This window comes from Trichosurus vulpecula, chromosome 3, assembly GCF_011100635.1.
Source record: "Trichosurus vulpecula isolate mTriVul1 chromosome 3, mTriVul1.pri, whole genome shotgun sequence".
Classification (NCBI taxonomy): Eukaryota; Metazoa; Chordata; class Mammalia; order Diprotodontia; family Phalangeridae; genus Trichosurus; species Trichosurus vulpecula.
In genome coordinates, this window is record NC_050575.1 from 111848938 (window position 1) to 111921026 (window position 72089).

At 37.7% G+C, this 72089-nt stretch overlaps 1 protein-coding gene and 1 pseudogene across 3 annotated transcripts; both read right to left on the minus strand.

Annotated features, from left to right (window-relative positions):
• Positions 1-25097: 25097 nt before the first annotated feature.
• On the minus strand, positions 25098-25869 carry LOC118842165 (annotated as a pseudogene).
• An 8580-nt stretch (positions 25870-34449) lies between these two features.
• On the minus strand, positions 34450-48388 carry LOC118841136. 3 transcript variants are annotated; one of them, XM_036748536.1, is made up of 5 exons: positions 47954-48384; positions 45677-45809; positions 42368-42475; positions 40531-40680; positions 34450-35249 (listed from the first exon to the last, which is right to left on the minus strand). In XM_036748536.1, the coding sequence occupies exons 1-4, from the start codon at positions 48234-48236 to the stop codon at positions 40533-40535; spliced, it is 672 nt and encodes a 223-aa protein (XP_036604431.1). In that variant the 5' UTR covers positions 48237-48384; the 3' UTR covers positions 34450-35249; positions 40531-40532. The 3 variants fall into 3 exon arrangements, with proteins under 3 accessions (XP_036604431.1, XP_036604432.1, XP_036604433.1); XM_036748537.1 differs by lacking the exon at positions 42368-42475 and having other exon boundaries at positions 35108-35249; positions 47954-48388; XM_036748538.1 differs by lacking the exons at positions 34450-35249; positions 45677-45809 and having other exon boundaries at positions 40499-40680; positions 47944-48384.
• Positions 48389-72089: the final 23701 nt, after the last annotated feature.

Sequence of the window (72089 nt, forward strand, 5' to 3'; positions counted from 1 at the left end):
ATCAAAAGCAAACACTTTTGAAAAGGGACAGGGTCAAGGGAGAAAATTGGATAAATGGGCACAGGATAAGATGGAGGGAAATATAGTTAGTCTTTCACAACATGACTACTATGAAAGTGTTTTACATAATGATACATATGTGGTCTATGTTGAATTGCTTGCCTACTCAAGGAGGATAGGTGGTGAGGGAAGAAGGGAGAAAATTTGGAACTCAAGGTTCTACAAATAAATGAGCAAAAAATGTTGTTTTTACAAGCAACTGGGAAATAAGACATATAGGCAATGGGGTATAGAAACCTATCTAGGCCTACAAGAAACTAAGGGGAAAGGGAATGGGGGGGAGTGGGGCAACAGAAGGAAGGGCAGACTGGGGAAAGGGGCAATCAGAATATATGCCATCTTGGGGTGGGGGGGAGGGTAAAAATGGGGGAAAATTTGTAACAAAATCTTGTGGAAATCAATATTGAAAACTACAAATATTAAATAATAGAAGACTTAAAAATTATAAAAAAGAAATGAAGGTAATGTAAAAACAAAATACATTAATAAAATCAAAACATTTATAAAATTAAAAATGTGCTTTAAACTTAAAGGTATTTCATGTATACTACTTTTTCTTGAAGAGATAGTTGTTAAACATTTATGAGCATACTGTTGCATTTCTTACAGAACAGTAATAATGGTGGAGCTCAAGTATTCTCCCACAAATTTCTCAGAGGATTCTAGGTAGTTAGCAATGTTTTCTTCACTCTGGGACTCCATCAAAATATTTTGTCTCTCTTCCCCAATTATTTATTTTACTTAATTTTGCATTAAACGTCACTCATTATAAATGCATATGGGTTAAATGTTACTCCTACTTATATAAACTTGGGATCCTAGAATCATAATATTTAATCACTTTTCCTGTTAGTAGGAGACCCTGAATCTGAAACTAGCTCCTTCCTATATATTGATGGAAAGTAGTCAAGAGGGAATCGATCTGGGAGTGGGAGCTGAAAGGCAAGGAAAGTGAACAGGTAGTCAGGCTTCGTTTACTACCGGTGTGACCCAAGCAAGGCACTTAACCTCTGTAGGCCTGTTTTATCATCTGTAAAATGAAGGGCTTAGATTACATGATATACAAAGTCCTTTATCAATCTAAATCTTATGGATCCTGAATAGAACTGGGAGAATCAAAGTTCCTCTCCCTGAAAGACTACTGGGGAAAGAACGGGAGCAAGGAAGATGAAAGGAAAGGAAAAATGTTACCCAAAAAGTGCTTTTCCAACAATGCGTCTTTCGTGCTATGCTAAAAAATTATAAATAACTCCTTGAAAGAGTTAACCATGTAGTCCCCAGGGCCAAGGACAGGGCTGAACCCTCAATGTTGGATCAAACAGAGCACATAGAAGATGCAGCCTGGGCCCAGGCCAATAGTCTGATGTTGTTCAGAGGGACCTGGATTATGGATTCAGACCTCAGACCTCAGAATAGAATAGGGCAGCAGTGAAGAACAACTAGGGTGGGCAGGCACTCAGCCCTAGGGCCAGAACAAAGCTAGGCCTGTAATGAGGGTTTGCCCAGGCCAGACCTACAATACATCCCTGGGGCCAGAATAGTTCTAGGTCAGTGTCACTGTCATTCTTAATCTGTTGAGCCTTCCAGCTATCTGACAAAGATTTAAGCCAACTAATGTCTAGTAAAGTACTACCAATAGGTAAGATGACTGCTATACCCTAGAAAGTCCAAGGGGATAGCAATCAGGTTGTGCCCTTGATTAAATTTCTGAGAGGTGGTTGAAAATTTGCAACTCCATGGTTCAAGCCATGCTTGTGATACTTGCAGAACATAGCACGTGGCACCCAAACAATGTAGCAGCAGCACCCCAGATAGAATAGGCCAGGACTGTACAAAGCTACAACAGTCCTATCAGAAATGGACAGAGCCTGGGAAGTAAGGGTGAATAAATAAGTAAAGAAATAAAGATATAATTATTGTCATGCAAGGCATGCTTAAGACACAAGCTGTGAAATGTAGAACTCTAGAAAAATTATAAGCAAAATCTCAAATAAAAATATGACGTGTCTACAAGATCAATTAGAATTCTTAGAAGTAATGATACAAAAAGTTTCAGAATTTTAAAATAATATTATAAATGAAATGAAAGTGACAAGAGAAAGAATTTTAAAAGAAATGAGAGTTTTGGAGGAAAGATGAAAAAGAAAACTAACATCTTAAGCATCAAAGGTACAAAAATTTACCCAAGAAATAGACTCCTTGAAAATTAGAATAGAGCAGTTAAATGTTGATGACTCCTTGAGACAATAATAAATATTAAATGTTTAATTAAAAGCCTGAAGGGGCAGCTAGGTAGCACAGTGGATAGAGTGCCAGGCCTGGAGTCAGGAAAACCTGAGTTCAAATCCCACCTTAAACACTTACCAGATGTGTGACCCTAAACAAGTTACTTAATGCTGTTTACTACAATTTCCTCATCTGTAAAATGAGCTGGACAAGGAAATGGCAAACCACTCCAGTATCTTTGCCAAGATATGTCACAAGGAGTCAGACATACTAAAAATGTCTAAACAACAGAAAAGCCTGAAAAAAGGAGAAGAAAACATAAAGTACTTTATATTTTTTTTAAAAAGACTGACCTGGAAAACAGATAAAAGATAGACAAATTAAGAATCATTAAACTACCTGAAAGTCATGAACAGAAAAAGAAATCTGGCTATAATATTTCAATAAGTCATGAAAGAAAACTCTCCAGATACATCAGAACAAGAAGGCAAAGTGAAAATAGAAATGACATCTCAAAAAAAAAACCAAATGAAAACTCACAAAAGCATTATAGCTAAACTCCAAAGTTTCCATGTCAAAGAAACAATACTGCAAGGAGCCAGAAAGGAGTTCAGGTATCAAGGAGACACAGTCAGGATTACAGAAAATTTAGCAAATACCACAATAAAGAAGTGGACTGGTTAGAATACTACATTCTAAAAGGCAAGACTTAAAACCAAAACCAAGACTTAAAACCAATCATAATTTTCCTAGCAAAACTGAGTATAATTCTATAGAAGGAATATATATATGTATGTTTATGTATATATGTTTGCGTATGTATATGTGTATGTATATGTATGTAATGAAATAGATAATTTGAAAGCATTGCTGATGAAAAAACAGAGCTAAGTAGAATTTCTTTTAAAGTTTATTTTATTTTTAATTTATGGAATAAAATAAGCATTTTCAGAGCATAGTACAATTAAAAAAAGATGAAACTGCACATGAAACTACAAATCTACTATGTACAACTTGCTATTTCTTTCAAATATACATGAAAATTATCATGAATTTTTCCCTTTTTTTTCTTCCCTTCCCCTACCTTAGAGATGGCTGGCATTAGACACGAATAAAGTGTATGTATGTACATATGTGTATCTATATGTATGTATGTAAAATTATTCTATACATACTTCTATTTATCAGTTCTTTCTCTGAATGCAGATAGTGTCTTTCTTCATATGTCCTTTATAGTTAATTTGGGTATTTATAATAGTCAAAATAACTTATTCTCTCAAAGTCATTCTTAAAACAATATAATGTTCTCTTGCTTCTGCTCATTTTGCTCTTCATTATTTCATGCAAGTCTTTCCATGCTTTCTTTTTTTTAATTTTTTAATTTAGTTTTCAGCATTGATTTTCACAAGAGTTTGAATTACAAATTTTCTCCTCATTTCTACCGTCCCCCCACTCCAAGATGGCATATATTCTGGTTGCCCTGTTCCCCAGTCAGCCCTCCCTTCTGTCACCCCACTCCCCTCCCATCCACTTTTCCCTTCCTTTCTTGTAGGGCAAGATAAATTTCTACGCCCCATTGCCTGTGTATCTTATTTTCCAGTTGTGTGCAAAAACTTTTTTTTGTTTTTGAACATCTGTTTTTAAAACTTTGAGTTCCAAATTCTCTCCCCTCTTCCCTTCCCACCCACCCTCCCTAAGAAGTCAAGCAATTCAACATAGGCCACATGTGTATCATTATGTATAACCCTTCCACAATACTCATGTTGTGAAAGACTAACTATATTTTGCTCCTTCCCAACCCATCCCCCTTTATTGAATTTTCTCCCTTGACCCTGTCCCCTTTTGAAAGTGTTTGTTTTTGATTACCTCCACCCCCATCTGCCCTCCCCTCCATCATCCCTGCCTTTTTTTTATCTTCTTCCCTCTTCTTTCCTGTGGGGTAAGATACCCAAATGAGTATGTATGGTATTCCCTCCTCAGGTCAAATCGGATGAAAGCAAGATTCACTCATTCCTCCTCACCTGCCTTATCTTCCCCTCCTACAGAACTGCTTTTTCTTGCCACTTTTATGCGAGATAATTTACCCCATTCTATCTCTCCCTGTCTCCCTCTCTCAATACATTCCTCTCTCATCCCTTAATTTTATTTTATTTCTTTTAGATATCTTCCCTTCATCTTCAACTCACCGTATGCCTGCTCTCTCTCTCTCTCTCTCTCTCTCTCTCTCTCTCTCTCTCTCTCTCTATATATATATATATATATATATATATATATATATATATATGTGTGTGTGTGTGTGTGTGTGTGTGTGTGTATGTGTGTGTGTGTACATACATATACACATATATACACACTCACATATACATATATATATACATAAAGATATATATATATATGCATATTCCCTTCAGCTACCCTAATACTGAGGTCTCATGAATCATACACATCATCTTTCCATGTAGGAATGTAAACAAAACAGTTAAACTTTAGTAAGTCCCTTGCAATTTCTTTTTCTTGTTCTTTTTCTTGATTACCTTTTAATGTTTCTCTTGATTCTTGTGTTTGAAAGTCAAATTTTCTATTCAGCTCTGGTCTTTTCACTGAGAAAGCTTGAAAGTCCTCTATTTTATTAAAAATCCATATTTTGCCTTGGAGCATGATACTCGGTTTTGCTGGGTAGGTGATTCTTGGTTTTAATCCTAGCTTCATTGACCTCCAGAATATTGTATTCCAAGCCCTTCGATCTCTTAATGTAGAAGCTGCTAGATCTTGGCTTATTCTGATTGTGTGTCTACAATACTCAAATTGTTTCTTTCTGGCTGCTTGCATTATTTTCTCCTTGATCTGGGAGCTCTGGAATTTGGCAACAATATTCCTAGGAGATTTCTTTTTGGGATCTATTTGAGGAGGCGATCGATGGATTCTTTCAATTTCTATTTTGCCCTGTGGCTCTAGAATATCAGGGCAGTTCTCCTTGATAATTTCTTGAAAGATGATATCTAGGCTCTTTTTATGATCATGGCTTTCAGGTAGTCCAATAATTTTTAAATTATCTCTCCTGGATCTATTTTCCAGGTCAGTGGTTTTTCCAACGAGATATTTCACATTGCCTTCCACTTTTTCATTCCTTTGGTTCTGTTTTATAATATCTTGATTTCTCAAAAAGTCACTAGCTTCCACTTGCTCCAGTCTAATTTTTAAGGTAGTATTTTCTTCAGTGGTCTTTTGGACCTCCTTTTCTTTTTCCCTAATCATCTTTGGAAACATGTAATGGTATTGCTGGGTCAAATGATAGTTTAATAATTCTTTGGGCATAATTCCAGATTGCTCTCCAAAATGGTTAGATACGTTCACAATTCCACCAAAAATGAATTAGTATCTCATTTTTCCACATCCCCCCCAACATTTGTCACTCTCTCTTTCTATCATTTTATCCAATCTGGTAGGTATACAATGATATCTCAAGGTTGTTTTAATTTGAATTTCTTGAATCAATAAAGATTTAGAGCATTTTTATATGATTATGAATTGATTTTATTTCTTCATTGGAAAACACCTGTTTATATCCCTTGACCATTAATCAATTGGGGAATGACTTGTATTCTTATAGACTGACAAAGTTTTTTTTATATATTTGAGATATGAGACCTTTATCTGAGAAACTGTCTATAATTTTTTCCCCAATTTTCTGCTTTCCTTCTGATCTTGGCTACATTTCTTCTAGTTACACAAAAAAATACTCAATTTAATATAATTGAAATTATCCATTTTACACCTAACTTTGTTCTCTATCTCTTGTTTATTAAATTGTTTGCATATATATAAGCTTGATAAGTAATATGCTCCATGTTCTTCTAATTTTCTTGTAAAATCTCTCTTTATAGCTAGGTCATGTATCCATTTTAACTTGATCTTGATGAATGGTGTAAAATATTGGTCTATGCCAAGCTTCTGCCATACTGCTTTTCAGTTTTCCCAACAATTTTTTACTGAATAATGAATTCTTATCCCAAAATCTTAAGTCTTTATACTTGTCAAATACAAGGTTAACATTTTAATTCACTGTTGTAAATTACATGTCTTCTCTAATCCATAGATTTTCCTTTCAATTTCTTAGCTAGTACCAGTTAGTGTTGGTAATTATTGCCTTGTAATATAGCTTAAGATCTGGTACTGATAAAAACCTCTTACTTTACATTTTTTCCCATTATTTCCTTTGATATTGCTGACTTTTTATTTTTCCAAATGAATTTTTTTTAAATTCAGTAAAAAAAAAAAATTAGGCAAAGGGTAATTTAATTGGAATGGCATTAAATATATGTTAGTTTGGGTAAAAATGTCATTTTGTTGTATTGGCCCTGTCGACCATGAATAATTAATATTTCTCTAATTATCTGATTATATGTTTGTAAAAAGTTTTTTTTTAAATAATTCTTGTATAGTTCCTGGGTTTGTTTGGCAGATGTACTCCCAGGTATTTTATGTTGTCTGGAGTTATTTTAAATGGGGTAATTTTTTATTATCTCTTCTTGCAAAATTTTGTTTGTTACGTATAGGAATACTGACAATTTGTGTGGATTTACTTTATATCCTGCTACTTTCCTAATATTATTGTTTTAACTAACTTTTTAGTTGAATCTTTGGGATTTTACAACTATATCATTATGTCATCTACAAAAGAGATAGTTTTATTACCTCATTCCCTATTCCGATTCCTGTTGCTTTTTCTTCTCTTATTGCCTATTGCTAGAACTTCCAATACAGTATTGAATAATATCGGTGACAGTGGGCATTCTTGTTTTATACCTGATCTTACTGGGAAAGCTTCTAGTTTGTCCTCATTACAAATAATGCTTGCTGATGGTTTTAAATAAATGCTTTTTATCAATTTAAGGAGAAATCCATTTATACCAACATTTTCAAATGTTCTTAATAAAAATGAGTGTTGAACTTAATCAAAAGGTTTTTCTGCATATATATATATATATATATATATATATATATATATGTAACCATGTGATTTTTTTTACTTTTATTATTGATATAATCATTTATTTTAATGGTTTTCCTTACATTAAAACATCCCTGGATTCCTGATATAAATCCCAATTGATCATAATTTATAACTTTGTGATATATTGTTGTAATCTTTTAGCTGGTGTTTTACTTAGGACTTTTGTATCCATATTTATTAATGAAATTGGTCTATAATTTTCTTTTTTGTTGTTTTAACTCTTCTTGGTTTAAGTATCAGTATCATATTTATTTCATAAAAGGAATTTGGTAGGATCCCTTCTTTACGTATTATTCCAAATAATTCACTTAATATTGGAATTAGTTTATCTTTAAATTTTGATAGAATTCACTCGTAAATCCATCTGGTCCTGGTGGTTTTTCCTTTCTTTCTTTCTTTCTTTCTTTCTTTCTTTCTTTCTTTCTTTCTTTCTTTCTTTCTGTCTTTCTTTCTTCTTTCCTTCCTTCCTTTCTTCCTTTCATTCTTTCTTTACTTTTCTTTCTTTTTACATAGTAACAGCAATTTTTTATTTTATTTTTTATTTAGTATTTTATTTTTCCCCAGTTGCATGTAAAAACAATTTTTAACATTTGTTTTTAAAACTTAGAGTTCCAAATTCTCTCCCTTCCTCCTTCCTCACACCCCCTCATTGAGAAGGCAAGCAATTCAATATAGGTTATACATGTGTAGTCATAGAAAAACATGTCCATAATAGTCATGTTGTGAAAGAAAGCATAAACAAAAAAAAACTCAAGAAAAATAAAGTTTGAAAAAAAGTATGCTTCAGTCTGCCTTCAGATGTTATTCTTTCTCTGGGGTTGGATAGCAATTTTCATCATAAGTCCTTCAGAGTTATCTCAGATCATTGTATTGCTGAGAATACCTAAGTCATTCACAGCTGATCACCTTACAATATTACTGTTGCTTGGTACATAGTATGTTTCATTTTGCATCAGCCCATGAAAATCTTTCCAGATTTTTCTGAGAGCATCCTGCTGACCATTTCTTATTGTACCATAGTGTTCCATCATAATCACATATCACATATCACAATCACAGCCATTCCCCAATTAATGAGCATCCCTTCAATTTCTAATTCTTTGTCCCCAGAAAAGAACTACTTTTTGGTTTTTTTATCTTTTGGGGAACCTAGTAATGGTATTGCTAGGTCAAAGGGTATGCATGGTTTTATAGCCCTTTGGGCATAGTTCCAAATTGCTCTACAGGATGGCTGAATCAATTCACAACTCTACCAACAATATATTAATGTCTCATTTTCCCCAAATCTCCTCCAACATTTTTTATTTATCTTTTCTGTTCTATTAACCAATCTAATAGGTATGAGGTAGTACCTTAGAATTATTTTAATTTGCATTTCTCAAATCGATAATGAGAGTATTTTTTCATATGACTATAGATAGCTTTGATTACTTCATCTGAAAACTGATCATATCTTTGATCATTTATCAATTGGGGAATGGTTTTTATTTTTATAAATCTGACTCAGTTCTCTGAGAAATGAGGCCTTTATCAGAAAAATTTGCTTCAAAATTTTTTTCACAGTTACTGTTTTTCACAGCTCCATCCTATTCTCTCCCCATTTATTCTGTTCTCTCTCCTTTCGTTCTGTCCCTCCTTGAAAAGTGTTTTACTTCTGCCTATCCCTTCCCCCAATCTTCTCTCCCTTTTATCACCCTCCCTCCTACTTTCCTGTAGGGTAAGAAATATTTCTGTACCCAACTGAGTGTATGTTATTCTCTCTTTGAACCAATTCTGATGAGAGCAAGGTTCACTCAACTCCTCCCTCTTCCCCTCCACTGCCTTAATTAAAAGCTTTTTCTTGCCCCTTTTATGTGAAATAATTTACCCTATTTTCCCTCTCACTTTCTCTCTCATTCCTTTAATTTTATTCCTCTCACCCTTTAATTTTATTTTTTAAATATCATCCCTTCATATTCAACTCACACCTGTGCCCTCTGTCTACATACATTCCTCCTAACTACCTTAATAAGAATAAAGATCTTATGGGTTACAAATATCATCTTCCCATGTAAAATAGTTTAACTTTATTCAGTCCCTTACAATTTCCCTTTCTGTTTACTTTTTTATCCTTCTCTTGAGTCTTGTATTTGAAAGTCACATTTTTTATTCAGCTCTGGTCTTTCCATCAAGAATGCCTGAAAGTCCTCTGTCTCATTGAATATCCATCCTTCCTCCTGCAGGATTATACTCAGTTTTTCTGGGTAGATGATTCTTGGTTGTAATCCTAGCTCCTTTGCCCTCAGAAATATCATATTCCAAGTCCTCCAATCCTTTAAGGTAGAAGCTGCTAAATCTTGTGTTATCCTGACTGTGGATCCACCATACTTGAATGTTTTCATTCTGGCTGCTTGCAATATTTTATCTTTGACCCAATCATTCTAGAAATTGGCTATAAAATATTCCTGGGAATTTTCATTTTGGGATCTCTTTCAGAAGGTGATTGGTGGCTTCTTTCAATTTCTATTTTACCCCCTAGTTCTAGAATATCAGATCAGTTTTCCTTGATAGCCTCTTGAGAGATGATGTCTAGGCTCTTTTTTTAATCATAGCTTTCAGGTTGTCCAATAATTTTTAAATTATCTCTCCTGGATCTATTTTCTAGGTTAGTTGTTTTCCCACTGAGATAATTTACATTGTCTTCTATTTTTTTTCATTCTTTTGGTTCTGTTTTATTGTTTCTTGGTTTCTCATAAGGTCATTAGCTTCCATTTTCTTCACTCTAATTTTTAAGGAGTTATTTTCTTCAGTGAGCTTTTGAACCTCCCTTTCCATTTGGCCAATTCTGCTTTTTAAGGCATTCTTCCCTTCATTGGCTGATAGTACCACTCTTGCCATATGGCTTAGTCTGGTTTGTTTTTTTATTTTCTTCAGTATTTTTTTGTGTCTCCTTTACCAAGCTGTTGACTCTTCTTTCATGATTTTGTTGCATTACTCTCATTTCTCTTCCCAGTTTTTCCTCTGCCTCTCTTACTTGATTTTCAAAATTCTTTTTGAGTGCTTTCATGCACTGAGACCAATTCATATTTTCCTTGGAGGCTTTGGGTGTAGGAGCTTTAGTTTTATTATCTTCTTCTGAGTGTGTGATTTGACTTCCTTGTCACCATAGTAACTTTCTATAGTAAGAGGTTTTTTTTTTCCATTGTTTACTTATTTTCCCAGCCTATTACTTGACTTTTAACTTTTTGCTAAAGTAGGGCTCTGCTTCTAGGGTGGAAAGTGCATTTGTGCAGCTATTTTCAGAGATACTTCTTTGGACCTGTAAGTTTTCAGTTCATTTCAAGGTTTTATGATCATAGGAGAGGTGCTTACTACCCTCCTGGCCTGTGCTCTATTCTGTGAATGATCACAAGCATTCTTTTCTGCCCCAGAACTGTGAGCTACAAGCTACTGCAGCTACAAGCTCTGACTTGCTAGCATTCCTCCTCACCCTGGGACTGCCACCCAGGACTTCAACCCGAATCTGAGTACGGGCAAAGCAACAGAGTCCTGCCTCAGTGCTAGCAAAAAGACCCTTATAATCTCCTTCTGACCCATTGTTTAACCCCCTTAACATCTGTGAGCTGACAGCTTTGGAAGCAGCCACTGCCATTGCTGCTGCCACTGGTGATTCAGTCACTCCCAAGGCCTGCTCCTGGTTTGCTGGGGCCTGAGCTATTCTGGTGCAGTCTGTGGTAGACTGTGCTCCACTCTCAGTCAGGTGCAAAAAACCTTTCCTTCTGACTTTCTAAGTTGTCTTTGGTGTGTGTGGACTGAGAGATCTGGAAACCGCCATTGCTGCCAGTATTTCAGTCACCCTGAGACCTGCTCCAGGTTTCCTGAGGCTGGGTCTACACTGGCATCATCTGCACTGGACTGCACTCCTCTTTCACCCTGGTACAACAGATCTTTCCTGCTTACCTTCCAAGTTGTCTTGAGCCGGAAATTTGTTTCACTCTGTCTTTTTGTGGGTTCTGCTGCTCTAGAATTTTAAAGGTATTTGAAGGGGTTTGGGGGAGAGTTCAGGCAAGTCCCTACCTTTGCTCAGCCATCTTGCCTCTGCCTCCCCTGGTGCTTTTTTCTTAGGAAGCTCATTTATAGTATGTTCAATTTCTTTTTCTAAAATAGGTCTATTTATATATTCTATTTCATCTCTTCTGTTAATCTAGGCAATTTATATTTTTGTAAATATTCTTCCATTTTGTTCAAATTTTTGGTACTAGTGATTTGGTTTCCTTCTCTCTTTTTAAATCAAATTAACCAATTGTTTGACTATTTTATTTGTTTTTACATAATACCAACTCCCACTTTTATTTGTTAATTCAATGATTTTTTGCTCTCTATTTTTATTAATCTCACCTTTAATTTTTAGGATTTCCAATTTAGTGTTTAATTGAGGATTTCAAATTTGTTCTTTTTCTATTTTTTTTTAAATTACATACCTGCGATAGTAATTAAGGTGGGACTTTTTGCTGTTCACCTTTAATGATTCTGGCCTTTGTTTGAATGGGGCAGAAAAGGTGGGATGTTTTTGTATTTCTCAGCACTGAGACAATTGGGAGCCATTGATTTGTTTCTGATGTGATATTGGGGATGGGGAACTTCTCCACACCCAGCCTGGGTGAGGTCAAGGCCCTCTGGCCCTGAACAGGGTATATAAGAGCAAAGGTTAGTGTTCTTGCTCTGAGCTCTGAGCCACAGCAGGAGTGGTGTGTGACTCTGGGCCAGCTGTTCTAATGAGCTCCCTGGCTGTACACCCAGATGTTGAAAACTATGAATTGTATTTGGTCTGTAATTCAGGGTGCTGGCTTTTCCCGCCTGAGCTAGGTGGATCTTATTTGTATGCTGGATTAAAGTAAGATTGTTAACCCCTTAACATTGCTTTCCTTAAGTAAAGCAGATCAAAAGGACCTGTGTTGGCAGCTTTCTGTGCTAGTTGTTGGTGGATCTTACACCCCCACAGAAGCTACTAGCTGGATTGTTGATACAATACCCAATTCATTAGTCTGCTCTTTCTCTATTTTATTGATGTAAACATTTAGAGATATAAATTTTCTTCTAATTGCTGCTTTTATTATATCCCATAGGTTTTGATATGTTGTGTCACTATTATCATTCTCCTTAATGAACTTATTATTTCTATGATTTGTTCTTTAACCGACTCATTCAAGATTATCTTGTTTAATCTCCAATTAGTTTTTAATTTGTTTCCTTTGTCCCTTATTAAATATAATTGTATTGCATTATGATCTGAAAAGGATCCTTTTAATATTTCTGCTTTTTTTGCTTTTAATATAAAAATTCTATGTACTAATACATGGTCAGTCTTTGTAAAAGTACCACTGAGAAAGAGGTGTATTCTATTGCCATTAAATTCTCTCTAGAGAGCTATAACATCCAGTTTATCTAAAATTCTATTTACTCCTTTAACTTCTTTTTTATTTTTTTTGTTAGATTGATCTAATTCTGAGAAGGGAAGATTAAAGTCCCCTACTATTATAGTACTACTATCTACCTCTACCTGTAATTAGTTTAACTTTCCTTTTAAAAATTTAGATATTATAAGTTTTGGTGCATTTAGGTTCAATATTGATATTGCTTCATTGTCTATGGTACCTTTTTATCAAAATGTAGTTACTCTGTTTATCCCTCTTCATTAAATCTATCTTAGCCATGACTTTGTCCGAGATCATAATTGCTACCCCTGCCTTTTTTGCATGAGCTGAAGCATAATAAATTCTACTCCAACCCTCCATTTTAACTCCATGTGTAGCTTTCATTCTTAAATGTGTTTCTTGTAAACTACATATTGTTGGGTTCTGATTTTTAATACATTCTGCTACCCATTTCTGTTTTATGGGTGCATTCATCCCATTGACATTCAAAGTTATAACTGTGAACTTTCCTCCATCTTATGCTTACTCATTATTTTCCTTCATGGCCTCTCTTTTTCCCCTATCCTTGTTACCTTATTTTTTCCTTTTACCCTCTCATTCCTTATTTTACCCACTTCTCTAAAATTCCCTCCCTTATCTTCTCCCCACAGCCTCCTAAACTTAATCTATACCCTTCTAAAAGTCCCTTCCTTACCCTATCCCTCCATTTTCTCACCTCTCTAGAAGTTCAAAAGACTTGTAAACTTCTTCAGATGTTCACGTTATTTCCTCTTCAACCCAAATGAGAGTTAGGTTCCAACATTACCAGCTCTCCACCCTAACCTGTTTCCTGTGTATTAGTTCTTCCTTTTATGCTCCATTTTTATGAAATAATTGCTCCTTTTTACTTTTTCCTGCCCAATTTTGTTTTTTAGAATCATCCCACCATACACAACTGAGATGCAAACTTTCTTTCAAACTACCTTAATAATGATAACAATTTTAAGAATATTAATAACATTTTCATATATCATAAGGAAATCATTTTACCTTTATCAGTGCTTTAAATTATTCTTTAATGATTTCCTTACATTTCTTCTGGATCTTTTATATCAAATTTTCCATTAAGTTCTGGTCTTTTTGTTACAAATACCTAAAAGTCTTTCAGTTTATCAAATATTCATCTTTTTTTCATTCAGGATTGTATTCGACTTGGATGTAACCCCAGTTCCTTTGCTCTTTAATATATAATGTTCCCAATGTAGAAGCTGCTACATCTTTTAAAATCCTGACTGTTTTTCTTCAGAATTTAAATTTTTTTTTTCCCTTGTTGATTGCAAAATTTGCACTTTAACCCGGGAATTTTAAAACTTGGCTATGATATTCACAGGAACTTTTCAAAGGAGGTAGAGCACACACAAACACAAAGAGTTTTGATATAAAATGTATATGCAACTCAACAGAGAAATGGGAGAAAACATAGAGAAGGAGAATGGGAAATTAAGAAAGAGGGTAGATTTAGGGAGAGATTTGTCATAAACACAAAAAATAAACAAAATTTTTAAAATCCTGTAAGCTTAGGGGAAGAATCATGAATAGGGAATTTTAAAAAAGGTAGCAACCTGTAATTGAGATTTAGATGAAGGAATGAGAAGAGGGGCAGGGGAGCAAGAGCTGATTTGCGTCAATTACAGAGAATTGGTACTGAACAGTCTCCAGTTCAATCACCATCTTTTTCTTTGTAAAGAGGAAGGAGGAAACAAAGAAAGGAAAAGTTGATTGGTTGTTGTCCTTCATGCTCAAAGACGGCCAAAATGACATCACTATGTTGTGTCAAGGTATATTGTGGCTAACTGAGGCTGATCAAACCATATGAGCTCAAAGGGCTTTAACAAAGGTCAGGCACAAATAGTCCACATGAATATTTGGAAAGGAGATGTCTCTAAATTTGCATATCTCATGTTTTCTTTTGAGCTACTGCAATTTTACTTTGGTTGTGGAGCACAGCACCTTCTTCAACACAAATATGCCATGCTGGATGGTCTTGTGCTAGTGTCTCCTATGTCTCACAATTAATTCCAAAGTTCTTCGGAGAGACCTCGAGAGTGTCCTTGTATTGATTCTTCTCATCTCTCTGTGAGTGCTTGCCTTATGTGAGTTGTCTGTAAATAGTCTTTTAGGCAAATGTACATTTGTCATTCCAACAATGTGGCCAGCCCATCAGAGTTGTACTTTCAACAGTAGAGTTTAAATGCTTAGCAGTTCAGCTTGAGAAAGGACCTCAGTGTCCAGTACCTTATCCTGCCACGTGATCTTCAGAATTTTCCTAAGACAATTTAAATGAAATTAAATCTAATTTTCTGGCACGATGCTGGTATACTGTCCAGGTTTCACAAGCATACAACAATGAGGTCAACACAACAGCTCCATAGCAGACAGCCTAATACCTTTTCTCTTCCACACTTTATTTGGAACCTCCCAAACACTGAGCTAGCTTTGGCAATGAGTGTGTCAACCTCATCATCTATGTATACATCCCTGGAAAGTATATTGTCAAGGTAAGTGAACTTATCCACAGCATTCAAAATGCCTCCATTTGCTGTAATTGATGGTTCCATGTATAGACAGGGTGGTGGAAAACCTCTTTTTCTTTTCTTGGTGCTGACTATCAGGGCAAAATTAACACAAGCGGCACAATCAATCCTCTCTGTTGCATCTCAGCCTCAGAAGTTGCATAGAGTGCACAATCATCTGCAAACAAAAAGTCACACACCAGCTCTCCCTCCACTTTAGTCTTGGTTTGTAGCCTTTTCAAGTTAAATAATTTACCATCAGTGAGGTAGCTGACCTTGACCTATTTTTGTCCTCATTGAAGACGTCTGACAACATCACTGAAAACCTCATACTAAAAAATCATGGAAGCAAGCACACAGTCCTGCTTCACTCCATTGGTGACTAGGAAAGCATAAGAACATCATCCATTATTCAGAACCCAAGTAAGTATGCCATCGTGAAATGAAGTACAATACTAATGAACTTCTCTAGGGAATCAAATTTTGCCATGATCTTCCACAAGCCCTCACAACTGACAATATCAACAGCCTTGGTCATATCAACAAACATTGTGTACAGACCTCTGTTCTGCTTCTTGCATTTCTCCTAGAGTTGTCAAGCAGAAAACACCATATCAAGCATTCCTCAGCCCTTTTTGAAGCCACTCTGGCTCTTAGGTAGAAGAGTATCCTCCAGATGAAGGATCAGTCTATTAAGGGCTCTGTAAACAATATTGCCAGCAATTACTAAGACATCCCCCCCTCCCCATGATTGTCACAGAACAACCTATTTCCTTTTCTTTTTGAGAGATGGACAATGGAGGCATCTTTGAGTTCCTGGAGGATAACCTCCTTTTGCCATATAACCTGGAAGATTTCAGTCACCTTTTGTATGAGCAATGAACCCCCCTCACCTGGTGAATCTCAGCTGGAATAGAATCAGTATCAGATGCTTTGCCACACAAGAAGAACCAAATGGCTTTCAAAGCCCCTTCTTCAGTTGGAAATTTGACTAGAGAAGAATTAACTTCAACCTGAGGTACATGGTCAGTGGCTTCAGAATTTGTCGATAATAGTCTTTTGAGAACTCTATGGAAGTGTTCAGCCCATCTCTCCAGGATCATGTCCTTATCACTAATGAATGTGGCTACATCAGTGCTGAATAGTTGAGATGCACCATAAGTCTTTGACCCATAAATAGCCATCAGGGCATCATAAGTACTTTAGTGTTACTATCAGTGTGAAACTGAATTTCATCTGCCTTTTCACTGAGCCAAGAATCTTGTATCTCTATAAGCTTCACCTGTGCTTTACTTTTGATGGAGTTAGATGCTGCCTTCTTAGAAATGGATGAACTATCCTGCTGGTAAATCCTCTGGAGTTCTCATTTTTCATTTTCAGTAGCTTCTGAACTTCCCCATAATTTTTCCCAACTAATCTTGGTGTTTGCAAGTGTTCTGGCCCAGATAAGTAAATGCAGGGCTGTATACTAAATTGCTGAAAGCTGCCCACTCCTTTTCTGCTCCACTATTGCCAACCATGTGTTGGATCAGCTTTCCCTCCAAGTCAGTAACAAACTTGCACAGAGAAGCATTCTAATCTGTTGACATTAAGTCTCCCAGTAACTGTCTTGCCTTGGGGCAGCCACTTTTGTTGAATGCAAATGTTTAGCTTGGAGAGGATGAGTCTATGACCAGTCAGACACTCTGTGCCAACAGCACCTTTATTACTCTCACATACTGTCTTGTCTCTTCCCCTTACAATACTATAGTCTTTAAATGCCAATGTTTGCTGTGAGGGGGCATCCACAAAGTTTTATTGTGTTTAGGTAAATGGAAGACTGTGTTGGTGATGAGAAGGTCATGAGTTGCACAAGTCTTCAGTAGTAACTTGCTGTTGCTCTTTCTGATTCCATTTCTCCCAAGGACTCCCTACTATGTCTGATAGTCTGTGCCTACTCTAGTATTAAAGTCACCTAGAATTACAAGTTTGTCCTCTTTCAGCACGTTGATGATAAGGCTCTCCAAGATAAGAGATTTTTCATAAGATTTTTCTTTGACATCATCGGGGTTTGTCATGGTGGGAGCATATAGACTAATGGTGGTGACATGGCACTTTCCTCCAAGTGGCAACTGCATTATCATGAGCCTGTGGTTCACTCCTTTTGGGAGACATGCAAGCTTGTTGACTAGATTAGTTTAGATTGCAAAACCTAAACCAGCTTCATGGTTCTCCTCATCACTGTAGCCACTCCAGAAAAATGAGTCTCTAGCTCTGACTTTGGTAAACTGGCCTTCATTCGCCAGCCTTGTTTCACTCAGGGCTGCTATTTAGATGTGATACCTATTGAATTCTCTTGCAACAAAAACTTTTCATTTTCAGATCTATTAGATTTTGTGTTGTCCATAAGTGTGCACACATTCCACATACCAAGATGAGTGGAATCATCTTGCAAAAGTTTTTTGTAAATGTTTTTATGTTTTAATTGCAGGGTAGAATCTGAGCAGGCTGAGGTTAGGTGAAGCAGACAATATTTAAGTTATCTTTTTTAGCCTTTTCCTCATTCAAAGAGGTGAGCAATGCCATTCTTTTTTTAATTTAATTTTTTTTTATTTTTAGTTTACAACATTCAGTTCTACATAATTTTGAGTTCCAGATTTTCTTCCCTCCCTCCCCCCTCCCTCCCCAAGACGGCATGGAATCACATATAGCGCATTGAATTAATTTACACACTAGTCATGTTATGGAGAAGAACTGTGATCAATGAAATGAAGAAACAGGACCAAAAAAAAAAACCAACCCAAAAACAAAAACAAAAGAGAGAAAAAGAGAAAAAAAAAAGGGGAAAAAAAGGCTGGCATGAAGTGTGCCTCAATCTGCATTCATACTTCATAGTTCTTTCTCTGGATGTAGATAGCATTCTCCATCGTGAGTCCTTTGGAGTTGTCTTTGAACCTTGTGCTGCTGAGAAGAGTGAAGTCTGTCAGGGTTGGTCCTCACAGAATCCTTATATCTGTGGTTGTGTATAATGTTCTCCTGGCTCTGCTCCACTCACTCAGCATTATGTCGTGTAGGTTTTTCCAGGTTGTTATGAAGTCTGTATCATCCCCATTTCTTATAGCACAATAGTGTTCCATTGCCTTCATATACCACAGCTTGTTCAGCCATTCCCCAATTGATGGGCATCCCACTGATTTCCAATTCTTAGCTACCACAAAAAGAGCCGCTATAAATATTTTTGTGCATATGGGTCCTTTTCCCACTTGTGTGATTTCTTTGGGATACAACCCTAGAAGTGGTATTGCTGGGTCAAAAGGTATGAACATTTTTATAGCCCTTTGGGCATAGTTCTAAATTGCTCTCCAAAATGGCTGGATCAGCTCACAACTCCATCAGCAATGTAACAATGTTCCCATTTTCCCACATCCTGTCCAGCATTTATCATTTTCCTGTTTTGTTATTTTAGCCAATCTGACAGGAGAGATGTGGTATCTAAGAGTTGTTTTGATTTGCATTTCTCTAATAAGTAGTGATTTAGAGCATTTTTTCATATGCCTATAGATATCTTTAATTTCTTCCTCTGAGAACTGCCTGTTCATATCCTTTGACCATTTCTCAATTGGGGAATGCCTTGTGTTCCTATATATTTCACTCAGTTCCCTGTATATTTTAGAAATGAGACCTTTATCAGAGACACTAGTTTTAAAGATTTTCTCCCAATTTTCTGCTTCCCTCCTAATTTTTGTTGCATTGGCTTTTTTTGTACAAAAACATTTCAATTTAGCATAATCAAAATTGTCCATTTTGCATTTTGTCATGCTCTCTATCTCTTGTTGGGTCATGAATTCTTTTCTTTTCTATAAATCTGGTAAGTAAACTATTCCTTGCTCTCCCAAATTACTTATAGTACCAGCCTTTACTCCTAAATTATGAATGCATTTTGACTTTATTTTGGTATATGGTATAAGATATTGGTCTATGCCCAGTTTGTGCCTTACCATTTTCCAATTTTCCCAACAGTTTTTGTGAAATAGTGAATTCTTAGCCCAGAAGCTGGCCTCTTTGGGTTTATCAAAGAGTAGATTGCTATAGTTGTTAACTTCTCCATCTTGCATTCCTATCCTTTTCCACTGATCCACAACTCTGTTTCTTAGCCAGTACCAGGTAGTTTTGATGACTGCTGCTCTATAGTACAGTTTAATATCTGGTATGGCTAGGCCACCTTCTCTAGCATTTCTTTTCATTAATACCTTAGATATTCTAGACCTCTTGTTTTTCCAGATGAATTTTGTTATTATTTTGTCCAGCTCAGTAAAATAATTTTTTGGTAGTTCAATTGGTATGGCACTGAGTAGATAGATTAATTTAGGTAAAATTGTCATTGTTATTATATTAGCTTGGCCTAACCATGAGCAACTGATATTTTTCCATTTATTTAGATCTGACTTTATTCACGTGAAAAGTGTTTCATAATTATGTTCATATAGGCCCTGGGTTTGTCTTGGCAGATTGACTCCCAAATATTTTCTAGTGTCTACAGTAACTTTGAATGCAATTTCTCTTTCTATCTCTTGCTATTGGGCTTTGTTAGTAATGTATAGGAATGCTGAGGATTTATGTGGGTTTATTTTATATCCTTCAACTTTGCTAAAGTTGTTTATTATTTCAAGTAGTTTTTTACTTGATTCTCTAGGATTCTTTAAGTAAATCATCATATCATCTGCAAAAAGTGATAATTTAGCTTCTTCTTTTCCTATTCTAATTCCTTCAATTTCTTTTTCTTCTGTTATTGCTACAGCTAATGTTTCTAGTACCAAATTGAATAGTAGGGGTGATAATGGACATCCTTGTTTCACCCCTGATCTTATTGGGAATGCATCTAGCTTATCCCCATTACATATAATGCTTGTTGATGGCTTTAGGTAGATGCTATTTATAATTTTAAGGAAGGCTCCATTTATTCCTATACTTTCTAGTGTTTTTAATAGGAATGGGTGTTGTATTTTGTCAAAGGCTTTTTCTGCATCTATTGAGATGATCATATGGTTTCTGCTAGTTTTGTTGTTGATATGGTCAATTATGCTAATAGTTTTCCTAATATTGAACCAGTCTTGCATTCCTGGAATAAATCCTACCTGGTCATAGTATATTATTCTTGTGATAAGTTGCTGCAATCTTTTTGCTAATATTTTATTTAAAATTTTTCATCAATATTCATTAGGGAAATGGGTCTATAATTTTCTTTCTCTGTTTTGACTCTACCTGGTTTGGGTATTACTATCATATTTGTGTCATAAAAAGAATTTGGTAGGACTACTTCTTCACCTATTTTCCCAAATAGTCTACAAAGTTTAGGAATTAGTTGTTCTTTAAATGTTTGATAGAATTCACATGTAAAACCATCTGGCCCTGGAGATTTTTTCCTAGGGAGTTCATTGATGGCTTGCTTAATTTCTTTTTCTGAGATGGGGTTATTTAGAAACTTTACTTCCTTTTCTGTTAACCTGGGCAATTTATGTTTTTGTAGATATTCATCCATATCTCTAAGGTTGTCAAATTTATGGGCATACAATTGGGCAAAATAATTCCTAATTATTGTTTTGATTTCCTCTTCATTAGAGGTGACCTCACCCTTTTCATTTTTGATACTGGTAATTTGATTTTCTTCTTTCTTTTTTTAATCAAATTGACCAAAGGTTTATCAATTTTATTGTTTTTTTTTTCATAAAACCAGCTCTTTGTTTTATTTATTAATTCAATAGTTTTCTTGGTTTCAATTTTGTTAATCTCTCCTTTGATTTTCAGTATTTCTAATTTGGTATTTAATTAGGGATTTTCAATTTGCTCTTTTTCTAGTTTTTTCAGCTGTATGCCCAGATCATTGATCTCCTTTTTACCTATATTATTCATGTAAGCATTTAGGGATATAAAACTTCCCCTAAGAACTGCTTTTGCTGCATCCCATAAGTTTTGGTATGTTGTTTCATTATTGTCATTCTCTTGAATGAAGTTATTAATTCTTTCTCTGATTTGTTCTTTGGCCCACTCATTCTTTAGAATTAGATTATTTAGTTTCCAATTAATTTTTAGCTTATTTTTCCATGGCTCTTTGTTCCAAATAATTCTTATTGCATCATGATCTGAAAAGTATGCTTTGACTACTTCTGCCTTTCTGCACCGGATTGTGAGGTTTTTATGCCCTAGTACATGGTCAATTTTTGAGTATGTGCCATGTAATGCTGAGAAGAAAGTATATTCCTTTTTATCCCCATTCAGTTTTCTCCAGAGGTCTATCATATCTACCTTTTCTAAAATTCTGTTTACCTCCTTAACTTCTTTCTTATTTATTTTGAGGTTAGATTTATCAAGTTCAGAAAGGGGGAGGTTGAGGTCTCCCAATATTATAGTTTTGCTGTCTATTTCTTCCTGTAACTCCCTTAACCTCTCCTCTAAGAATTTGCATGCCATACCACTTGGTGCATAAATGTTAAACAATGATATTGCTTCATTGTTTATGGTGCCTTTTAGCAGGATGTAATGTCCTTCCTTATCTCTTTTAATTAAATCTATCTTTACTTTTGCTTTGTCTGAGATTAGGATTGCTACGCCTGCTTTTTTTACTTTAGCTGAGACGCAATATATTTTACTCCAGCCTTTTACCTTTACCCTGTGTGTATCCCCCTGTTTCAAATGTGTTTCTTGTAAACAGCATATTGTAGGTTTATGGTTTTTAATCCATTTTGCTATCTGCTTCTGTTTTATGGGAGAGTTCATCCCATTCACATTCACAGTTATAATTTCTATCTGTGTCTTTTTCTCCATCCTATTTCCCCCCGTTTATGCTTTTATTTCTCCCTTTCCCCTTCCCCTCCTCAACAAAGTTTTGCTTTTGACCGCCACCTTCCTCAGTTTACCCTCCCTCTTTATTCCCCTCCCTTATCTTACCGTTTTCCACTTGTTACTTCTCCCCTCCTTTCTAACCACCCCTCTCCCTTTTTTCCCCCTTTCCCCTCCTACTTCCTGTAGGACAAGTTATATTTCTATACTTATCAGGGTATGTTATTCCCTTCTTGAACCAGATCAGATGACAGTAAAGCTCAAATACTGCTCTTCTCCCTCCCTTCTTTCCCTCTACTATAATATGTTTTTGTGCCTCTTCATTTGGTGTAATTTACCCTTTTCGGCTACCTCCTTGCCTCTTCTCTCATGGCCCTCCCTTTACATCTCTTACTTATGTTTTTTTTATCCTTATATCAGTCATTTTATACAGGCATTCACAATCTATGTGTATCCCTTTCAATTGTCATAATAGCTGTACTATTCTCAAGACTGACATATATATGTGTATATATATATATATATATATATATATATATATATATATATATATATATATATATATATATAAAACATACATAAGATGATATAATCCTATACAAAGATGCAAATAATTTGCCCTTATTGATTAATAAGGTTTCTGGGGGTTTTCCCCATTTACCTTTTTATGTCTCTCTTGAGTTTTGTATTTGGAGATCAAATTTTCCATTGAGTTCTGGTCTTTTCATCAGGAAGGTCTGGAATTCCCTTATTTCATTGAATGTCCATCGCCTTGCCTGAAAAATCATGCTTAGTTTTGCTGGGTAGTTGATCCTTGGTTGTAGTCCCAGCTCCTTTGCCCTTCGGAATATCATATTCCAATTTCTCCTGTCTTTTAATGTGGAAGCTGAGAGATCCTGCGTGATCCTGACTGTAGTTCCATGGTATTTGAATTGTTTCTTTTTAGCTGCTTGCAGTATTTTCTCTTTGACTTTGTAGTTCTGAAATTTGGCTATAATATTTCTTGGTGTTTTCCAGTTTGGGATCTCTTGCAGGGGGTGATCAGTGAATTCTTTCAATGACTATTTTGCCCTCTGGTTCTAGGCCCTCTGGGCAGTTGTCTTTGATAATTTCTTCGAAGATACTGTCAAGGCTCTTTTTTTCATCGTGGATTTCAGGTAGACCAATACCTCTTAAATTGTCTCTCCTGGATCTATTTTCCAGGTCTGTTGTTTTCCAAATCAGTTATTTCACATTTTTTTCTATTTTTTCATTCTTTACATTTTGTTTTATTTCTTCTTGGTGCCTCCTAGATTCATTAGCTTCCACTTGCTCAACTCTAGTTTTTAATGAGTTAGTGTTTTCATTTTGCTTTTGAGTCTCCTTTTCCAATTGGTTGATTTTACCTCTCAGGGTGTCATTTTCTCTCTTTAGATTCTGAATCTCCATAGCCATTTCACCAGTCTTATTCTTTAGGGACTTGATTTCATCAGTGGATTTTTTTCCATATTTTCTTTTAGCTCCCTAATTTGGTTTTTAAAATCCTCCTTTAGCTCTTCCAGCAATGCTTTTGGGGCTGCAGACCAGTTCACATTACCTTTTGAGGTATCAGATGTATCTATAGTGTCATTGCTGTCCTCTTCCAAATTTGTATTTTGATCCTGCCTGTCTCCACAAAAAGAATCAATGGCCCTTGGGTTTTTTTGTGTTCATCTTCATGTTGGTTAGCCTTTTCCTGGCTTTAAGACAAATTTCTGCCTTTGGCGCTGAGGGCTCTCTGTCCCAGCTTTCCTTCAGTTTCCTGAGGTGTGGGGGAGGGGTCTGGCTCCCTGATGTCTCTTTCCCTAGGGGTGCTCTCCAGCACTCTCACTCTTTAGCAATGGTCTCAGCTGTTTGTTGTTTGAGCTGGGTGTCTGGCACTTCCCCTGGGAGAGCCAGAGTACGTCTGGGCTCCTGGTGTCAACCCCTGCTCGCTTTGCCCCTCTGGTACTCGGCCACTGAAGCCCCACTTCTATCTCCTCTGTTCCAGCATTTTTGTTTTTTTTTTCCCAAGGAATTCTCTGGGTGAAGGGGGGAGGGATTAGAGCCATCTACCTGGCCATTATGTCTCCCGGAAGTTCAAGAAGCGTTTCATACCTTCAGGCTGCAAGCCTCAGGAGTCTGCATGTCACGGTTGGTGGTGTTGCACTGCCTCTTGTCGCCTCCACAGAGTGCCATCCTGTGTTGGGAGGCCTGGGGATCTCCACTGGTTTCGGGTGCCCAGTCCCAGCCCATCTCCCATGTGGGCCTCCCAGCCGGTCTGGAGTAGCTCTGCACGCTGAGCACATCCAAGCCTACAGATTCGTGCAGTCAGCCTTTCAGGCTCTCCCAGCTTGGAAATTTGCCCCACTCAGACTGCTCTCAGTTTCTAACTCTCCCAAATCTGCTCAAACTCACTTTTTCATAGGAATCCAACAGACCTTGTGAGAGAGCTCCGGTAAGATGTTGCTTTCATGCGGCCATCTTGGCTCCACCCCTGTATATAATCTCAAGCAATGCCATTCTTAAAAAAGACTGCTCAGGCACCCAGGGGTGAATCCCACTGCTGCTTCAGTCTAATGAGAAGAGGGCCCTATGGCCTGGGCCACCTATGTTCAGGGTTGTGACTACAGCTCCAGTGTATCCACATCTGCTTAGTCATCACTTGCCCATTACCACAAGACTTTGAGGCAGGTAAAAATGGTAAAATGACATTGGGATGTCTTTTGACTCACATATAAATTGGATTTAAGTGAAGCAGAGTTCCACAAAGTCACAGGCTTCTATCTCTTCCAGAGTCACCTGAGTGCAGTAGCAAGACAAAAGTAAAGATGACTGGCCATGGCTTAGGATGCAGTGGATTACCTTGGAGTCTTCTATGGCTAACCAAGCTATACTGTCTTCAGGGCCACTGGAACAAATTGTTCTCATCCACCCAATCCACCAGGGGAAGTATTCACATGCTTGGGGTAGACACCCTACTAATTCATTGACAAGTTTGAGTCCGCTCAATTATCCTCAACTGATATTAATGCCTTACTCAATAAAGTGGCACACAGATCAGGCATCCTTGTTGCTGTCTCCACTGGCAGAGCCTTGGTATGCCATGTCAAAAAAGGCTCAAGACAAGGGTTGATCCCTGTGGGGTTATGAGGATGGGCATACAGGAGGATGACACTCTGTTCTGAGATTTTTGAAATGTCTTCCATGATTCCCATGAAATCAAAGCCCTAAGTCTTGGGGTCATAGTAGCAATGGGTATTTAACTTCATGCCAGTACCCCTAAAGATGTGATTTCCCCAGGATGATTTGGGAAGATGGACATCCTGGCTCAATTTAAAAAACTGTTGAAGAAAACGAGCTCCCTCTTTCAACCCTCCATTTCTAGAAATGGTCTGTACCGTGATATTTTGGCCATTTTTCAGCTTTTTATTTTCACCTAGCACCAGCTCTGTCTGTACTTTGCAAAATTCAGCTGATCCTACAATAGGCCAGCACTCTTTATCTAAGCCTTACTAACTCTTGGAAGAACATAAGCCTTCTCATTATCATCTTGATAGGCCCCAACTCCCAGATTCATCTGCTTCCTATTAGTGTCCTTCTTAAATGCTTCTGTAGCTCTCAGGATAGGATGGGGATGGTCCGTTTCTACATAGGTCTACCAGGAGCTTGTGGCAACAGCATCAGTGCCCAGGCTTAAGTAGAAGGGAGTGGTTCCAGACAGCACATGGTAGGAATATTCAGGGCTGCTGACTAGCATGTGGGAGGATGCAAGCACATCACCCTCCATTCCTTATTTTTACATCTTACAGTTTTTCAGGATCTCACTCTTTTTCAATGAATTTACACACATGTGACCGCTTTCACAATCCTCTTCTGAGATTATTTTCAGATGGAGAAACTGAGGCCCATAGAACAAAAAGTATTTACTTGAGATCACTCCTTTAACTGGAGGGGGAATGTTGTTAATCTCAAGCCAAACTTACCCCAAAGTGGAGGTTGGATGGTGACCACAGAAAGCAGACCTTTGCCATCCCTGCCTCAAGGCAATGTGAGAACAAATCTCTATAGGTCATGGGGAGAGCCAGAAATGACAATGCTTAATGCCTATTACCTAAAGGAACTTCATACTCATCTCTAACAACTAGTTCACACTGCCAAGGAGGATTAGAAACTAACAGGAAGAGGAATAGAAGATAAAGGAGTAATGACTCCAAGGAGGGTTAGAAAGATGCTGGAAAATCCCCTTAAAAGGCCAAAGGATTATGTCCACAGATAGAACCACATTCTGAGGGTCCACAGGCCCATGGTTGCTGCATTTGGATTGAAATCTCTCAGTAGCAGCTAAGAGGGGCCTGTTCTGAGTGTGTCTATAACCTGTCTGTCACAGACTGTGCTGGCCTTGAACAACCTTCTGGCCCCTATCCTTGACAGTACCTTTTGATGGTACCATCCCTAATCTGCTTAATCATATATATTGTAAAATTTTTAAAAACTGGAAGAAACCTTAGAGACAATCTCTTCCAAATCCTTCATTTTATAGAGCAGGAAACTGAGAATTAAAGAAGTGAAGTGAGTATGGACTAAGATCACAAATTCTAAGTAGCTGAGCCTAGGCTAGGATGCATACCTTCTGACTCTAATGCCAGTATCCTTTCCACAAGAGCAGGATATGCTTAAAAAGAATGTCTTAAAGAGGGAAACCCTAAACAACCCACAAACCAGAATGTAATGGAAAGATCAGCAGGATTTGGAGTCAAATGACCTAGGTTCAAGCCTTTGCTCAGTTATTTACTATATATGCGACTGTGGTCAAATCCACTTCTTTTTTCCTCAAATTCTGCATCTATAAAATGAGAGGAGGTAGGACCGCATGATAGCAAAGGTCTTGGACAGCTCTAAATTTATGAGCCATGGTCTTCTCATGGTATGAAAGCTTCAGAAGCTCCTTATTTCCTGCAGGATGAACTATAAATCCTTCTGCTTGCCATTTAACACCCTCCAGAAACTGACTGCAACCTTCCTTTTCAGATTTCTTGCATATTACTCCTCCTTGTTTACAAAAATAGAGTAACAGCTGGTCCTTAGACATAGCATTTCATCTCTTTCTTCAAACTTGTACCAGTCTTGTTCCTAGAATGTTCTCATAAAAAATAATTATCTTTCTTCCAGGCTCAGGTCAGTACCTAAAAACTTTCCCTATTCCTTCCAATTGTGAGTACTCTCCTTCCTCAAATAATTTAGTATTTACTTGTATGTCTACCTGTTTTATTTCCTGAGAGAATGTAAACTCCCTGAGGAAAGGAAATGCCTTTTTTCTTTTTTTTCTATACCTCTAGCTCTCAACACAGGGCCTTGAATAAGGTAGATGCATAATAAATCTATGTGCAATTGAATTGAAGTGAATGCCGCCGAGTATAAACCATGGATGTTCTCAATGTACTCCAAAGTCTTCAAGCACAAACTCAATAACAGCCTCTTTGTTGCTTATGACAAGTCTAGATAAGTCTGGAGAGAGCCTTGTCCAAAAGGATGACCACCAGAGGATAACATTTCTCAGCCTTTACATCTCTTAAAGACACTCAAGACTCTCTCTCTCTCTCAGACCTGCACTGATGATATCTCAGGTCCTTGATAGACTGGCGATTGAAAAAGTGCTTTGCTCCTAATAACCCTATAGAGCAAGCAACACAAGTGATATGGAGACGGAAGTGTGGTGTCATAGAAAGGATCTTCGTGTCAGAAGCCCTAAGGAGGATTCTGGGACTGCTGATTGACTTATATAACCTTAGGCAAGAAGTCACTTCTTCTCTATGGTGAGTCAGTCAATAAACACAATAAACATTTATTAAGCACCTACTATGTGCCAGGCACTGTGCTAAGTGGTGAGCCTTCATTCCTCAACTGTAACTATGGGCCTTAGTTTTCACATCTGTAAAATAAGAATGTTTCATTTGATGACCTTTAAGGGTCCACCCAGCTCTAAATCCTATGGCCCCATTATAACCAATTATAAATGAGGAAACAGATGTGGAGGTGGCAAAGTGAAATGCCCACAGTCATACAACTCAGACAGTTCAGAATCAACCTTCAACCCCACATCTTGCTCTAAGTGCCATGTTCTATCACCCTGGCTCTCATAGTCCATTAATAAGTTCCACCATCTTACCCCACAGCATGGTAGATGCTCTTTCATTGTTGTTCTATTCTTCTGCTTATTCTCTTACCTGCTAGGTTTTCCCTCCCCTTCTCATGTGACCCTCTGTCTTGATCTAAAGCCTATTCAAACCCCAATCTTGTTTTTCTTTAATTATTTTGGTAAGAGGTAAATAGTGATCAGATAACTGAGCATAGTTGACTTTTTAAGTCCATGGTAAAATTCATTGGGTGCAGCAGGGAATTCTACTGTCTGCCAGTCTCTAAGACAAAGAAGGAATTGTTTTCGATGAGTGTGTTTGTGTTGTTGGTACTCATTTAGATGACTTCACTAGACTCCTGGGCCAGTGTCCTCTCCACTGTGGTCAGTCACAGCCTCTCTTGTGCTGAGGGAAGGAAAAGGCACTCATCAGCATGCCCTTTTAGGAGACAGACATTTGAAGGAGCCACACAAAGGACATCTTCTAATTCAGACAACAACCCTGCTATTTGTCCAAAGTTTGAAGATACCAAAGAGCACAGGGGATTAAGAATCAAGGAATTCTTCCAGTCTCCATGCAAAGCATTTAATCTCTCTCACTGAGCCTCAGGTTTTTTTCAATCTGAAGAAACAGAGATATTACATTTTGGAGTCACTCAGCTAAATTGTTATAAGGGAAGCGCTTTATAAATTTTTATGTGCTATTGAAATATTTGTTATTATTTTTGACTCTTCTTTTCTCTTCCTCCCTCAGTTGCTTACCACACTCTTTCAAGTACATTTCTGCATCATTTTTCTACTCCTGACTATTCCCATAGCCACCACCATAGGATGGGCCCTCGTCATTACTCTCCACATGAACAACCGTCTTTCTTTTTAAAAAAAAAAGTTTTATCGGTTCCTTTTCTCATTAATACCCCTCAGCCACCAAATGGAATTGTCCCTTGTTCCCAGTAAAACCAGTTAATAAAACAAAAAAAAACCTGCATCTGAGAATGTAAGCAATATCTGGCCCCTATGGACTTCCAATTCTGCATTGAGAGGTAGGAAGTATGCTTTCTTTTCTATTCTCTGGAATTGATTAGTTATTATAATTACTCAGGTTCCACTTCCTTTTGTGTTCTTCATAATGACGTTATTATCATCATGGTCCATATTGTTCTTCTGGTTCTTATTTCATCCAATATGTGCATATGTGTACATATATGTATACATATATGTACATATGTGTGTGTACGTTTCAAGTGTTTCTTGAAAATCATCATGGTGATGATTTCATGCTGTACAGTCAAATTCTTTTACATTCCCATAGAGCCTACTTTTTTCATCTGGTTCCCAAATCAATGGAATCCACTTTTTCCCCTCTACTTTTTCACTATCACAGAAAGTATTGTTGGGAATACATTAGTATATTAAAGCTTTTTTTTCTCCCTTTGACCTTTTGGAGGCATGATCACACTAATGAGATAACTGAGTCAAAATATATGAACAGGTTAGCCACTTTCACACTTAATTCCAACATGCTTTATAGAAAATTTTGAATCAACATAATCAAAGGTATCTTTTTGTGTCTATCTTCCCACAGTCCCTTCAAAATTGACTTCCATTTTTGCCATCTTTGCATGTCAGAGTCATTTCCATTTCTTTTTATTAGTGGTTTGGAGAATGTTTTTGTATATTCACTGACAATTTACAATTTGAAGCATTGTTCATATTCTTTGACTACTTGTACATTGCCAATAGGCACTTGATCTTTTATGTGTGTCAATTCTGCATAGATTTTGGTTCTCAGATTTTTATGAAGATTTTGCGTGAAGATTTCTTTTTCCTACCGCAAAGTTTCTCTTCTTGTTCTATCTGTTTATGCAAAAGTTTTTAAAAATGTATTTAATTGAAATTATCTATTTTATGTTTGGGGATCAGTTCTATCCCTTGTTTGGTTAAGAATTCTTCCTCCTATTCAAAGTTGCGAAAGATGCTACCTTCTGCTCTCCATGTAGGTTATTGTAGCAGACTCTTAACAGAGGTCTCCCCAGCCTCCGTTCTTCACCTCCTTCCATCCAACATGGACCCATTTTCAGGCTTGTCTTCCAGAAGGCAAAGGTCTTGCCAGTCTACATCATTTTTTTTTTCAAAATCTTACAATGGTTCCATTCAACATGTGGCCTTTGGGACTGTTTCCTTCTTTAGGGTTGAATAACACAGGTCAATATTCTGTTCTAATTTGTCCATCAAGTGGATTATCCCAATTTGCCTCTGGCTTCAGAAGTGTAATCATATTACTCCAAACTATTCTTTTGAAACCCATCATTAGACACTGTGTTTCCTTATTTCTATGGCCAAAATAGCCTTAAGTATTATTGATGATTTTATTGCCACCGCTGTCTCTTCTCACTTGTCAATCTTTATGGGATATAGATTCACAAGGTCATAGAATTTATAGCTTCAAATGACCTTAGTAAATAGACTAGAAAAAGTGGAAACAATCAAGACAATCAATCTATAATTTTTAAAATGACAGCATTACCAAATTTAATTTATAGTTTTAGTGTTATGTAAATCAAAGTACGAAAAGATACTTTATAGAGGTAGAGGTAATAATAACAAGACTTCTTTAGAGGAACAAAAGATCTAGAATGTCAAGGACAAGAATGAAAAAAAGGTAGAAATGAAGGGGGAATAGCAGTTCAAGACCTCCAACTATATTATAAAGTAACAATCATAAACACTATTTGTTACTGTCTAAAAGACAGAAAAGCAAATATATGAAACAGGAAAAATCCAAAATAATGGAACTCAATAAGCCATTGTTTGATGAACCCCCAAAACATACATTATTGAGGAAAGATCTCCCTATTTGATAAGATAGAAAACTAGAAAGCAATCCAGCAGAAATTAGGCTTCAAACAACACTGTATTCCACAATAAAATCAAAGTGAATATTAAAGTTTGTACCATAAAAAACTGGAAAAGAAGTAAATCACATAATTTTCATAGCTATGGGTAGGAAAACCTTTCCTAACAAAACAAGGGATAGAGATAAAATAAATAAATAAAATAAAGATAAAATAGATACTATTGGTTACATGAAATTGAAACACTTCTGACCAAATAAAATGAATGCATATAGAATAAGAAGTGAAGTGATTGCCTGGAAAAAGTCCTTATCTTGGACAAGGGTTTAGAATCCAAGATATATAGACAACTGACAGAAGTATATAAGAAAAGTAGTCAAAGGATATGAACAAATAGTTCTCAAAAGTTCTGCCAACCATTCACAACAGTGTAGAAAAATGCTTCAAATTGGTAATAACTAAAGAATGATGAATCACTAACAAGTAACAGAAACATAAATCAAACCCTGAACTTTTGTCTCACGCCAAGCAAAGTGACAAACATGACAAAAGGATAGGGAATAGTCAACAGTGGAGGAATTGTACAAAGATAGACACATGAGTGCATTGTTGGTGGAGCTATGAATTAGTACAACCATCATGGAAAGCAATTTAGGAATATGCAAGCAAAGTAGATAAAATGTTCATAACTTTTGACCCAGGGATTCTACCACTAGGCATACATCCCAAGGAAGGCAGTGACAAAAAGAAGAGTTTCGTATACACCAAAAATTTTATAACAATATTTTTTTGTGGTAGAAAAGAACAGAAAACAATATGGTTATAAAAAATGCAAAGTGAAGTAAGCAGAGTCAGGGAGCTAACATACACAATGACCATGACAACGTAAATAGAAAGAATAACCACCTCAAAATTATCAAAAATGAATGTTTTGAAATTACAAAGAACAAGCTTGGCCTTAAAGAAAAGATATGACAAAATATATCTCATACTTCTTGGAAGAAGGGGAGGCTGGAGGGGGCACTTCTTAGGTATGGAACATTTCATATGATGTTAGATTTTTTTTCATTTAGTAATTGTTTTTCCTTATTTTTCCTCTTCTTTCTCTGAAAAACATCTTTATTATAAGAAATGAATCTCTGGGAGGAAATGAAGGGGAAGGACACAGAGGCAGATTTAGGTAATATTGGAAACAAAAATATCATAGAAATTTATTTTGTAAAATAAAACAACCAATCAACAAGCATTTGTTACCTACCAGGCATTGGGGACATTATGAAAAAAAAAGGAACAGTCATAGTCCCTACCCCAGAAGGGTAATTCTATAGGTTGACACAAGATGTGCATGTATAAATATACACTTAATCAATACAAGGCAATTTATTGAAGAAACGCACTAGTAGAGTAAGAGATAGCTTAGTAGTACAGTGGATAAAGCACCGGAGTCAGGAAGATATGAGTTCAAATCTAGCCTCAAACACTAGCCGTGTGATCTTGGACAAGTCACTTAACTTCTATTGCCTTAGTTTCTGCAAGTACAAAATGGAGATAATAATAGCATCTACCTCTCAGAGTTGTTCAGAGGAGCCAGGTCAAGTGGATTATCTCAAGTGATCAAGTCCCTTGAGATTATATTTGTAAAGTGCTTAGAACAGAGCCTGGCACATAGTAGACACTATATAGTAGACACTATATAGATGCTAAGAGTAGCAGCAGCAGCAGCAGCAGGAGCAGCAACAGCTGGGGAAAGGCTTCATATTAGAGGTGGTATTGAGTTTGGAAGGAGACTAGGGATTCTAAGAGACCAAGGGGAGGAAGCCATTCATTTCAGAAATGGAAGGACACCTGTACGAAGGAACAGAGCTGGGAGGTCATGAGACACAGGAAGAACAGCAAAGTAGCCAGTTTGATTTCTCTGTAGAATGGATATAATTAAATGATGACTAGTAAGACCAGAAAGGTAAGTTGGAGCAAGATTGTAAAGGTCTTAAATGCTAAATAAATGAGCATTTTTATTTGATCCTAGAGGAAATCGGAAGCTTCTGGATTTCCCTGAATAAGAGAGTTATTTGTGTTTTAGTAACAACATTTTGGCAATTGTTCGGAGGATGGATTAGAGAAACAGGAAGCAAAGCACCAATACCAGTGAGGAGGATATGGAAATTGTCCATTTCAGGCAAGATGTGATAAGGGCCTGAGATAGGTGACGGTCACAAGAGTGGAGAGAATAGGATGTAAGAGATTTTATGGAAGTAGAATTGACTGTCTTTCAACTGACTGTATACATAGTGAAGGAGAGTGAGGAGTCCAAGATGGCTCTAAGTGTACAGACCTAGGCAACTAGAAGGATGGCAGTGCACTGTTACATTGACACAAGAAAGTTCATAAAAAGGGTGAATTTGGAAGGAAAGCTAATGAGTTGTTTTGGTTATATGGAGTGGTATAGGGGCAAGAGTGGTCAATTTGGAGTCAAATGACTTAGGTTTCAATCCTAGACTTGTTGCTATTAACTACGTGCCATTGGAGTGAGTCATTTAATCACTCAATATTAATCTTATCGTGTGTAAAATGAGATCTTAGGCATCCTAAATGTCCTCTCTACTTCTAAATCTATGATCTTATAAATATAGAATTCAATGTCCTTGAGGTTGTGGATAGATTGATATGTACACATACATATATAGATATAGACCTTTTTAATTTTATTGTGGGTTTTTTGCTTTGTTTGTCTTCAACACTTACCAACAGAATATTGTTTTTAGAATTTAAGTTACCTCTGGTACCAACTCAGTATCTTTTGCTGAGTGGAGCAGAGCTTCATTTCAATCTCTCCCCAACAGCCCCCTCTCCCCCACCAGTATTTGGTCTGTCTCTGGTCACTGGAGTGAAGTGGAAAGAGACTAAAAAGGAGACATCAAACATTTCTAACAATTCTTATCTCAGTTTTCCACTCCTCAAAGATGCTTTGTACTGTTTTAGAAATGCCAGCTGTGACACTCTTGGACTTTCCTTGAAGGATCTGCATAGGTCTGCCCTGTAGAGTTAGCTGGCCAACAGCATGAACTTTGACATCCAGTATAGATCAACTGTTTCAACAATTGCTTGTCTCCTGAGATTTTCAGGTAGCATTTGGGGAGGTTTTGATTCAATCATATATTGACACAAGCACTGAAGAAATGTAATGGGTATGGAGGAAGACTGGTGCAGTGAATAGAGTGTTGGACTTAAGAGTCAGAAAGATTTAGGTTAAAATTCCACCTCAGGTACTTACTTGCTTGTGTCCTTCATGACATGACTAAACCTGTTTCCTCAACTGAAAAGTAGATGTTGTGTTAATGAACCTCACAGGGTTAATCATTCTGACGCTTCAATAATATAACATATGTAAAGTGTATTGCCAAACTTTAAGCTTCTTTGTAAATTTCCATTATTAGTACATTAAGACAGAAGGGAAAATTCTCAAATCATGTAGGGAACAACTTGAAGAGACTTAAACTTCAGGTCCAGTCCTTCTTTTTACACGTAAGAAAAATCCCCTGGGTAGAGGAAACGGCTTACCCAAAGTCACCAATTATAAGGGAGCCAGGACTAGAATTTAGGTCTCATGGTCCAGGGCTCTTTCACCGTGTCTAAAGTCCTCAAGCAGGACCACGATGCTCTTTCAAAAATGATCTGATTTGGGTTTTCATTTCTTTGATGTTTCTGAGCCCAGTGATTAGCACTGAATCCTCATAGCCACAATGACCACAATACCACCAGTTGCCAACTCAAGGGCATTTAACCAGTGAAGGTAGTAAGGAATGAAGATTACTGTATCAGGTCCAAAAAGCGTGGTTTACTGTAAAAAGAGCAACAGTAGGAGGACATATTTGAAACCTGGAGAAGGTGAGGGCTTTAGGTTTATCCCAAGAAATGTGTGTTCCTTGCAATCAGCAGTAATCTAATCATTATGGACATCAGCAGCTAAAGTCAAGAGCTGATGTCTGGAAAGTCTTCCAAGATAGAGAAAAAATGATGACAAGGAAAAAAATCTGCATGGAGTAAAATGGTCAGAGTTTATGACAATCATTTTCTATTCGATCCAATCCATAGGCTATATTATCTTGATTAAGATTGAACTTGGCATCAGAAGATCTAAGTTCAAATTCCAGCTCTGCTACTGAACTATGTTGTGTGATCCTGAGAATAAAGAGGAGAGACAAAATTCACAATCTTGAAAAATCACCAAGAACCACCACAGACATTCTAAGAGCTGTTAGGACAGGTATTAAGAACTATTGGAAGTATGGGACAGAAACCATCACTGTGTGCTGAGGGTAATCAGAGAATGATATTAGCTCTCATATCTGTAATCCTTTACAGTTTACAGTTTACTCTCCTCCCAACTACTCTCAGAAGTACATTGTACAAGTAGTAGTGTGCCCACTTTACAGAATAGGAAACTGAGGCTCTGAGAGGTTAAGTGAATACTCCCAACTTCACACTAGTAAATGGGTCAATTCTGAGTCCAATCCTCTTTCCTCTACCCAGTGGCTCCCCCTTCAGGAAAGGGTTTTTGGAGCAGATGAGAGCAGAAAAACAAAGATCTGTGCCCTCCCTTCAAGACCCAGCATTTAAAGTTAACTGCAACTTTGGAGAGCCAAGATGGTAAAGTATGCAGTGTCACTATCACTCTCCCTTTTTGACCTCTTAAAAAAACCAGAAAGTAACACCCCATAGTGGAGTGGAGCCAGTAGAAATATGGAGTGGAGCAGTCTCTTACTCCAGGAAATTTGAAGGATCAGTAAGGGTGGTCCATTTCACTAAGGTAAAAGAGGAGCGCATTCCAGAACAAAGAGTGTCCCAGCAAGTTAGCAGCAAGTCCTACCTCAACAAACCAGTGAGAGATCCTGAGCCCTAGGCCAGTAGAATAGGCCAACACCAACACCAGGACCCCCCATGTAACTTAGCATAGGCTGGGGAGCCGGCAGACTCCAGCTTGGAGAAGCACCATGTGTGCTGCCCCAAGTGGGCAGGAATTTCCCATCAGTGGATCTCTTTTTGCTTCAGCACAGCCCCTAGAAAATGCAGAAAAACCCCACCTGGCCTCAGTAAATGCCAGACATCACCATTAGGACCCCAGCTTAGTACTAGGTAAGCTGCCAGAGCTTTAGAGGCCCTAGCTGCCAGGACCTGAGACCCCAGCACACAAAGCCAATGACCAGGCCCCTGGCCCCCAGCATAAGAAGGTTAGGACAGTGCCCCCTGTATTCCAGCAGGAGAGCTCAACTTTAAAAGGCAGGAAATAGGCAAACATGATAAGCAAGAAGCATAAAAGAACACTAACTATAGAGAATTATTATGGTGACAAGGAAGATCAAAACACAAACTCAGAAGAGGACAAGACTGTCAATATACCTGCACCTGAAACCTCAAAGAGAAATATGAATTGGTCCCAAGCCCAAAAAGCCTTCTTGGAAGAGCTCAAGAAGAATTTTAAAAGTCAAATAAGAGAAGTAGAAGAAAAAATGGGAAAAGAAATGAAGAGGTACACTTCTAGGGCTGTATCCCAGAGAGATCATACAAATGGTAAAGGGACCTATACGTACAAAAATATTTATAGCAGCTCTTTTTGTGGTAGCAAAGAATTAGAAATCAAGGGGATGCCCATCAACTGGGGACTGGCTAAACAAGTTGTGGTATATGAATGTAATGGATACTATTGTGCTACAAGAAATGATGAGCAGACAGAGCAGGCAGACTTCATAATAACCTGGAAAGACCTACATGATATGATGCTGAGTAAGGGGAGCAGAACCAAGAGAACATTGTACACAACCGCAGACATATTGATTCTGTGATGACTAACGTTGATAGACTTGACTCAGCAATACAAGGTTCAAAGACAACTCCAAAGGACTCATGGTGGAAAGAGCTATCTACATCCAGAGAAAGAACTGAATGCAGATTGAGGCAAACTATTTGCTCTCTTTTTTTCTCTCTTTTTTGGTTTTGTTTCTTCTTTCTTGTGATTCATTCCATTGGTCATAATTCTTCTTTACAACTTGACGATTGTGTAAATAAATTTGATGCAAAGGTATATGTAGAACATCTATCAGATTCCATGCCATCTTGGGGAGGAGGGGAAGAAAATCTAGAACTGAAAAACATGCAGAACTGAGTGTTGTAAACTAAAAATAAAAAAATCTTAATTTAAAAAAAGAAAGAAATGGGAAGTATGCAACATAGAGTCAATTGCTTGGGAAAAGAAGGACAAAATTGACTGAAGAAAACAACTCCTTAAAAATTACAATTGGCTGAATGGAAAAGTAGATAAAATTCCACTGAAGAGAAGAGTTCCTTAAAAAGCAGAATTGACCAAAAAGAAAGGGAGGTACAAAAGCTAAATGAAGAAAATAATTTGTTAAAAATTAGAATTGGGCAAGTGGAAGCTAATGACTGTATGAGACATCAAGAATCAGTCAAATAGAATCAAAAGAATGAAAAAAATTGAAGAAATGTAAAGTACCTCATTGGAAAAACAACTGACCTGGAAAATAGATACAGGAGAGATAATTTAAGAATTATTGGCCTACCTGAAATCCATGATCAAAAAAAGAGTCTGGACAGCATCTTTCAAGAAATTATCAAGGAAAACTGCCCTGAGGTCATAGAACTAGAGGGTAAAATTTTAATTGAAAGAATCCACTGATCACCTTCTGAAAAAGAGATTCCAAAATGAAAATGCCAAGGAATATTGTAGCAAGTCCTAGAATTATCAGTTTGAGGAGAAAATGCAGCAAAAATAAACAATTTAAATAGAATCAGTCAAGATTGCGCAGGACCTAGAAGCTTCTACATTAAAGGATGAATATCCAGGAAGGCAAAGAAGCTTGGGTTACAACCAAGAATCAGTGACCCAGCAAAAGTGAGCACAATATTTCAGGGGAGGAGAGAGGCATTCAATGAAATATGGAACTTCCAAAACTTTCTGATGAAAAGACTAGAAGTCAACAGGAAATATGATCTTCAAATATAAGACTCAAGAGAGGCATAGAAAGGTAAAAAGGAAAGAAAAAACATGTTATTTAATAAGGTTAAACTATTTCTCTACATGGGAAGATGATGCTTGTAACTCTTGATAACTGTATCTTTATTTTAACATTTAGAAAAAGAAAGGATTGTACTGGGAGAAGAGGAAAAGAGAAGACATAAAAAGGTAAATTACATCACATGAAGAGGAGCAAATACAGAAGGGAAAGAAATGGGGGAGACAGCATTGTTTGAACCTTACACTCATAAAATTTGGCTCAAAGAGGGAATAACATACATGCTCTCTTGGGTATGGAAATCTTTCTCACCCTATAGGAAGTAGGAGGGGAAAGGGGAAAGCAAAGGGAAAGAGGCTGATAGAAGGGATGGTAGATTGAGGGAAGCAGTAATCAGAAGCAAAATACTTGCGAGAAGGGAAAGGGAAAAAGGAGAGAGGAAAGCATAAATGGGGGAAGGGAAATAGGATGGAGAGAAAGACACAGTAATCATAACTGTAAATGTGAATGGGATGAACCTTCCCATAAAATGAAAGCTGATAGCAAAATGAATTAAAAACTGTAATCCTACAATATATTGTTTACAAGAAACATACTTGAGGCAGAGAGATACACATAGAATAAAGGTAAAAGCCTGGAGCAAAGTATGTTGTGCTTCTACTGAAGTAATAAAGCGGGGGTAGCAATACTGATCTCAGACAAAGCAAAAGCAAAAACAGATCTAATTAAAAGACACAAGGAAGGAAACTACATCCTGCTAAAAGGTACCACAGACAATGAAATAACACGTGTGACAATGTGCTAGCAGCTGCTGTGGAGGTGAAAGACCAACAAGACCAACAACAAGAGCGCACAGGAGGGCTGTTAGTACAGGTTCTTTGGTCTGCTTTTCTAAGGAAAGCAACTTTAAGGGGTTTACAATCTCACTTTAATTAAGCATACATATAACATTCACTTAGTTCAGGGAAAAAAGTCAGCACCCTGAACTTCAGAGAAAATAAAAACAGAAATTACAAGCAGAGAAAATAGCACAAATCAACAGACAGGCCTCTAACCATCTGACCATAGCAATGCATGCATAGTTACCAGAGAGAGAAGCACCAACATCTGGGTTTTCAAAGCTGGGAGCTCCAATGGCTACCCAGAGTCTCGCCTGGTCAAATCACACGACACTCTTCTAGTGAGTGAGCCCCAAGCACAATGCTAACCTCAGAGTATATACACACTTCTTCAGGGTCAGAGTACATCACAACCATGTGACTCAAACCCATGTGAACTAGGCTTTCTTGTGACTTAAATGAGTCACCAAAGACTCCCGATTCAATCAAAAACTGTTGATTGAAAAAAGACAAGACTCAATCAAAGGCACTCAATCACCTTAGTGCCAAGAAATGCTCAAACAAAAGACAACAAACAGTCCCATTTTGCCTGCTGTTACATTTGAAAGGCAAGGCTCATCAAAGGTACTTGATTACCTCGGTGCTGAGAAGCCTCCAAAACAAAAACCAAAACGTCCCACTTTACCTGCCGATTCAAACAAAGGCAAGACTCATTAAAGGCACTTGATTGCCTTAGCATTCCAAAACAGAAAACATTAAAAAAAAGTCCCACCCTGATTCTCATTACAGCATCAGAACCGTTGGTGATTCAGGCCTTACAACCTACCCTAAGTGTTTGATTTGTAAATTCCCTAAACCCAAGGAAATGTCTTATATTCCCTATGTCCCTCATGATAAGTAAAAAGCCAGGTCTCTGTGAATGCCCCCTCCTAGATCCATAGAGTAGCCCCTTCTCATCCATGTTCTTGGCCAAGTTGTTATAACCCAAAACAATCATCAACTGGTGGCCAGCCTTCTGAAAATGAGCATCCCCATCCCCAAGCTTAGCTGGATTGGTCTTTAGATGACTGACACAGTCTATGCTGGGCCCTCAGTAAATATTACAGTCAAAAAAAAGGAAGATATACTTGTCTGAAAGAATATTAGAGTATTTTCCCAGATCTCTCAAAAGGAGACAAACATTAAGTAAGTGAACTGAAGGCAGCTATGTAACACAGTGGAGAGAGTGCTGGAAGACTCAGAACTGTCTCTTGACCTCAAATTCAGCATTCTTGCTCTACCTGAGACAGCTAAGTGGCACAGTGAATAGAGTGCTGGGCCTGGAGTTAGTAAGACTTGAGTTCAAATCTGACCTCAGATACTTCCTAGTGATTTTGCTCTGGGCAAGACACTTAACTGCTCTCTGCCTCAGTTTCCTCCACTGTAAAATGGGGATAATAATATCACCTAGCCTCCTAGTGTTGTGATGATGATAATATTTATAAAGCACTTAGCACAGTGCCTGGAACATAGTAGGCACTTAATAAATGCTTATTCCATTCAATTCTACCACTCCAGGCTAAACAAAGTTTTTTGGGTTTTTTTTGCATTCACATTTAAGTAATTGTGATGTTTAAGCTGTTGTCCTCGGTGACACAGGATCCAAGGTCCAGGTGGATTTTATTCTTCTCATCTTTTTCTGCTTTGACTTTAGCTGGCATGGTAATGGTCACATGCAACAGGATCATGTGTTTAGTAACTGGCCTAAAGAAAAAGAAACAATACCATTAGAGGGTTTCCCCTATTCCTTCTAATAATACTTCACAATGGTTCAGCCATTCATACTTTTTCAGAGCACTTACACCCTTGTGAGTGATACTTCCTTTAAAACATATCTTTAGGAGGTAGATATCATTATCTAATTTTACATCTGGAGAGACTGAGGCCCAAAGAGAGGAAGTGACTAGCTGCAAGTGATAGAGTAAGTCAATGGTTAAGAGCCTTGTGTCTTCTGTCCAGGAAGATGCAGGAAATGTGGTTAATTTCTAGACTCGGTTTACATACCCTACACTAGAAGTTGGATTGTGCTACAGAAACTAGTCAGAAACGACAGAAACCTCAGACTGCTCTCTAATCACCAGTGCACACTGCCATAAAGACCTGGAAACTAGCTAAGAGAAGACACAGTGGGGAGAAAAGGAACAATGCCTCCAAAGACGGTTTGGAAAGCCCTTGGAAGAACTTGCCAAATGACCACAGATTTCCACTCAGAGACAGAATCCTGTCCTAGGGGACCACAGGCCCAGAAATTTTGCTCTCAGATCCAGATCCTTAAGCCATGAGTTAACTTAGAGAAGGCCCATAAACGTCTCTAGTCTTAGACTGGCAGTCCCCACTTTCCCTCTGGTAGTTCAATTTCCCTTTTCTTTCACTTAGATATCATAGGATTTTTAGAGCTGGAAGAGACCTTAAGTACAATCTGGTCTATCCTCCTTGTTTTAGAGAGGAGGAAACTGAGGTACTGAATGGTGGAAAGTCTCCCCTAAAGTTCTCATCATAGTCAGGACTTGAACCTGATCTTCTGATTCTGAGACCATTGTCCTTTCCAAGACAGCAGGCTGTACTTGGAAACAGGAAGTTGGATAGGAGAATGCTAAGCCCATAAGCAGAAATTTTTTAGTGGAAAGAATACAGAATTTGGAGTCAAAGAATTGGGTTCAAATCTTGCCCCATCTTTCTCTCTGTGACCTTGGTCAACTCACTTCTCTTTTCTGATTCTACTTCCATAAAATGAAGGAAATGGGACTGAGTAGTCTCTAAGGTCCCTGTCATGCCTTAATCCTATGAACCAATGTCATTCTCAAAAAACTTCAAGGGCTAATTTAATTGTCTCTAGCATATAATATAAAACCCTTGAGTTTTGATTTAAGGCCTTCTACCATCTGGCTCAAACTACCTTTCCAAATGTAGTTCCTATTGCTCTCCTTTAGTGCACCCTCTAGATCTCTGCCATATTGGACTGCTGGTTTTCCTCAGACTCAACATTCCATCCCTCCCCTCAAATTCACTCAAGCTGTTTCCTATGGTCCCCTTTCTTGGAGCTCACTTCTTCAAACATGATCCTTCCTTCTTCAAGACCCAATTTAGCTGTTTCCTCTTGAGGCCTTCCCTATTTTCTCTAATAGTCAATGTTCTCTCCTTCCTCACATAATTTTATACTTGCTGCTTTGCACTCATGTTACATAAGAAATTAACGTATCTGACCTATGAGTGGTTTATAGTGGATATTAGGGAGAGGAGTAGGTAAGGGGAGCAAGAGACTGCCTTCACACATCACTTCTCACTCAAGACGGGCAAGAATTACTGGCTAAGCCTGAGAGCCTGTCATAAGGCAGGAAGGTCGTCAAGCAGTGGCCTCAGGACCATATTTTCTTCCTTTTTCTATACTTACACTGTGAATTCCATGTTGACTTTGATCGGGCTTTTTGAAGAGAGATGAGGTTGCTCCTTAGCTGTCTGAATTCTAACATGGAAAAGCTTGGCATTGGTAATATTAAACCTGTGAAATAAACCACCAGTAGGACAAATCAGATCATCTAAGACCTTACTTTGTAGGCCACATGGGCAGGGACTTGCAAAATTGTGTGCCAGTTGGCACTGTCAATTAAATTCTCCATCAGGATTTCCCAATTATATGATAATAACCCTTCTATTACTATCTGTAGCTTAAGAAAATGCATGATTACATAAAACTTCATTGAATTTGAATATTTTATGTGAATTTGTAGTTTATTCCTCATACAAGGGTCTACAAACATTTGCAAAATGGTAACACATTTAAAAGATGCAATATTTATTCAGTCTAGAGAAGAAATGTTCACTTCAATGAATCACTTGATAAAGTGGCTAGTGAACATGTAGACAAGGACATCTTTAAATGTACTCCCTTATTCCCCCCAACCCTTGGTGACTCACAATCAATAATACATTTATTATCAATCAATGAGCATTCACAGTACTATGTGTTAGGCACTGTCCTCACTGCTGCAAATATACAAGCACAAAAGTGGTCCCACTTTTTAGATCTGCCCTAAAGAGGCTTATCATCTCCTAATAGGATATAATTTGTTTTCAGGATGCATAAATATGGGATACATACAAAATAAATGCAAAGTAATTGGAAGGATGGATTAATAACGGGAGAAATTATTGTGAGGGGAACTAGGAGTTCAAAGAGTTGGATTCTAGGGACAGAAGGCAAGGAGGTAGGAGAGTATGTAAGTATATAAGACTCACTTGCTCCATCCATTCCTTTTTTGACTACAAATATTAATAAAGTTCAAAGTTTAGCATGACTTCATATGTGTAGTTGGTATTGTATTTCTTGCCTTCTCAGTGGTTAGAGGAAGAAGTGGAGGGAGGGCAAAAAATTGGAGCTGAAAACAAAACTTTTTTTTAATAATTAAAGTTGACTGGGAAATGGTATGGCAGAAACTGGGCATAGACCAATACCTTACACTGTACACCAAAATAAAGTCAAAATGGGTTCATAATTTAGGAATAAAGGCTGATACCATAAGCAATTTGGGAGGGCAAGGAATAGTTTACCTGTCAGATTTATGGGAAAGGGAAGAGTTCATGACCCAACAAGAGATAGAGAGCATTACAAAATGTAAAATGAATAATTATGATTATGTTAAATTGAAAAGTTTTTGTATAAACAAAGCCAATGAAACCAAGAAAAAGAGGGAAGCAGAAAATTGGTAGAAAATCTTTACAACCAGTGTCTCTGATAAAGGCCTCATATCTAAAATATACAGAGAACTGAGCCAAATTTGTAGAAATACAAGTCATTACCCAATTGGGAAATTGTCCAAGGATATGAACAGGCAGTTTTCAGAGGAAGAAAGTAATGATATCTATAGGCATATGAAAAAATGCTGTATATCACTATTAATTAGAGAAATGCAAATCAAAATAGCTCTTAGGGACCACATCTCTCCTGTCAGATTGGCTAACATGACAAAACAGGAAAATGATAAATGCTGGAGAGGATGTGGGAAAATTGAAACATTATTACATTGTTGGTGGAGTTGTGAACTGATCCAGCCATTCTGAAGAGGAATCTGGAACTACGCCCAAAGGGCTATAAAAATGTGCATACCCTTTGACCCAGTAATACGACTTCTAGGGCTATATCCCAAAGAGATCATACAAGTAGGAAAGGAACCCATATGTACAAAAATATTCATAGACGCTCTTTTTGTGGTGGCAAAGAATTGGAAATCAAGGGGATGCCCATCAATCGGGGAATGGCTAAACAAATTGTGGTATATGAATGTAATGGAATACTATTGTGCTTTAAGAAATGAGGAGCAGATGGATTTCATTGTAATCTGGAATAACTTACATGAACTGGTGCTGAGGGAGGGGAGCAGAACCAGGAGATCATTATACACGATTACAGACACATGGTATCTGTAAGGACTAACTTTAATAGACTTGACTCCTCTCATCAATGCAAGGTTCAAAGACAACTCCAAAAGACTCATGATGGAAAAAAAAACTGTGAATATCCAGAAAAATAATTATGAAATCTGAATGCAGATTGAGGCAAACTTTTTGCTCTCTTTTTTTCCTTTTTTTTTTTTTGGTTTCATTTCTCCTTTCTCATGATTCATTCCATTGGTTATTATTCTTCATTACAACTGGACTATTATGCAAATAAGTTCAATGTGAAGGTATATGTAGAACCTACATTGGATTAAATGCCATCTTGGGGGGTTGGGGGGAGGGACAGAAAATATGGAACCCCAAAACTTGTGGAATTGAGTGTTATAAACTAAAAATAAAAAATAAATTAAAAAAAGACATGATAATTGGAGTACGGTAATAAATTGAAGCAAATTAATTCTAAAAAAAAAGAATTAAAGTTGACACTCATTAGCTCATCTGTAAAGTTGTAGGATGGAGTATGGAAGCACAAGGCATACAAGTCACCAGTTTATGGATGATTCATTAAGTCTTTTGTGTGTCTAACCCTGTCATGAAACCTGGGGTTCCACCAACCTATTACCCACATCCCATCTATAAAAGTCCAGAGCAAGGATGGAAGCAGAAAAAACATGTAAGAACTGAGTGAAAGATATGAGGATGGTGCAGATTGATGAGATTGTAAATTCTTTGAGGACATAGAACATGTCATTTCATTCTTCTAAGTGCCAATGCCTGGCATTGAGCTTTGCACATAATTGATGCCTAAGAGATGTTTAATATTCTGGCTGTGAGTTTCTCTGCCCCTGTTCTATGTTCTAAATTACTGGAATGTAAGCTCCTTGAGGGGCAGCTAGGTAGCACAATGGATAGAGTACTAAGTCTGAAATCAGGAAGCCTCATCTTCCTGAATTTGAATCTGGCCTCAGACACTTACTAGCTGTGTAACACTGGGCAAGTCACTTAACCCTGTTTGCCTCAGTTTCTTCAACTGTAAAATGAACTGGAGAAGGAAAGGTCAAACCACTCCAGAGTCTTAACCAAAAAACTCTAAATGGGGTCATGGACATGACTGAAACAACTGAATGAGCTCCTTGAGAGAAAAAATAGTTTCACTCCTGTAGTATTTGTTTCTCCAGTGTCTAACACAGTGCCTTAGCAGATTAATACATAAATGTTCATTAAACACATGATAGAATTCTCTACCTAGGTCTGGCTGATGCCATTGCCTACGTTTGAAGGTAGCTTAATATAACTGGTAACTCACTCAAGGAATTCCTGGAGATTTGATTCTGCTCTCCCCATCAGCTTGCCAATAATGGTAGTAGATGGTGTTTCCACATTCTTCAAAGCATCAAAGCGGGCTGTGATGAAACTCTGTTCCATAAACTTGTGGAGATCTGGAAAAATGGTCCCATAACATCTAAGTGTCTGGTTTCACTCTTAGCCATCCAGAGTCATTCTCAACACAACCATAATCCTTCCGTTGGACTTAGATCTCACAGTCAAGGGTACAGGCTGTGTGCATAGAAATTATAGAAACAATGTTCTACAACATTGTGACTACTGAGTGCAGAGCTTGGTGATCCATGCTGGGGTATAGAGTTTAGATAACATATGGCCCCTGTCTTCATGGAACTTCCAATGGAGTACAGGGATGATGCAGCGACAATGAGAAAACATTAAGTGAAGTACAGCAGTGCAGACCCAGGTGCGTGTGCATGGAACACCAACCAGGTGTGATTCAAACCATAGAAGGCTAGGCCTTGAGTCAGAAACACCTGATTTGAAAATGTTACCTCAGATCACCACTAGCTGTGTGTCCTTGAAGCAAATAACACTTCTCTCAGCCTCAGTTTCCTAACCTGTAAAATGGTGATATGAAGAACTCCTACTTCATAGGGTTGTTGCGGGTATCAAATAAGATAATATACATAAAGTGCTTTGCAAACCTTAAAGCACTATATAAATGCTAGTTGTTATTATTATTAATTATTAGTATTACTGGTCTCCTCGGCTCATATTTTCTATGTATGACTGAAAGAGACACAGAGACACACAAACAGTGAGAGAGAGAGAGAGAGAGAGAGAGAGAGAGAGAGAGAGAGAGAGATATGAAGAGAAGAGAGTGAGACAGACAGAGAGACAAAGAGACAGAGACAGACAGAGAGACAGAGAGTCAGAAGGACAGAGAGAGAGAGAACAAACTAACTTCTATATGAGGTCTGAGGGAGAATCCAATCATCACCAACTAGGGAATCCACTGTTTCTGAAGCTCCCTGATGTCATTTCATAAATGCCTCCCCACCACATCTGTTTACTTCAGTTTCCTCATCTGTAAATTGAATTAGAGAAGGAAATGACAAACACTCCAGTATCTTTGCTGACAAAACACCAAATGAGGTTGGCAAAGAGTCAGACATGACTAAAAAAATGACTGAACAACAAAAGCCTCTCATCTCAGGCCAAAACATTACGTCTTCCTTGAAATTTTTTCTGATCACCCAATTTAGACACAATGCTTGCTTTTCTTCTACTTTTGTTTCCATCAATACTCATCATATTCTCTCCCATGGTTTGGTCTTCCTCATCAGAATGTAAGCTCCTTGAAGACAGGGGTTGTCTCTGTTTTGGCTTATATTTGTAATCCTGGCATGTTTAGTTCAGTGCCTAGCACAGGCAGAGCATATGCTTAATAAATGCTTGTTGGTTAATTGACTTACTAGTTATTCCTGAGTATGTGAAAGTCTTGGACTAGATAGAGGTTCCATAAGGACAGCAGCAACCTTATCTTATTAATACACACTTTAGACCACCCCCATTCTGCCACCCTGCCCCAATAGAACAGAAGAATGCAAAAGTATATGCTTAATAAATATTCAAATAAACATATCTGGTGCTAAGAAAAAGACTAACTTTGAGGATGATACTTAACTTGGAGGGAAATAGGAATTTACAGTATTATAGGATCACAGATTCAGAACTGGAAGGAACCTTAGAGGCCAGCTTGTCCAATCATCTGCTTTTAAAGCAGGAGTAACTGAGGCTCAGGAAGTTAAGTGACTTACCTAAGGTCACACAGATCATCAGTAAAAGAGCTAGGATTCAAACCTGACTCCTCTGAGTCCAAGACCAATGTTCTCTCCACTGTGCTATGTTTGCCCACCAAATAGCTCTTGCAATTATCAAGGGTAGGGTTTGGGAAAGTCTGGAAGGCCCTTGGACTCCATGGGTTGGTGATATTTAGTGAGGAAAATTAAGGGAGCATATAAGGTTTGGGAAAGGAAGGGCTTTGGGGTCCAGCCCTATTATAGAGGAGGAATCTGAAGCTCAGAAATGGGAAGGAATGTTATACAAAGGCACGTGGGCCAGAGGACTCTTCAGAGAAGGTGGGCTTAGAAGTAGCCAACATAACGAAACACATAAAATCATAAGACTATACATCTGGTCCAGAAGGGACATCAGAAACCATCTAGTGCTACTGCTTCATTTTATGATAAAGAAACGGAGGTTCAGGGGAGTAGAGTGACTTGCCCATGCTCACACAAGGAATGCGCCTCCAAGGTAGAATTAGAATTCAGGTCCTGGACTTTTTCTGCTTTACTGGGCTTGTCCTTCCAATAACAGTAAGGCTGTAGCTTGCCTGTTTCCAGGTTTCTTGGAACATTTTCAGGTAGTTGGGCTGGAGTCAAGGTTAGTAAGCAACAGAAGAACATAAAAACCTGGAGGTAAAGCATCTTCATTCCAGACAGCTGGATGGAGAAGGGCCAGGAAAACATGGCAGAAATGGGAGAGGCACGTGCAGGCTGCTGCTGTAGAATTTCCATGGTTGTTCAAAGTTAGGTTAGATGGTCACTGGAGGCATATTGGTGATGTTAGATTAAATCCAGCAGCATTGGATTTCCATCTTTCCAACCAACCCCACCTGTGGAGAAAGCTGGGCTCAAATGGTCCTCCTCTTACATGGTTAGTAATGGGCATTCACGGGGTTTGGTTACTTAGGACTGGGAGGAAGAGCCATTGTTTGGTCATTCAAGTCTGGTTGGGGGAGGGGAAAAAGAGTAACCAGGGGCAGTAGGTTAAAAGGGGCAACTGTTGGGCCAGAGCATGGTGGCTCTTACTAATTCACCAAAAGAGAGTTCCTGGAGCTCATGGAAGGCAACCTTTGCCCATTTGTTCAGACAATAGAAGTGAGCCATGTTGCATCAGCAAGAGAAGAACTCTACCTTTCCCCTACCACATTAAGGAAGAAGCTCATAGGCTCACTGTATTTCAGAACTAGAAGAGGCCTCAGAAACCACCTAGCCCTACACTCTCCTTTTACAGAAGGGGAAACCAAGACTCAGAGGAGCTCAGAATTTGCCATAAGTCACACAGCTTGTAAGTGGCAGAACCAGAATTCCATCTCTGATACTTAAGTCCAGAGCCTTAATCCAGAGCAGAACCCACTGTAGAAGGAAGCCAGAGACCATTCATCAATCGCTAGGGTTTTTAGAGATGGAAAGAAATCTGACTCCTTAATTTTACGGAGGAGAAGATGTACCCATAAAGAGGAAGATACTTTTAAAATGATTTTCAGCACATTAGATCCAGAGTTGGAACTTGAACCTAGAGTTCCTGATTACTAATTTGGTTCCCTCATTTAACCAGAGCAGAAGAAAAATAGTGATCTAATTGGGTCAAGTATCAGAGAAACATTCTTATGCTCATTAGGGTAAGTGATAGAAGAGCTCAGTTTTGTTCTTAGGCAGTTTGTGGAAGTAAAAAGGAAGTCCTCTCCCCACTCATCTCCCCCCACCCCCCACACACAGACACACTCAGCTAGCAAAAGCAGAGAGATCTCACCGTTGTGACCAGTTAGATTCACTCATTTCCTCTCTTCTTGACTCTAAATCTCCTAAAATCTGACATCCAATCTTATAACTAATGCTCTCCAAAGCCACAAATGATCTCCTCATTGCCAAATCTGATGGCCTTTTTGCAGTCTTCACCCTTCTTCATCCCTCTGCAGCAAGCATTTGCCACTGTTGATCGCCACCTGAATACTTACTCTCTGGGTTTTGGAGACACTGTTTTCTCTTGGTTCTTGTCCTCTTTACCTGGCCAAGTGTCTTTTGTTGTATCGACATCCACAGTATATCCCCTAACTCTGAAGATGTGTCCAAGGCTCTGTCCTACTCTTTTTTCCTCTTCTCTTCCTTCCTCTCCCCTCTCCTCTCATTCTCTCTCCTTTCTTTCTCTCTTCTCCCTTCCTTTTCTCTCCCCTCCTCTTCTCTCCTCTCTCCTTCTGTCCTTTCTCCTCTTCAGTCTTATCACACTCTCTTAGAGACCTCACAAACTCCCATGTATAATTATCATGTCTGCTAGGAATGCCTAGATCTGTCTTTCCAACCCTTGCCATTCTCCTCAGTTGGATCCTGTTCCACATCACCATCTGCCTACTGAACTTTTTGAACTAGATGCGGCTTGGATATCACAAACTCTAAATCTCCGAGACAGAAGTGATTATTTCCTCCCCTCTTCCCTCAGCACAACAGCCTACCTCTCTTCTGACTTTCCCTCCTTCTGTGAAAGGCACCACAACCCTAGGGTTATCCTAGCCTCACAACCTCCAGGTTATCCTTCGTGCCTTCCTCTCCCTCACCTCATATATCCACTCAGTTACCACGTCTTGGTGTTTCTACCCCTACAGCATCTGGCATTTTCTGTGCACTCAACCAACATCCTAGTTCAGGCAGCGAGCACTTCTCCCCTGGTCAATCTCAGTGTTCTTCTCGTTGGTTTCCCTACAGCTGATAAACCAATTCTCCTAAAGTACCAATCTGGCCAGGTTGTTCCCCTAACTCAATATTACTTTCCTTTAGCTCCTTATTACCTCAAGTATCAAATCCAAGCAATTCTATTTTCCATTTAAAGCCCTTCACAACCTAAGCCCAATCTACCCTTCCAGCTTTAAGATCATATGTGTAGAGACAGAAAGAACCTCAGAAGCTGTCTAATCCAAACCTTTCATTTTTAAAGATGAGAAAACTGAGACCCACAGAGGATAAGTGACATGCCCAAGGTCTCATAAGCAATAGGTATCATATGAAATGAGAGCCAGGGTTCTTTCCATTATTGCATATTACTCTCCTCTGTGACCCAGCCAAAATGGCTTTCTTGCAGTTGCTCCTACATAGCTCTCCACTTACAAACTTCCTCATTTGTAAAACGAGAGGTTTGGCCTAGCTGGTTTCTGAGACAGCTTCCAGCTCTGGATTTATGTGCTTGCCTCCTTGACTTTGCCCTGATTATTACCTATTCCAAGAATGAACTCTCTCCTCACCCCTATCTCTCAGAATCCCTTGTTTTCTCCAAATGTCACATTCTGCAGGAGGTGTTCCTTGATTAGCTCATCCTCCTTATCCACCCATTATCACCTTAGGTCCCTTTGTAACTCTTACGATATCTACCTCTATAGACACATGTTGTGTCCCCCAGCTAGACTGCGGCCCCTAAAGAGCAAAGATTCTTTTTGCTTTCGTCTTTGTGTCCTTAGAACAGTACCTTTATGTGCTTAGCATAGCAGGCATTTAATAAATCTTGTCGATCAACTGATAGTTGGATCGAGAGAGACAGGGTGGTGTAGTGAAGAGGACTTCGACCTGAGAAGGCCAAGACTCAATCCCTCTTCAGACACTTATTAACTCTGTGACCCTGGGCAAGTTATTGAAGCTCACTTAATTAAATTACCTCACCCTATTATTAAAACAAAACCAAAAACACCCCCCCCCCCCCGGTCTCAAGGAGCTCATAGTCTAATGCGGGAAACAATACGGAAATGCGTTTGTATAAGTATAAGCTATATACAGAACAAATGGGACACATCAATGCAGAGAAGGCACCAACATTAAGCGGGATGGGAAAGGTTTCTTGCAGGCTATGAGACTTTAGCTAAAACTTGAAGGAAGCCAGGAAAACCAGGAGATGGAGATGAGGAGGAAGAGAGCTCCAGGCCTGGGCGCAATCAGTAAAAATGCCTCGGGCCCAGAGATGGCATTTTGTGCATGAGGCTTTTGTATAGTGCTCTAAGGTTTGCAAAGTGCTTTATATGAACTTGGTTGTGATCCTCAACACTGGGAGGTAGTTACCAAATCTTCCATTTTGCCCATGAGGAAACCAAGGCCCAGAAAGGTTAGATGACCAATAATCACATAGAAAAGGTAATAGCAGCAAAAAAAAAAAAACCACAAAAAAAAGAAAAGTAGCTTCATGTAATTTAGAGAATCCAGATGTTATCTTTCCTCTTATAACTTAACCTAACGATACTGTCAGAATAATTTCTTACACCCGTTTTAATCACAAATGAGGAAACTGAGGGCCCAAAAAGAGAAGTGACTCACCCAAGGTCACACAACAAGTAAAAGTGAGAACCAGAACTAGAACTCAGGTCTCCTGCCTTCCTGGTTAGGGAACTTTGGTCAAAAATTAGTTGCTTCCTCCTGAATGCTTTCTTTCTTTTAAAAAAAAATCTGAATGCAGACTGAAGCATACTATTTTCACCTTTTTTGTTTTTTCTTTCTCTTGGTTTTTCCCTTTTGTTCTGATTCTTCTTTCACAACATGACTAATGAGGAAATATGTTTAATGTGATTGTACATGTTGCATTGGTAATTAAGATGGGCTTTTAACACTTATTCAATCAAGTGCCCTTGAAGAGTTTGGCCTTTGTTTCCTTGATGATCTCCTTGCCTCAAGGGAAAGCTTAGTTTACGTGGGTTTGAGTGACATGTTTGAGACATCAGAGGCTTTTAGACCACGTTGATTTAAGTAGAATTTTTTTGATACTTTTAGATCAGGTAGGTGGGTCACATGTGTGACTCACCTTTGACCCTGAACAAGATATATAAAACCAGAGGTTGGCGTTCTCCCTTGGTGCTCTGAGCCACAGGAGGAGTGGCGCGTGACTCTGGGCCAGCCGTAGTTATGAGGTCCCCGGCTCCCGAACTCAGATGTTGGTTTCTTGGTAACTATGAATTGTATTTGGTCTGTTTATAAATGTATGTTTGTAATTTGTTTGTATTTGCTCTGAAGTTCAGGATGCTGGCTTTTTCCCCTGAACTAAGTGAATGATATTTGTATGTTGCATTGAAATAAGATTGTTAACCCCTTAATGTTACTTTCCTTGGTAAAGTAGATCAAAAGAACCTGTGCTGGCAGCATTCTTGTTGTTGGGCTTGTGTTGGTCTTTCACCCCCACAAGCAGCCACTAGCCGAATTGTTGCAACACATATATAACCTATATCAGATTACCTGCTGTCTTGGGGAGGGGAGAGGGGGAAGAAGGAGGGAGAAAAAAGTTTGAAACTCAAATAAAAGTGAATATTAAAAACTTTCTTTACATGTAATTGGAAAAAATATTAAAAATAAATAAATAGAAATTAATTTAAAATAATAATTTTATTGATATCTTTTTTAAACATTGCCTACCTTTCCCACTGTATTCCCTTTCTCCTCCTAGGGAATCAACCTTTACAATAAAGAATTTTATTTAAAATAGGGAAAAAACAGTTTAGCAGAACTAACCAATAGACTGAAAAAGTATGACCTTTTATGAAGTATTCTACACCTATAGTCTGCATTTAGGAAGGCAACAACCCATAATTAAAGTCATTGTGTACATTGTTTTCCTGATTCTTCTCATTTCATTTTGCATGAATCTTCCCAATTTCTCATAATTCAGCATTTCTTAATGTACATTAACATATCATTATATTCCACAAATTTGCTTAGCCATATTGATGGACAGATAATTCTTCGTTGTTACAAAAAGTGCCACTATCAATATTTTGGTGTAAATGGGACATTTCTTTTGTCATTGACCTCTTTGGGTGTTACATTTAATAGTGGAAGCCCCGAATCAATGTACCAGCAGTGTATTATTCTGTTCATCTTTCCACATTTTTCCAACAATGACTATTTCTATCTTTTGCCATCTTTGCCTGCTTGTTGAGTTTGAGGTGAATGACTCATGCTTTCTTGAACCAGAAGAAAACTACATAACCTTTCAAGGAAAAGTTCACGCATTTGACAGAAAGAACCAAAAGCTGTAGATATTGAATTTCTGTGGTCTAGACAAAGGCATTAAGGTAAGGAAAGAACACTTAGCTTGGAAGCATAGGACCTATGTCATATGAAGAAAGAAAGAAAGAAAGAAAGAAAGAAAGAAAGAAAGAAAGAAAGAAAGAAAGAAAGAAAGAAAGAAAGGAAGGAAGGAAGGAAGTAAGCAAGGAAGTAAGGAAGGAAGGAAGGAAGGAAGGAAGGAAGGAAGGAAAAGAAAAAGAGATAAGGAGAGGGGAGAGAGACACAGAGAGGGACAGAGACAGACAGAAACAGACAGAGAGCGACAGACAGAGAGACAGAGCAAAATCCAAGGAAAGGGAAGGGGATGCCTTAGATTGCCTATTAGACAGTTGGAGAATGGCGGAAAAAAATTGTGGCATATGAATTAATGAAATATTATTGTGCTATAATTAAATACAAAAGAGAAGATTTCAGAGAATCCTGGGTAATATGAAAACAGATGTAGAATGAAGTGAGCAGAACCAGAAGAACAATTTATACAAAGATGAAAAACTTTAAAGGATTTGAGAACTCTGATCGATTCAGTGACCTAAGGACCTATGATAAAGCATGTTAGACTCTTCCTGACAGGGAGCTGAAGTACACAAGATACAGAAAGATACATACTTTTTTGTACATGCCCACTAAGTGAGTTTGTTTTGATTGGCTGTGCTTGTCACAAGTTTGTTTGTTTTTTCCTCAGTTTTTAATTAAAGATTCGTATAGGAAAAGGTTGGATTAGAAAGAGCACAGAGAAGAAAGGAGGAGGAGGAAGAGGAGGAGGAAGACCATCCAAATATTTTTTGAACCATAGAAGAGAGCAGAAGGAAGTTCAGAGAAAAAACATATAAGCAGGATAGTTTTGAAAGTAACATGCAGAACTTACATACTTTTTTAAAAAGCAATTAGTGTGAAAGGAAGCTTTATTGTTTCCTATAGAATTTTCTATTGCATTCTCCTATATCAGAGGAATGCTCTTCTTTAATCTTTAAATTCAAATTTAAAAAACAAAATAAAGTCAGTGAAAGAGTGAAACTAAAGAGGACCCAGCTTGCACAGCAGTAAATGACCATTGTAATCTAGTGTTTGATAAACCCAAAAATCCAAGCCTTGGGGACAAGAACTCTCTATTTGGCAAAAACTGCTGGGAAAACTGGAAAACAGTTTGGCAGAAACTGAATGTATATAGACCAACATCTCACATTGTATAGCAAAGTAAGGTCAAAATGAATACATGATTTAGACATAGAAACATGGGCAAATAAGGTGAGCATGAAATAGTTTGCCTGTCAAATCTATGGAAAAGGGAACTAAATAAGAGAGAACATTATGGGTTATAAAGTAAATAATTTTGATTATATTAATTTAAAAGGTTTTGCACAAACAGAACCAATGCAGGCAAGATTAAAAGCAAAGCAGAAAGCAGGGGAAAATTTTACAGCAAGTTTCTCTGATAAAGGCCCCATTCATCAAATACATAGAAAACTGCATCAAATTTATAAAAATATAAGTCATTCCCCATATGAGAAATAGTCAAAAAATGAGAACGGGAAGTTTTCAGAAGAAGAAATCAAAGCTATCTGTAGGTGTATGGGGAAAAAACATTTTACATCATCACTATCTGTTAGAAAAATGCAAATTAAAACAATTCTGAGAGGCACCACCACATACCTTTCAGATTGGCAAATATGACAGAAAAGGAAAGTGGTAAATGTTAGAGGGGATGTGGGAAAATCGGTATATCAATGTACTGTTGGTGAACTTGTGAACTGATCCAACCATTCTGGAGAGCACTTTGGAACTATGCCCAAAGGGCTATCAAGCTATGCATACCCTTTGACCCAGCAATACTACAACTAGGTCCATATCCCAAAGAGATTTCTTTTTAAAGGGAAAAAGATCTCTTTGTACAAAAAAATTTTAGGAGTTCTTTTGTGGTGGCAAAGAATTGGAAACTGAGGGCATGTCCGTCAATTAGGAATTGGTCAAACAAGTTTTGGTACATGACTGTGATAGAATACTGTTGTGCTATAAAAAAAAAAAAGATGAGCAGGATGATTTCAGAAAATTCTGGAAAGACTTACATGAAGCAATGTAAAGTGAAGTGAGCAGAACCAGGAGAACATTACATACAGTAACAGCAATATTATACAATGATCAACTGTGAATGACTTAGTTATTCCCAGCAATACAATGATCCAAAGGAAGAACTGATGGAGTCTGAATGCAGATTAAAACATATTATTTTTCACTTTATTTGTGTGTGTGTGTTGGCCTGTTTTCTTTCAGAACATGACTAATATGGAAATATGTTTCATAACCTATATCAAATTGCTTACTGTTTCAAAGAGAGGGGAGGGGAGAGAGAAAGAGAATTTGGAACTCAGAAATTTTAAAATGAATGTTAAAAATTGTTTTTACATGAAATTGGGAAAAATAAAATATTATTTTAAAGAAAGACCTAGCCTAAACCCATTCGTGTTTTGTCTATTGGGTTTGACTTCTTGAAACTTGAAACTTCTTTTTTTAGTGTAGTATTGAAGGAGGCAGAATAGTATCATTTAAGTCACCACCAAGTTTGAATAATGCTATCAGAGTCTGAAGACGTTGGCTTGAAGTCTGACTCTACATACTCCCTGGGTCACCTTATACAAGTCATTTCCCCCATTTTGGTCTCAGTAAAATAAACAGTTTAGACTAGATGACCTCTAAGGATCTTCAAGATCTCCAAATCTCTATAATCTATGTTCTGGTTCTAAGGTTTCACTTAACAGTTGAGATCTTTCATTCAATTCAGTTCAAAAAGCTGATGCAGATCAAAAAAATTGGCTTTTTGAATTAATATTCAATTATCTTAATAATTGACCACATGCAAAGCAGTATGCATAGTGGTAGGAATGTAAAGACAAAGCAAGAAGTGCTCTTTGACCACAAAGAGTTCAAAATGCTGGCCAATATTCACAGGATCATTGAGGACATTTAGTATTGACTGCAACCTCCTCATTTTAAAGATGAGGTAACAGAGAGACAAAAAGTTTAAATGGCCTATCTAGGGCTACACATAAAGAAGCAAAGCTAGAATGTGAACCTAGGTCCTCTTGCCCTGAAATCTATACCACAGGTGCTTTCTGAGCCTGGCCAACTACGTCTTAATGTCCTTTTCTGGTTATAAATTCTGTGAACCTATGTCCTGAAGGGAGAGCTGTGTGAGAGAAGCCCAGGTGACAGTCAGCGTTAGTCATGAAATCATCAATACTACTCTTGACCATAAGAATAAGGAAACAATATCTGATGATGGATTTCAAGATAATAGTTTGGAATAATGCAGCTGTGTTTTCTCCAAAGCCAATAAATGAAGATTACATTGCCAGGGGACATACTCAGATAGTATATTTGACAGACAAGTTAAAACAGAATATTGACCTGTTCTAATGAAGCCTAAAAGAAACAGCAGCCCTAAAGGTCACATGCTGAGTAGCGTCATTGTAAGATTTTTAACGGAAGAGTGACATGAATGGACAAGACCTTTGCCTTTGGAAGGTGAGTCTGACAATGTGTCCATTATGGATTGAAGGGAATAGAGAATTCTGGCAGGGAGATCTTTTAGGAGGCTGTTGCAATACTCTATGTAGAGAACAGAAGGAGACATCACATCTTTCATGACTATACCTAGGTGGAAAGCACTTAGCCAAATAAAGGATAAGAGTGCACATAAGATACAACATAAGATGTTTTAGGAATTTATACAAATTCATAAGAGCATATGAATTTGTGTTGATTCCAAAAATATCTTGGATGTTAGACTTTTATTGGTGCTATTTAATGCAAATATTTTTACCATTCCAGTATTTTTTTTATTTATCTGTATTGAATTTGCTCATTCAAAAGATTTTTTTTAATTGGCTAAGAATTTTCCCCTAGCTGTAAGTCATAAAAGGTGTAGTGCCTTGTTCTGACCATCTACCAATAGATAAGTTGTCAAAGCATAGGAACTATTTTCAAAAGAATTACAAACTATTAATAATCATATGAAAGCACGTTCCATATTGCTAATCATAAGAGAAATGAGGATTGAAATAGCTCTGAGGTTTTCCCTCATTCATGGCAGGCTGGCAAACAAAAAGGGAGCACATCATCAATACAGCGGATGTGGGATGATAAGCACACTGTGGGAGGATAGGTTACAATGTATTCTTGGAAATAAACTTTATGAGCAAACCCTTTGTGTCTGCGTTCAACCCTCCTTTATCGGGTTCAAAGAAGAATGAAGTCATGAGATCTTGACTCTACCACTTTCTCTGACCATGTTCCTGTACTTTTTTCTTGTACAACATTTATGCAAAATGGTAAGCTTCTCCTCCTCCTTTCTCAGTTCTTCAAAGACAAAACAAAAGTATTTCAAAAAGCTCAAAATCCCAACAAGGATCATGGGATCAGTGAGGCCATCCAGTACTGAATGCAAGCTCCTCATTTAAAAATTGAGGAAACTGAGATACAAAAGGTTAAATGACCTGCTTGGGTCATTTAGTTAAAAGCCATAAAGGTAAGTGACCTGAGCTATGAATTATTCCAATTAATTTTGAATAACAATTTTTAACTAAGTGAGAAAATTGACTAAACTTTTCTTATCCTTTGATGAAGCTATCCCACTAAAAGGCATGTACCCCAAGGAGGCCAAAAACAAAAATAAAAGTTTAATATTCCAAAATTCCATTTCAGCATTTTAGTGGCAGCAAAGAGCTGGAAACAAAGTAAATGATCACTGACCGATGGATGACTGAACATAGAATGTTGTACAGAAAGAAATGTTGAAAGTTAACATGAAGGAAACATGGTATGCTTTGTTTCAACTAACTTAAACCAAAATAAGCCCCACTAGAAAATTAATATGCACAACAACAATATAAATTTTTTAAAATCTAAATAGAAGAATTAAAAAACTTTAAATAGTTATAACTTGTAGTTCTGGAAAATAAGTAATGAAAAACAGCACCCTTCTCTGAGAGAGGTAGAGGAATACAGAGACTGAGTGTTACATTCATTATCAGGTATAGTCACCATGTCAGTTGTTTTTATGTAATTGCTTTTCTTGGTTATAAGGGAAGATTCAGTTCTATTTTTGTGTATATTTGTATGTGTATGTATAAGAATAAAATGCAACAATAAAATGTTTTAGAGGAAAAATAGTTCAGTAGTGAAGATCAATGCTACAGTAATGACATTAGATAAAGAGGAGAAAATAGATGATGCAGTAATGGAGCTGACAGGACTTGGTGCATGTTTGGATCCAAACAGTGAGGAAGAAGGAAGCATAAAAAATAGTAGCAACTCATATCTCTATAATATTTTAAGGGTTACAAAATGTTTTCCTCCCAACAATACCATGAGGTATATCCTGTAAGTATTATTTCCTCATATTTTGGTTAAAGAAAGTGAAGCTCAGTAAAGTGAAGTGAATTGGCTCTGATCGTAAATCTAGTAAGTCTTGGAGCTAGGTCCCTTTACTCCAAATTTAATGTTCTCTCCACTGCATATTCCAATATGGAGACCTGAGTGAATATTGTTGGTGGTGATGGTGTCAGTCATTTCAGTCTTGTCTGACTCTCTGTTACCCCATTTGGGGTTTTCTTGGCAGAGATACTGTAATGGTTTACCGTTTCCTTCTTTAGCTCATTTTATAGAAGAGGAAACTGAGGCTAAAGGGTAAAGTGACTTACCTAGGAATCACACAGCTAGTAAGATAGATTTGAACTTTGAAAGATGAGTCTTCCTGCCTTCAGCCCCAGCACTCTATCTACTGTGCCACCTAGTTGCCACTGAGTGAATATTGGTGATCCTTACAGAAATAGAGAAAAGTCTTTTGCTTACCCCTTTAAAATTCCTATTCTCTGAAACCGTACCAATGACTCTCCTTGACTTCATTCAGTACAAAGGAGGCTGCGGCTGACTGCAAGAGAGAAGGCAGGGGCCCAAGAGTCCAATGAAGTCATAGAGATAGGCACAAAGAAACAAAATTCCTTCTTTGTCTTTGAGTTATGCAGCTTGTTTAGTTCCCTGCTGCACTTAGTAAATTTTACCAAGGAAGCTTAGGAAAGTCAGTTTTGTTTAGACATGCAAGCATTGCTGATATTTTTAGCCAAGCAATGAAGGAAAAGCAGAAGATTGGATAAACAGAGAGGAGGCTACACTAGAGGGAGAAAAAAGAAGAGTGAGCAAGTAAGAGAGTAAGCAAAGACAGAGACTAGCGCTGAAAAAGACTGGACCTGCTGCCTTTTGGGCGAGATGGTAGGATTCATTAATAGACTATGAGAGTGAGTGTGGGCAGTGTATTAAACTGTAAATTAAAAGAGGAGCTGCAAATGTCATCCCACTTAATCACCTTCCTTCTAATCCTAACTTCATTGATTTTGTTTGCGTTCAAGCCCTGAGCACAGCTCTTCCTCTTATGTCTTTTAAATTCTCCCTTCATAAACATCCCTATATGGTAGAAGTTTGTTTTACTTGTGCTTATTCTCTTCCTTACTCTGCCACCTTGTGACCCTAGCCTCCTTCTCCTTGTCCATAGCCACATCATTGTTTTCTTTATTGGATTTGTATACTATGGTCTTTTTTCTAGAACTTTCTCTTATTCAGATCAGCTAAGACCAAAGTTGACAAAAAACCCATTCCTCTCAGCCATCACCACGATTTTATATTTTTCCTATTATATTCCAAGTATAATCTTCTGATTAATATGGTGGCATGATAGATGATTTTTTAAAAATCCCAGCTCTCCCACATAAACAGAAGTGAAAATCTGTAAACTAGCCCTGGAAGGAAGGAAGCAAGGAAGCAAGGAAGGGAGAAAGGAAGGGAGAGAGAAAAGGAATGATTTATTAAGTTCCTATGAGTATGCCAGGCACTATGCTAAGTGCTTTACAAATATTATCTCACAACAACCCTGGGAGGTGTCATTATTATGTTCATTTTATAGCTGAGGAAACTGAGATAGATTTGTCCAAGGTCACAAAGTGAGCAAGAGTCTGAAGCTAGATTTAAAACCAGGTCTTCCTAGGCAGCTAGGTGACACAGTAAATAGAGCACTGGGCCTGGAAGACCTGACTTTTTAAATTCAGCCAAAGAAAGCAATGGGAGTGACAGGTTAATTTAAAAAATATTTATTACTTGAAAAAATTTTAAATGAATGTATTCAAATTTAAATGGAGACTAAATAATTGAATCCATAAGAATTGGTATTTCAAAGAATAAGATTTAGAAATAATTCATTTCATCACTGAAAATTACAATAATGAGACAATATACCAAAACTTTTGAAATGCAATCAAAAGAGAATCCTACGAGGAAGAATTATGTCTCAAAATGCTTTCAGCAACAAAAACAGAACAAATCAATTCATTGGATCTGGAACTAAAAAATCAGAAAAACGTGAAATACAAAAACCCAAACACAAAATTAGAAAATCAAAGAAAAGAAAACCAATATTGAAAACAACAGAAGACATTTAATTCATAAATTAAACTGCTACACAAAACATTTACTAATCTTTTAAAGGAAAGGAAAACTAACTTTACATTACAAAAAAGAAAAAATGAGAATTCACAACCAATGAAGAAGAAAATTTTAGAAATTATTTTGACTAGATACCAAAAAAAAAAGACCAAGAAGATGAAGAACTAGATATTTTCTCTGACTCTCTCAAAGTTTCAAAGCTTCCCCAAGTAAGAATTAAGCAGAAGAGGGCAGACCAATTGCAGCTGTTTCCTCAGGCCAAGACATCAAGGAGTATACTGCAGAGGAAGCCATTCTCTAATATCCCACATGCTCAATCAGTGCTCCCTCCCCTACCACCCCAATGATCTGACAGGATGGCACAATGGAACCATGCTGTGCTCTAGAATTCACTCAGCAACTTCATTGTTGCCAGCACACACTGCCCTTATCTTCACCCCTCCATTTCGTGGCAACTAACAGTAGGACTCAATTCTATCCACCATATGAAGATGTTGGGGTATAACAGAATAGAAGAATGTTCTTTCTGGGTGTTATCATCCTATCCTGCCTCAGTACTCACCTAGAGTACTAAAGAAAAGAGGGAATCAAATTGATAGGATGACAGTGGGGAAGGGGGCTGAATCACATCTGAAGGAAAGGTGACTGCCATCCAACTGGGCTCAATTCTATCTCCCTAGTAGCCACTTAAGGCAGGAACTCAGATTGGTGAAAAGTTATTTCCTCATCCTGGCTGAGATAGTTTTGAGGACTAGCCCTGGGAGACTTGTTATAAAAATGGAAGGAGTCAGGAAGTGAGTAATAGAAAGATATAAGGGAAGAAAGACTGAAATAATAAAAATTTTCAAGAGTAAGAAAATTCAATTAAAAATCTTAAGCAATAAAAGGTTGATGATCTCTGGAACATCTAAATGAGTCCAAGCAAAATACAACAAATATGTAATACAAAAGAATACAAATCAATACCTCACGAGGCAGAGAGCTCTGTGGATTTCCAAAGAGTATGGAATCATAGCAGCATGTTCCAAATGGTTTACAAGAGAAATAAGAATTCTGAAAACAGAGTTTAGAGCATGAATATAGCAGAAATAATTGGCAGAATAAAAAAAAAGATTTAAACTCATGTTGATGAATCTCTCCAAAGAAATGAAAGAGAGTTTGACTGATTGGGAATACCAATATTCAGAAATGAAGGACAATTTGGAAGAAAAATAAAATTAATAACATTTAAAAGAACACATGATCTCTATATAAGCAAAGTATATTGATCGTGAAGTCAGGATACACAGAAACAACCTAAGACCTCATAGAATAAAACAATTCAAAAAACATGAACACCATAATGAAAGAAATATTTTTTAAAACTCCCTAGTATTTCTGAACACAAAAAAAAATCAGTTGAAGGCATTCACAGATTACCTCTAAAAAAAATGTCCTATATTTTAAAGTCCAAGATACCATAATGATTAAATTTAATAATTCCAACAGGAAAAAAATTCTGCAAGTGACCAGGAGGAAGACTTTCAAATATAAAGGAGCAGAAATTTGAATAACATGAAACACCCCAGAAATCACAGAAGAAAATGGAATAATATATTCCAAAGAGCTAAGGAGTTCAAGGCACAGCCTGTGACACATCCTGAACATCTAATCATCAATGAAAAAAGATCACTGTTCCATCAAAGAGAGCAATTAAAACAGTTCTATAAAAATAACTAAACTGATTGGGATCATTTGCCGTGAAAACACTCCAGATAACAGAAACACAAGAAAGATAAATAAATACAGCTACCAAGAAAAGCACTAGTAATTAAATAAATAACCTCTTCTGAGAGTGCATGTGTGAGAGAGTACTATGGGAATAAAGCCATCAATAACAAAATAACAATCTAAGGACCATGATGAGATTTTTCTCTAAAAAGTACCCAAAAAGATAAAGATGAAAGCAGATTTCAAATGGAAAGTGTGATGATGGAGGAACAGACCTGAACACCATGAACTTAATTTCATAACAACCAACCTACAAATAAAATCATGTTTTTTTTTTCCTTTTCATCTTTTTTTTTTTTGTGGGACTAACCTGCAGAATGGGAGAGTGACAGGGAAGAAGACAGAAGATAATGTGTGACCCACCCTACTCAAGTCAATTATTAAACAGTGAAGGGGAAATTACTCCTGTAGTCCCTCTGGACAAAGAGGGTCTATGGGATTATGAAAATGGAAGGATTAAAACCAGGGGTAAACTCAATTCAGTTGTGGGAGAAGATCTCATTGAAAAATACTCCCATACTAGGAAAGAAATATTCTGTAATTTTACAATGGCAAAAAAAAAAAACTGCTGGGATCATGTGCTTAGAGAGAACATTACATCTGAAAAGTGTTGTGCCTCCATGGATAGCATTCTTTCTCAAGAGAAGTAGAAGTGAGGATCCAGAAGTCAAACCAACCTTGAGAAGGGTGGGACAGCATGGACACAGAAAACATATATTTCATGGGAAATGGGAAAGAAAATAATCATGAGGAGAACAAGAGAAGTGAAATAACTGCACAGCCAGGAATACAAGAACATTTCTATCAAAGCACAATACATTTACCAAATCTGCTAAAGGAATTGATACTTATGTGAGACATAATGTGGGGAAAAGCAGGACGGAGAAAAATCTTCAAGTCATTTTCATTAAAAATTCAAAGGGAGAACTCAAAATGGATACTTTAGATACTATAATTCTATGAAAATATAGATCCTAAATAAGTATAAGGTCCATGAGTCAAAGAATAAAAGCTTCAAATAGACAGAAAGGGGGAAGACTTAATGAAGAAAGTGAAGGGGAAAAATTCCTTTGAGAAAAATTGTATGAAAAATGAAGCTAAGCTGAAAGAAAAGAGAGGAAAGGGGATTTTATTTAACTACTTAGAAAGAAAAACAGGGGAAGATTTAGATAAAAGAAAAAGAAATTAATAAGTTAAGTAAAATTCCAAAACTAAGGAAAGGGAACTGAAGGTGAGGTGAAGAGAGTTTATGGGATAGAGTGGTTTTAGATTAGATTAAGAGAAAGAAAGAAAGAAAGAAAGAAAGAAAGAAAGAAAGAAAGAAAGAAAGAAAGAAAGAGAAAGAAAGAAAGAAGGAAAAAAAGAAGGAAAGAAAGGAAGAAAGAAAAAAGAAAGAAGGAAAGAAAGAAAGGACGGAAGGAAAGGAAGAAAGAAGAACAAAAGGAAGGAAGGAAGGAAGGAAGGAAGGAAGGAAGGAAGGAAGGAAGGAAGGAAGGAAGGAAGAAAGGAAGGAAGGATCTTTGACCCCATGAGTCTAATTAGTAGAGGGATGAAAAGATACAGAAGTAATTATAATATAACAAAATGTAAAGGAGAGATGTAAGAATGTAATAAGTCATTAACACTTGAACTTCTCAGTGGCAATTAGAGTCCATAGTATTTAGAGCTGCAAAAGATATTGGATAGCATATAATCCAAGCTTTTTGTTTGAAGATGAAGAAACTGGGGCCGAGTTTAAAAGACTTATACAAAGTCACACAGGTAGAAAATAAATCATGCATATCCTAACCTTTTCCCTTGCACTTTGATGTTAAACTTTAACTCCTAAGTTAAAACCTCAAGCTCTCCTAGACTCTAAAAGATCTTTCTGGAACCATAGATTCTTCTCCCCATTGCACAGTAAGGGCTCTGGTTCAAATTCTGGTTCTCCTACTCACAGGAAGCTTCTACAACCTATAATCATAGCATACTTTAAGCTCATATAGGTAATAGAAACATTACCCAGATTTTTGAACCATACATATTTTTAATTAAGGACTTTTAGGACACAACTGAACAGAGATAGAGTACAATTAACACAAGATGATAAGAATTAATTTTCTCGGAGTTTCACAAATGTAATTCTAACCCTTTATGAACTGGCTAATTAATACTAATATACAATATTTTAACATAATAATACAGTATTTAAACAATTAAATTTAAATATAGGAAACATAATTCTCTTCCCCATCTCAGTCTCTGGGGAGGGGAATAGAATTAGCTCCATGGTTTAGCTTGGTTCCCATGAGCACAGTCCTGTTCCAAGTCGAAAACCCAGCTTGTGCTTGAGTCCCAGTCACCCAAGCTTCTCAGGGTTTCCATGCTGGGCTAGCTGGCTGCACCACTCCCCCTGCAATCCTGGTTCTCGGGTCATCGTGGCTGCCTGGATCCATGAGGATCATCTCCATCACCTGAAACTGATGACAAACCACACAGAACAGAAATAAATTTTTCTCATTTTTCATTTCTCAGAGCTGGGGTAAAAGAGGAGTAGGGAAGAATTTTCCTTCCCTTCTCACCAGTTCAGTTCATGGCATTCATGCTGGATGCAGCAGATAAGAGCTGCCGTCCCCCCAAAAAAGCACAGCATCAAGAGACCATGGCAGAAAAGTACAGCTCAAAAAAAGATGGCAAAAATGAGCACAATCTAAAAGGAAAAATGGCTCAGTCTTTCTAGTTTTAAAGATGCAGAAGGCCAGTCAAAGTAGGCTACCCCAACCACCTATGTAAAAGGGTGAAGGGGCCTCCATTTAAGGCAATCTGGACATGCTCCAAGTGCCCCTCAAGGACATCTCCATGTTAGAGTTGGCCATGCCCAGAGAAGCTTGGGTTACATCATCAAAAGGATTTAACACTAAGAAGAATAGGGGAGGAAGAAACCCATCTCTGTCTAGCTCCTCCTCAAGCTAGATTAGAGGACCATAGATTTGGAAAGGATCTCAAAAGGTCATAGAGTTCAACTCCTTCAATTTTCAGATGAGTAAACTGGGTCTCAGAGAACAGAACCGGTAGCTATGGAAGTTGCAAAGAGGCAAAATGTATGTCTTGATGTCAGGGAAAAGATTAGAACTGTCCAAAAGTACCATTCTTTGTTTCATGAAATAGTGGCTTCCCCCTCTTTAGAGACCTTCAAGAAAAGGCTGGAAAACCACTTGTCATAGTTATATGTTATAATATATATAACGATTGGGATTCCTGTAGGGTATGGGTTGACCTAGATGGCCTTCGAATTCCCTTCCAGCATTCAGATTCTGGGGTTGTTTGAATTAAGTTATATACATAATTTCTAGAGTAAAGAGCAGGTAATTTAATGTGGTCCTGGAGCAAAGGAGATGTTGACTAGCTACAGAGAATCCTAAAACAATTTGGTGAGAATAATTCTGCTCCCCTCTCTCTCTCAATTCTGGAAAATACAAAAAGGAGTCCAGTTCCCTGTTCCAAGTCCTAGCCACCTGGTCACCTCTTCCTACTACCCTATCCACAAAATCAGTTGGGATCAAGTTAAACAACAAAGAAGTAGTCAGGGCCAGAAGTTTAACCTAGTTCCCCTGATGTTCCATTCCCTGCCCCAAGCAGCTTAACCATTATAACAAATGTGAAACGCCCTCTCTCCATGATGAATTCTCATCCCTTCACTGCTGCAATGATATAAGAGTCAGAATGTATCTCTATTTGGGTGCAGAGACCTCCTCCTCAAGTACGACTTAAGTATGTAGCTATGTATGTATGCAATTACATGTATATACCAGCTTCGTGCCCCCTATCTTCATGTCCCAAGCCTGATCTGTCTCACTGCAAGAAACTCACTCACAACAGGGATCCCTCAACTTGGCCCTCTTCGTTAAAACTTCATTTCTTGAAAGACAGACTGACATTAACATCTGTTTCACTTGCCTATCACATGTTTCCCTCTCCCTTCTGGCAATGTGATCATCAGTTATTGACTTTGAAGGATGCTTGGAGTCACCACATCTTCCAAACCATTTTCTTGAAATCCATCATCAATTCTGAGTTTCCTGCTTCCTCTGGCTGGTTTTCCTACATAAGGATCACTCCTATGCAGATGCCAACAGGAGGAGATAGAGAGCTCGGATTCCTGCTGTGATTCCTCCGAGAGGTCCAGGTAAGACCCGCTAGCCATGTTCTACCCTCCCCTGGGGTTACAGGGCTAAAGTAGGAAGCCTCGTTAATGTTCACATCCCTAGGACACTTTTTGGAGAGTTTTTTCCTCAAACTCCTTCAGGCCCTTGGGTCCAAGGCTGTACAATCAGTCTGTATCAGTCAGGTGTTTTAGAGAACTCTGCTTCGAACAAGTATTTAAAGAAAGTTTTAATTAGAATATTTTTAAATTGTTATACTACCTTCATTTCCCAGTTAAGTCCCTCTCTTCTCTCCTACCTAGGGAGCTATCCCTTGTAACAAAGAACAAGTAGAAAAAAAAGAATAAGAAATAAGTTCAGCAAGTCTAACCAACACATTAACCAAGTCAGATAGGATATACAATGTTCCGTAGACATAGTCCTATATATATATAAATAGTTACATACATACGTATAGATATATGCATATGTAGGAACATACACGTAGTCACCTAATTGTATACACACATAGCTACATACATATATGGTACATATGCATACATATACCTAGATATACATATATGTGGGTACATATACACATATAGTTGTATATATGTGCAAGTCCGTAAGTACATATTTAAATTTTCTCCTCTCTTCTTCATATCTAACCTTGAGTATTATAATCACACAATATTTAGCTTCAAGAGTTGTTTTATTATTATTCTTATCATTTACATAGTTTTAGTTATTGTGTATGTTATTTTCCTGATTCTGCTTACTACACTTTGCATCAGTTTGTATAAGTCTTTCCATGCTTTTCTGCATCCTTCACATTTATCAGTTTTTATGGTACAGTAGCATTGCATTACACACATTTATCATGACCAGTTTAATTGTTCCCCAACAGTTCTTGACTACTATGAAAAGTATCACTATAAATATTTCACTGTATCTGAGACATTTCTTTCTATTTCTATCTCTAGTCTTAATACATTAATAAATAGCTTTTATTAAGGTACCAGATGCTGAGCTAAGCACTAAGGAAACAAAAACAAAGGTGAGGTGGTGCCCATTCTCCAGGAGTTTACTATCTACTGGGGAAGATAACAGGAATATAGATAGATCTGTTGTTCAGTCCTTTCAGTTATGTCTAACTCTTCATGACCCATTTGGGGTTTTCTTGGCAAAAGATATTGGAGCGATTTGCTGTTTCCTTCTTCAGCTCATTTTATAGATGAAGAAGCTGAGGCAAAAAAGGGTTAAGGGACTTGCCCAGAATCACACAGCTATCAGTGTCTGAGGCTGGATTTGAATTCAGGGAGAGGAGTCTTCCTGACTCCAGGCCCAGTACTCTATTGTGCCCCCTAGTTGCCCTATCATAGACAGGAACGTACAAAATAGACACCAGATGGTTCTGGGGGAATGTAGACTGGCTGCTTGGGAGATGAGGATTAGGAAAGGCTTTATATCAAAGCTGATGCTTGATGTGAGTCTTGAAGATAACTAGGACTTATTTTTTTGATAAATTTATTTTTTATTTTTAGTTTACAACACTCAGTTCCACAAGTTTTTGGGTTCCAAATTTTCTCTCCCTTCCTCTCCTCCCCACAAAGACAGCATATAATCCAATGTAGGTTCTACATATATCTTCATATTAAACTTATTTACATAATAGTCCAATTGTAAAGAAGAACTATAACCAATGGAGTGAATCATGAGAAAGAAACAAAACCAAAAAAGAAGGGAAAAAAGAGAGCAAAAAGTTTGCCTCAATCTGCATTCAGATTCTATAATTATTTTTCTGGATATGCATAGTTTTTTTTTTTCCATCATGAGTCTTTTGGAGCTGTCTTTGAACCTTGTATTGATGAGAGGAGTCAAGTCTATCAAAGTTAGTCCTTACAGATACCATGTGTCTGTAATCGTGTATAATGATCTCCTGGTTCCACTACCATCACTCAGCATCAGTTCATATAATTCATTCCAGGTTATAATGAAGTCCACCTGCTCATCATTTCTTATAGCACAATGATATTCCATTACATTCATATACCATGATTTGTTTAGCCGTTCCCCAATTGATAGGCATCCCCTTGATTTCCAATCCTTAGCTACTACAAAAAGAGCCACTATAAATATTTTTGTACATATGGGTCCTTTTCCCACTTGTATGATCTCTTTGGGATATAGCCTTAGAAGTGGTATTGCTGGGTCAAAGGGTATGAACATTTTTATAGCCTGTTGGGCATAGTTCTAAATTGCTCTCCAGAATGGCTGGATCAGTTTACAACTCCACCAACAACATAACAATGTCCCAATTTTCCCACACCATCTCCAGCATTTATCATTTTCTTGTTTTGCCATGTTAGCCAATCTGACAGGAGAGATGTGGTACCTAAGAGTTGTTTTGATTTGCATTTCTCTAATCAATAGTGATCTCAAGCATTTTTCCATATAACTGTAGATCTCCTTAATTTCTTCCTCTGAAAACTGTCTGTTCATATCCTTTGACCATTTCTCAATTGCGGAATGACTTATATTCCTATAAATTTGGTTCAGTTCCATGTATATTTTAGATGTGAGGCCTTTATCAGAGACATTGGTTGTAGAGATTTTCTACCAATTTTCTGCTTCCCTCCTAATCCTTGTTGATTTGGCTTTGGAAACTAGGACTTCTAAGAGGTAGAGGTGAAGAGGGTATGTATTCCAGGTATAGGAGAGAGCTCTTGTAAAAGTACAGAAATACAAAACCAAGGAAGAGGAATGTGAAGAAGAGCAGTTTGAATGGACCACAGAATATGTGAAGAGAAATAATATGTAATAAGGCTGAAAAAAATTGATTGGGGCAAGGTTATAAAGGGTATTAAGTAAGTTTACATTTGCTCCTAGAAGTAGTAGGGGGCAATTAAGTTCATTGAGAAGAGCAGTGACATGGTCAGACCTGAGCTTTAGAAGAGTTTGTCCTTTGGAAGTTGAATTAGAGAGAAGCTCAATTAAGAGACTATTGCAGTAGTCCAGGCAAGAGATTATTAGGGCCTAAACTAGGGTGGTGGCCATGTGCATCTAAAGCAGGTGACGGATGGGAGAGAAGTTAGAAGACCTAAGATTTGACAGCTTCTTGGCTTATGGACTGAGGGAGAATGAAGAGAGGAAGACAACATCGAGGTTTTAAATATGAGGTGAACAGAAAGATAGAACAGGGATGCACTTGGCAGAAATGGTCAAGTTTGCAAAGAGGGCAGTTTTGAAGAGTTGAGCCCCCAAGATATGATTCCACAGTCTAGAGGGCCCCTTCCCACAAGGGACTCTGGTCTTGGTTCAGAAGGACTCAACCTGAAAGCTCCCATGTTATCGAAAGAAGGAAAAGTTTCTCCTTTCCTGGCTCTGTCCTCGTACAGAGGAAACATTGAATCACGAACCTCTGTGTCAGAGGGTGTGAACTTTTGAGTCACTTTGTTAGCATAATTTTCAATTAATTTCTAGAATGGCTGGACCAATTCATATCACTATCAAAAATGTGCTAGTGTGACTGCCTTTCTATATTCTTTAGTGAGGCCATTTAAAAACCAAAAATTTAACTTGTTCAATAGACCAATTGTATTTTTCTTTATAAATTACATAAACTCTCCTACTAACAGGTAGTGTGACTTAAATCAAGTCCCTTAATCTCTCTGGGCCCTTTTCTTCCTCTGCAAAAGGAGGTAGTTAGAGTAGAGACCAAGAAGCAGGGTGGTACAGTAGGTAGAGTGCTAAGGCTGGAGTTGAGAAGACCTGAGTCCAAATTCATCCTCAGACACTTACTAGCTATGTGACCCTAAGCAAGTCACTTAATATCTGTTTGCCTCATCTTCCTCAGTTGTAAAATGTGAATAGTAATAGCATCTACCTCACAGGGTTGTTGTGAGTATGAAATGAGATAATATTTATAAAGCATTTAGTACAATGCCTGGCACATAGTAGCTCCTAAATAAATGCTAATTTCCTTCTCTTCCCCTCCTCTCCCACCAGAAGGTCTTTATGGTTCCCTCCGGACATTCACTGATTTTTGAAATGGAGAATTGGAATGTGCTAAAACCATTTTATGGTAGAGATAAATTTTGGAAAGAGACAGCATTGTGTAGTTGGATAGAGCTGGCCTGGAAGTCAGGAAGACCTCAATTCAAGACCTGCCTCTGACTTATTCTGACAGTCACCCTGGACAAGTTACTTGCCATCTCAGTGGCCTCAGCCAACTCCCTGTTACTACTAGCTGTGTTGTAGGTGATTATCTACTTGGTAGTGAAATCATATATCCAATCAAAACATCGTGAAACTTCTGAGTTTAGAATTGACTCAATGTGGTTATTTCCAATAGAAACTAAATTTCATGTTTTGTAAAATTGTCTAGTCGGGGCACCCGATTGACTCTTTTGATTGAAGCCTGACTACTTGCTGAGTATTATCAAAAATAAAACCAAAAACACTGGGCTATATTGTGGTTTTCCAGATGCTTGCCTAAGACCTTAGTGGGTCTACTTTGGGAATCAAAGATTGTTAAAGCTAGAAGGAATCTTGTAAGCAGAATATCAAACATCAGAACTGGAAGGAATCTGAGATTTATAGAAGAGACAGCAAGTTGAATTAGAAGCCAGGTGTCCTGACTTCCATTCCAATGTTCTTTGCTCCACATTGTGCTGCTTGCACATTCTGGATGCACAGCCCTGAGGATAATGCACTCTCAGGGAAGCTAGAGAAGGTCTAAAGGAGACAAGTACCCAGAATGGTTGAGGGGATGTATCAGCAAAGCAATAATCATGATATAGATGATAATTGTCAAAATGCCTATGTGGTTCTGTATCACAAAATATACAAGACTCTCCACATAGAAGGTAGAAGTAAACCATTTATTCAGACACCAAATAACCAGATCCTGAAACCAATAAGTCCACAACATCACAGCAGAGAACCACTCCATCCCACAACCTTCCGCCCCTTGCTGGGGACTTGCCACCAACAAGCAAACTTACAGCATAGCTATCACACATCTCCTCTCTTCCCCTCAGCTCTAACTGTTGTAACTGCTCTCCCAGCATTTTCTGTGACACAATTGCCATTTCCTCTCAGCAAGATCCTCCCACCACATGTGTCTTAGGCTTCCTGTGATATAAGCAAGTCACAGGGCCTATTAATGGGTGGGAAA

Excerpts from the sequence above, each read along its gene's own strand:
- LOC118841136 (XM_036748536.1), bottom strand. The coding sequence starts at position 48,236 with ATGGAAATTCTACAGCAGCAGCCTGCACGTGCCTCTCCCATTTCTGCC. Across the intron at positions 45,810-47,953 it reads CTTGGAGGCGCATTCCTTGT|ATCTCCACAAGTTTATGGAA; the intron begins GTGAGCATGGGC and ends CCATTTTTCCAG. Across the intron at positions 40,681-42,367 it reads GTCAACATGGAATTCACAGT|GCCAGTTACTAAACACATGA; the intron begins GTAAGTATAGAA and ends CTTTTTCTTTAG.